The sequence below is a fragment of the Eschrichtius robustus genome, chromosome 5 (assembly GCF_028021215.1).
Source record: "Eschrichtius robustus isolate mEscRob2 chromosome 5, mEscRob2.pri, whole genome shotgun sequence".
NCBI lineage: Eukaryota > Metazoa > Chordata > Mammalia > Artiodactyla > Eschrichtiidae > Eschrichtius > Eschrichtius robustus.
Genome location: NC_090828.1, coordinates 17,247,500 through 17,319,588, shown reverse-complemented (window position 1 = coordinate 17,319,588; position 72,089 = coordinate 17,247,500). Strand labels below are relative to the sequence as shown.

The 72,089-nt window shown below is 37.6% G+C and overlaps 2 pseudogenes; one reads left to right on the top strand and one right to left on the bottom strand.

Annotated features, from left to right (window-relative positions):
* The first annotated feature begins 16,748 nt into the window (after positions 1–16,748).
* On the top strand, positions 16,749–16,917 carry LOC137764727 (small ribosomal subunit protein uS14-like; annotated as a pseudogene).
* A 141-nt stretch (positions 16,918–17,058) lies between these two features.
* Positions 17,059–68,614, bottom strand: LOC137764595 (small ribosomal subunit protein uS9-like; annotated as a pseudogene).
* Positions 68,615–72,089: the final 3,475 nt, after the last annotated feature.

Here is a 72,089-nt window from a genome sequence, read left to right as displayed (position 1 = left end):
ATAAATGTTTGTCATAAATTTCTTTGGGCATGGAGGAATTAAATGAGACTATAGCCATTGAATGGCATCTGGCAGAGGCAGTTTTATATAACTTATTCTAAAACACAGAGGTTTCTATGTTGCTAAGGAAAGTATTATTAAAACAATAGATGACCATAATTCCTTGGTGGTCCAGTGATTAGGACTTGGTGCTTTCACTGCTGAGGGCTCAGATTCAGTCTCTGGTTGGGGAGCTAAGACCTCACAAGTGGCACAGCTCCCCCAAAAAAGCTGACCTTTATTTATAGCCCTTTCTGTGACTAATCTAAGAGTTTTATACATATTAGTACATTTAGTCATTCCAATAGCCCTAAAAGGCAGGTATTATTATCGTCATTCCCATCCTACAGGTGAGAAAATTGAGACATAGAAATGTCTGAGGTTACTCAGTATACTGGATTTAGAGAGCTGCTGTAACAAAGTACCACAAATTGAATGGCTTAAACAACAGAGATTCATTGTCTCACAGTTCTGGAAGCTGGAAGTCTAAAATCTAGTTATCAGCAAGGTGGGTTCCTTCTGAGGGAAGTATCTGGTCCAGACCTCTTTGGGGGGCTTGTAGATGGCTATCTTCTCTCTATGTCTCTCTACATTGTCTTCCTTCTAAGTGTGTCTGTGTCCAAATTTCCTCTTATAAGTACACAAGTCAGATTAGGGATTGCAATGGACTGAATTGTGTCCCCCCAAAATGTATATATTGAAGCCCAAACCCCCATTGCGATTGTATTTGGAGATATGGCTGTTAGGAGGTAATTAAAGGTAATTGAGGTCATAAGGGTAGACCCTAATCCAGTAGTATTGGTGGCTTTATGAGAAGAGGAAGAAATATCTCTTTCTTTCTCCATGCATGTGAACCAAGAAAAGGCCATGTAAAGACACAGCAGGAAGGTAGCTGTCTGCAAGCCCGGAAGAGAGCCCTCAACAGAACCTGACCATGCTGGCACCCTGATCTTGGATTCCCAGCCTCCAGAAGTGTGAGAAAATAAATGACAATTGTTTAAGTCACCCAGTCTGTGGTATTTTGTTACGGCAGCCTAAGCTGATTATGCTCGGGGCCAATCCTACTCCAGTATGACCTTCTTTTAACTAGTTACCTCTACAACAACGCTATTTCTAATAAGATCACACTCTGAGGTCATGGGGGTTCAACATGAATTTTGGAATTTTGGGGGTACAATTAAACCCATAACCCTCAGCTTATAAATTGCAATCAAGTCTCAAACCCCTTTGGGCTCACTTGAGAATCCTCACTATTAACCACTCTGTTGTATAGCACACTGAGTCAACAGTATCCTAATGCAACAACTATTTATTAAGCACTTGGTGTATACCTCCCTTTCCTCTGTCCCTAGAGCTCTTTTCCTTTTCCCGGGAGACTGATTTCTCTGTTTATCTTCTCTGTTTCTGATAAAGTGGGGCCTTTTATTCCCTATCATTGATGAAATTTTTCTTCTTGTTTTCAATCAAGCAGTGGTTTAGTGAAAATTTACTAGGTAACCATCACAGAAGATGCTTAAGTCATGATCTTTTCACTTTCAAATAAATCCTTAGCAAATCCTTGCTAGTCTTCTGCTTTATACTCGTTATTTGTGTTCCCCTAACATTCATATGTTGAAGTCCTAATCCCTAGCTGGATGGTATTTGGAGGTGGGGTCTTTGGAAAATTATTAGGTTTGGATGAGATCATGAGAGTGAAGCCCCCATGATGGCAATGGTGTCCTTTAAACAGATGAAGAGCCCAGAGCTCTCTCTCCAGCATGTGAGGGCACAGCCAGAAGACAGCCACCTATGAATCAGGAAACAGGTTCTCACCAGACACCTAATCTGCCAAGCCCTTGATCTTGGACTTCCCAGCCTCCAGAACCGTGAGATATAAATGTCTTTTGTTCATAGCCACCCAGTCTATGATCCTCTCTTATAGCAGTCTGAACAGACTAAGACATCTCCTTTCCTACCACAGGACCTCTGCACAAGCTGTCCTCCCTTACCATTGCATTCTCGGTGCCTGGCACATAGTTGAAACTCAATAAGCATTTGCTGCATATTACTATTTCAAACGAATTTAAAATGCAGACTTGTCATAGCCCGTGGTTGCAAGTTTATCTGTTTTAAATGGACCTCACCAGGCAAACCTACAAATACCCTCCAATTAGTATTAACAGACTCCTTATTCTATACAGTGAAACTGTCTCTGGATGCATTTAAATAGCCCTTCTGTTTTCATAAATGCATACATGACACAAAAATAATGAATTAAAATAACCCATGGGAAATGCCTGCCTTTTTAAGCTACACCTCAAAGAATGGCAGGATAGTACTTTACTACAAAATGTACAAATTTATGTGGTAAATTAAGTGTTCTGCTGTGGACTTGTGGACACACATTTAATACAGTTTATATAAATGAAAGCAGTGTGTAACTGACTTGAAATTAAATTAAAATTCTACAGAAGTCATGTTCTCCCACCAGTCTTACTGAGACTGCGTCTGAGTTGTCCTCCTTCCTGCTTCTAATCTCTTTTTTCTCAGTCAGCCTTTTACACTGCTCCCAAAGACAGCTTCATGAAACAGAGCCGACTTTGTCACTCTTCTACTTCAAAATGATGGCACCAGCTGCCGACAGAAAGCAGCACAAAGTATTTTTTTCCAACTTATCTTTTTAGCCTTTATCTGACTCATCCCCAAAGCCTGATATTCTCATCCCATGGTTCTATTGAGCTGATATGAGCCTTCCCTGCACCCTCTTGCTCTGAGCCCCTTTGTGCCCTGGGTCACTGCCTCGAATAAATGCCATCCACTCTCCTTTTTCCAGCCCATCCCTATGAACCCATTTGAGGCCCATTTGAAACATCACTTTCTCTGTGAAGCCTTTTTTGACCTTCATCTCCTATTGGAACAACCACTCCTCCATCCTCATTCCTCTGGAATGTTGTTCCTCTACACCTCTATCCCACTGTTTCTCCACTACAATGTAAACAACTTGAGGACAGGTACCGTAACTTTTCCCCATTTTCTGCATCCCATTAGGTGTGAGCAAACAAATCCCCACATAGTAAGTGCTCGGTAAACATATGTTGAAAGGCAGGAGGAAGGAAGGAAGAAGGAACATCAGGAAGGAAGGTAGGAAGCATGGATACCTTAACATATTTTAAAGAAAAATCACACTTACCCACCCAATACAACCACCTATGGGATGAGCAAAAGAGTACAGAGTTGTTTGCTTTTTCTTCCACAGATGAAGATGCAGACCAAAAGATGAGAAAAGCTAATTTGGATTAGTTATGAATGAATACCTACTTAACTAGAGGTAACCAGGCAAACAAGTTTAAAAATAAGGAGATGGATTTGCCAAGACCTGGAAATTATTCCAGCTTCAGAATCCACTCAGTTTTTGTACATAACCAAGGTTAAACATCCAGGTGGAAAATTAAAAAAAAAAATTCCCTCCCGAAATGCATCCCAATATCCAGATGTTTGGCATGGTGATAGACGAAACATCTAGATTCAATTTTTTTATTGGCCACTTATGTGCTTTAACACAACCAGTGATGTTATGAGTCTGGAGCTGTATCAATACATAAAAGCCCCTGCATGTATCTACCCTATAATTTATACGGTAAGACATTTACCAGGAAAGAGAGAATGCCAGTGTAGTTAAGCAGAAGGAAATATAAACATGATTTCCTTTGAGTAGAAGATATTTAATGTCAGTTCTGATTACTAATATGAGAATGTGTTAAGTTTCCACTGGCCACATCTAATAACAACAGAAGAGTTTTTTCAGTCCAAAGGCACACCTAATTTTCCAATATGGTTACTGAAGGGTAAGCCAGGCAGACCTCTTCAAATTGCTTGTGGCAACCCACAATTTACGCAGTTTTCAGGGATTGGTTATATGGCTCTACCAAAAAGAGTTTAATTAAGATTCCAGACTACCCTCAAGGTAAATTCTATTTTCCAAAGGTGGCTACAATATTATCCTCATCCCTCAAGTTCTTCTCACAGTGGGACTCACACTTCTCTTAAAAAGAAGCTGGGGTTACATTCCCTTGGATAAAAGTGACCTTGTAATTATGGCAGAAGTAAAGCTATGTGACTCCCAAGTCTAGATCATATACAATATGATACATGATATAGCTTCTGACTGTCTTTTTTTGAGCCTCTTGCTCTTGAGACCCACCCCGCATTGCATGAAGAAAGCCCAACAGCCTATGGAGAAACCCACATGGAGAGAAACTGAGGCCCCCAGCCCAAAATCCTGATCAAACTCCCAGCCAAGAGCCAGAATCAATGTGCCTGACTTGTAAGTAAGCCTTGCTGGGAGTAGAACACCTGAGCAGCTGTAGTTACTGCTGCTATTTGGCGGTTATTTGTTATACAGCAATCAATAACTGAAAAAATCCAAGGAAGAAACAACGTACGTTCTGGCTTCCAGCTTCATACCATCAGAAAGTACATTCTTTACTTAAGTTGTGTGGTACGCAGAATAATCTCTCCCCACAAAGATGTTCACATTCTAATCTCTGCAACCTGCGAGTATGTTACCTTACATGGGAAATGGACTTTGCAGTTAAGAAATGGGAAGATAGGGGCTTCCCTGGTGGCGCAGTGGTTGAGAATCTGCCTGCCAATGCAGGGGACACGGGTTCGAGCCCTGGTCCGGGAAGATCCCACATGCCACGGAGCAACTGGGCCCGTGAGCCACAATTACTGAGCCTGCGCTTCTGGAGCCTGTGCTCTGCAACAAGAGAGGCCGCGATGGTGAGAGGCCCGCACACTGCGATGAAGAGTGGTCCCCACTTGCCACAACTAGAGAAAGCCCTCACACAGAAACGAAGACCCAACACAGTCATAAATAAATAAATAAATAAATAAAAAAAGAACATGAATTAAAAAAAAAGAAAAAAAGAAATGGGAAGATTATACTGGTTTATTCAGTTGGACGCCCCGTGTAACCACAGAGGTCCTTATAAATAAAGGAAGAGGCAGGAGGGTTAGAGTCAAAGAGAGTTGAAGATGCCCGACTGTTGGCTTTGAAGAAGGAGGAAACGGCCGTGAGCCAAGGAAAGCAGGTGGCTTCTAGAAGCTGGAAAAGGCAAGAAAGCAAATTCGCTCTAGAGTCTCTAGAAGGAATACAGCCCTTGATTTTAGCCCAATGAGTATGATTTCAGATTATTGAACTCCAGAGCTGCAAAATAATAAATTTGTGCTTTTTTTAAGGCACAACATTTGTGGTAATTTGCTATAGAAGCAATAAGAAACTAATAAAAGTATTTATATCTGTAGCTTAGTAATCTCTCCCTTTCCTTGAACTGATCCTGGGACCAGGACAAGCCCTAAGCAAAACCTCATCATAGGGTCATGCAATAATATATTTTAGGTCTGAATTAGAAAGGGCTCTGGGACTAGAGCATCCAGCACTGGTGGTAGTGGTGAGTCCCAGAAAGAACTAGTGGCTTGTTCAGAGTCAGGAGATGGTCGGTGACTGAGCAGGGAGGGGAACACAGCTGTAAATAACTCTAAGGCCAGAGTTTTTCTCCTCAGATGCTTGTCTTCAATATTTCTTTATTCTGGCTTTCTGACATCCGAGGGTCTCTTTCTCTCAGTTGCCCTGTGTTGTTCTACTCTCTCTAGTTGAACAATAATGAGCTCTAGCCTCAAGTTCTGTTCATGCTGCCTCCCCTTTAAGATACCAATGGTCGCTTTCTCTTCATTAAATTTTTTCCTCTCCCCCTGCCCCCACTTACTATCCCCTTTGATAACCATGAGTTTGTTTTCCGTGTCTGTGAGTCTATTTCTATTTTGTAAATAAGTTCATTTGTATCATTTTTTTAGATTCCACAATATAAGTGATATCGTGTGATATTTGTCTTTCTGTCTGACTTACTTTACTTAGTATGATAATCTCTAGGTCCATCCATGTTGCTGCAAATGGCATTATTTCATTCTTTTTTATACGTCTGAGTAGTATTCCATTGTGTGTGTGTGTGTGTATATATATATATATGTATATATACACACCACATCTTCTTTATCCATTCATCTGTCTATGGACATTCAGGTTGCTTCCACGTCTTGGTTATTGTAAATAGTGTTGCAATAAACATTGGGGTGCACGTATCTTTTCGAATTATGGTTTTCTCTGAACATATGCCCAGGAGTGGGATTGCAGGATCATATTGTAACTCTATTTTTAGTTTTTTAAGGAACCTCCATACTGTTCTCCATAGTGGCTGCATCAATTTACATTCCTACCAACAGTGTAGGAGGGTTCCTTTTTCTCTACACCCTGTCAGCATTTATTATTTGTAGACTTTTTAATGACGGCCATTCTGACTGGCATGAGGTGATACCTCATTGTAGTTTTGATTTGTGTTTCTCTAATAATGATATTGATCTTCATTAAATTTTTAATTCTTTATCTCTTTTGTGTTTTCAAAGACTCACAATTTATCTCAATGTGGACACAGTAATTTGCCATTATTTTAAGTTAATATCTATACAAACGCCACCTTCAATTATTGAAGAAAGATTTTAAGCACTGTGGTAGGCCAGTGGGAGAAAAGGTCTTGGTTAGACAAGTTTAGCTACTTCTCAAGTCTTATCATCTGGTTGATTAAGACTAGCTAAACCATTGGTGGAAATGTGAATTTGTTCAGCCATTTTGCAGGTCAGTTTGGCATCTTCCATCAAAAATTTAAATGCACAAGTCTTCTAACCCAGCAGCTTTATATCCAGTTAAACATGTATGTACAAAGATATGTGTAAAAGGATGATATTTATAAGACCAAACATTAAAAAAAGACTTACGTGTCTGTCAATTAAAAAGTAGTTAATTTTTGAAATGATATACCATACTATGATAAGCTATGGAGCAATTAAGAAAAGATAAGCTAGAGTTCATTTATACTGAAATGGAAACTTGTCTAACATGTATTCAGAAAAAAGAATATAAGTTGTTGATCAGCTTATAGTATGGTCCATTTGTGTTTCAAAAAAACACATATTTTAGATACATATTCAGAGAATATATATAAACTTAATTCAGAAAATATATATAGATTAACTCAGAGTCCAATTATTTATTTATTTATTCATTGAAATAATATTTACAGGTTGACTATTTGGAGCAAAGCCGAGTATGTATAATATTAAATAAAACACCTATGGTACAAGTGTTCAAGAAGCTGTAGTCTACTGAAGGGTATTGACAATAATCTTTTAAAGTAAAAAGGTAAGCTAAACATAATTAAAATATTGATAAAACTTTTGAAAAAATGCAAGATGCTGTGAGACAGAATGAGAGGATGCTTTTATATACAAGATGGTTTGTGAAGCTTTCTAGAAGAGATGACATTTCAACCTGAGGAGACCTGAGGAGAATAATGGTATAATTCTTGATCTAAAGGACATACAGAGTACTTTAGCCCCATCCTACTCATTCACTAGTGAGGAACATGAGAGATAGTGTCATTGACATAACAGAAATTAGACCACAGGTTTACAAACTCCCATTCTGGGAGCACCAAAGGAGAGAAAGTTTGGAGTGTTCCAAGAGAAAAAGTAGCAGAGAAAAGGTGAGTGTAGAAGAGACCCTAAATCCAATGACATGACCTTATAAGAGAAGAAAAGGGGAAGCAGGTATATAGAGACACAGGAGAGGAGAAGGCCATGGGAAGACCGAGGCTGAAATTGGAGCGATGGGTCTATAAGCCAAGGAACACTAAGACCTGCTGGCAGTCACCAGAAGCTAGTAGAGAAGCAAAATCCCTTAGAGACTCTAGAAGGAACCCACTGTGCCACCGCCTTGATTTCAGACATTTGGCTTTCAAACCTGTGAGAGAATAAATGTCTGTTGTTCTATGCTACCAAGTGTGTGGTGGTTTGTTATGGTGACCTTAAGAAATTAATACACATGACAATATAAAGATAACAGTTTTATGAAAAATAATTTTCTAAAACTAAAATACATGAAAGGAAAGAATGATGTATATTTTGGAAATATTTTGGAAATAACGCAGATCTTTCAAATGTTGACACATTTCATTGTATATTATCAAGGAAAATCACATTTATTAAAATCATCACTGATGTTATCAGAAAAGTTTTTAAGTATTGAGAAGCTGTCAAACTTATGGTGGTAGACAAAGATTTCCAAATTTTTACTGCTTGTTTGAAAGTTTGAATTTAACATTGGCAGCAAATGTTGTCAATTGTTTTCCTTGAAGTGACAAACTCATTCAAATCTGAATAAGCATAATTTGTCAGTTATTTTTTCAAATAAAAATGGTATTACATGAAAAAATGAGGTTAGTTCAGCTCACAATGCAAACAATTGTTCACATGTTTTATGTGTATCTCCCATCTCATTACATAGAATATTAAAAAGACATGGTCAAGAATTGTGATTTAACAAAATAAATAATTTTAACTTTTAGTACTTCATCAAGGATATTCTTACGTGAAATTGCCTCTTTTTTCTTTAATTGCTAATGTCTGGCAGAGAAAAATGCAATGGTTACTTGTATAGGTTGGTGCCACAGACTTGATGCGTACTAGGTGCCAGAAGTTTTACTTAACATTGCCTCTGTACCATCCATGAAAATGTTAGAGTGAAAAGGAAGCATTTTAGTAGTATTTAGTAGACATTTTAGTAGTATTATAAAATTAGCTTGGGTCAAACTGACCCCTCAAGTCCAGGGAGCTACAGGTATCTGCAGATCATTGCTTGAGAATTGCTGACACAGAACAATGTCTTAACAAACAAAGAGAAGGAGTTGAATTTTATTCCAATTACACTGCATAAGATTTTAGCCAGGGAGAGATATGATTTGATTTGCATTTCTAAAAGATGACAGAAAGGTTTCTTAATTGAGAGTGTTTGATGGTGCCATTTACAAAGAGGTGGGGAAGACTGTAGGAGGATGTGAACAAGGAAATATTAAGAGTACTTTGAGACATGTTAAATTTGAATTGTCTATGAGACATCCAATAGAAGAGTTTAGTAAGAAATGTTACTTGTAAGTCTGAAGTTTAGAAGTGAGTTCTAGCCTGGCTTTATGTATTTCAGAGTCAGTAACATATAGAGAGAATTCAAAATTAAGGCAATAGATAATATCATATAAGAAGAGAGTATAGAAAAGGAAGAGAAATCTGAACCAAACTCTGAACAACTCAAATATTTAGTAATATTTAAATATTTAAAAATAGTTAATCTATTGGGAGTGGATTTGGGGACACTGGAATATGAAGAGAAAGGGGAAATTACCCTTATATACTGTTTGAAAAATTTCCTATGTACTTTTGACACTTCATGTTATTTAAAATGCACAACTTGATGGTTTTGTCACACATATACACCAGTGAAACATTCACCACAATCAAGAAGATGAGCAAATCAAAAAGTTTCCTTGTAACTCACACCTCTCTCCCCGCATTCCCCAGGCAACTACTAGTCTGCTAATATATAATTTTATTCAAAAATAATTTAAAAAAATAAATCAATCTAATCAAACATCATTTTACATGAAAATAAAGCCATGAGAAATGAACTGGCTTTCCTAGAGTGATGTAGCTTTTTAGGGACAAAAGGAGGGTTAGAATCCAATTATCATGACTTTCATTTTTGAGACCTGTTCATTATACAAAACCTCCTCCACCCTTTGAACTGCTGTCCTGATCATGTATCTTTTTTACTTGACTTCTCTTAGACAGTATCCCTTTTGAAAATATTTGAGGAAGAATTTCTTCTCTGTAGGTTGTAGTCACTACTTGATATGTTAAGACATAAAGCCTTCAGTTCTGACAGGTACTGAAGGCTGCCTTAGAATAGGTTTTTTAGGCTTGAGAAACATACCAAAGATAGCTCAATCTTCTCTTCTATCAAGAATTTCCCATTGCATTTCACTTTCTTTGCCATAAAATAATTCAACAAACTTTATGTAAACCTGAAGTTTTCAAACCTGCCGGTCTTAGAGCAAAACACTGTTTTTCAATGGGGAAAACACTAAGAAGTAGAACAAGACAGTGAATTTTCATATTATTGAAATAATATTACTTCACAAATTATCCTATGTTGGGTTCCCCCAGAAGTAGATTCTGAATCAAAGATTTGAATATAAGTAAGTGTAATATGAAGGTGATTCCAGGCAGTTCTGGGAGAGGATTGAAAAGTGAGACAAGGAAGGATGTAAGTCAATAAACTGTATTTTATCATGCAGGTTATCACTTTGGGCAACTGAGGCTTAGTCTTGCTGGGGAACTCTAGAAGTCATGTAGATTACATTTCAGAGATATTCTATCTGAAGGGTGAGGAAACGGAAATATTTATCCTCCAACCGCATCAGTCATTGGCTGAGTGCATCTCCAAGAAGCATGAACCTCCTGGAATTTCCTGCCTGCTCTCCACACATGTGAGGACCATAAAAAAGCCTTCAGGCCGTGCTGGTGTCCACTTCATTTGAAAGGGAACCTCAACTCCCAGAGAATCATGGGATTTTCTTTTCTTCCTGTAATTTCAGTAATGAAGCTGTAAGCAAGTTATAATCATAACCTGTAAGCCTCCTGAGAACAGGATCCACTTCTTGTTCATTACTTTATCCTCAAAGGGACTGATCATAAGTGCTCAACACAGTTAACATGATTTCGTAATCAATAGATTGAAATACTTTTCTGTGAACTACAGTCAGATTAGCCATGGCACTGTATGTTGCAGTGGTAAGGAGCACATACAGTTAAGTCCCCGACATACAAATGAGTTCTGTTCCAAGAGTGTGTTCATAAGTCCAATTTGTTCATAAGTCCAACAAAGTTAGCTTAGGTACCCAACTAACACAATCGGTTATACAGTACTGTACTGTAATAGGTTTATAATACCTATCACCGCTGCTTTTACACTTGCTTCCAGACATCCTGGGCTTGAAATAAAAATACTGTACTACTGTACTCTATACAGTACTGTATAGTAAAGTACACAAAAGCACAACCACTTGTAGAGAATGCATGCATGTGACAATGTATGCCAGACAAGTGAACTAACTTACATGATTGGACATGCAAATGCATGTTCCCATCTTTGAAAGTTCGCTACTTGAAGGTTCAGGTGTAGGGCACTTACTGTACTCGAATCAGACTGTTTAGATTGTAGCCCGACTCCCTCCCTTATTAACTATGTGACTTTGGGCAAATTTCTTAACCTCTCTTATTTTGTTTCTCTTATCTAGTACATAGATATAATCATAATTATAATATAGTACATAATATAATCATAATTTCTATGATCTATTTCATAATTTTCTATATTTTCTATATTCTGTATTTTTCTATATTTCTATAATTGTGTTGCTGTAAGGATTTAATGAGATAATTCATGGAAAACAATTACCATAATATCTAACACTTGTTAAATGCATAAGACCTATTAGCTATTGATATCACTAATCACTTGAGAAATGGCCATTAAGATTGCTCAACACTTAAAAGTGACCATATTATGGTTGCTGAAATCAAACTTCACACATATGTATGGTTATTATAAATGGTTGTTATCTTGTCCGAGGCCGACTTGTCAAAACTGATCACTTTTCCAGTAAGAGGTAGACATAACTTTACCTTGATCTTTTCACTCTTTAACATTGTGTTTTCAAATGTTTAACTTATTTGGGGAAGTAGCCCTGTGTTTTGAGTTAGGTAGATATATCAACACGAACCATTTAAGTAGACAGTTTAAGGTAGGATTTCAAATATTATTTTCCAACTTTACAGAGAGAGAGTAGATTTTATTATGTACCTAAATACCAATTGTGCTGTCTCTTGGATTTTATTTGTGTAGTTTTCATTTCTGTCAATGGTTCATTTATCTTAGAATTCAAGGTTAGATTTACCTTTGACTTTAAACTGTTTGTTAATTCCCTACTAGATAAGAAGCATTGTGCTGGATGCTCGAGGTGACTTAGGCCATTTTCTGCCTTCATGTACAATACTGAACGTATCCTAGGTAGAAAGAAATTTACTCTAGAAGGAATTTTCACAGCATTCTCAAGAAAATATTGCCATAATAAATAATTTTCAGTATGTGGCACACAGCTTAAGCACCTTTTCTCTTCTTCCATCCCCAGTGGAAATGAAAAACAACAACCTTTATGAATATACTTGAAAATCATCATTGATTATCTTTATTTTGTCTGCGCCAGATGGTCTGTTGTCTTTTTATCTTTTCAAGGAAGCTGCAAAAGGTTGTAGAAAGATTATTTAACAAGGGCTAAGAAAATCCAATCTGGTGTTGGCTTTGCCTCTAAGCCTTTGATTCAGTGATATCATAGGCACTGTTAATAATACTTTCATTCAATGATATAACACTGTGGATCAGATCCACAGATCCACAGGAGTTTGGATGCATCTGAAAGAAAAACTAGGTAAAGTCTGCAATATAGATTTAGAAATATAACCACCAACTAATTATTATACAGACAAGGATCTGAAATAATAATCTAAGGTGGGCAGGGAAGGACTAAGTAGCATTCTTCTATATAGTGTCCAAGATCTGAGGTTTTGATTCAAGCATAATTGGGCATATATTATAGCAAATGAACACAGCAAGTAGTTAATGAAAATCCTATCTTCTTAAGGATGGTGCAGTAGCAGGAAAAAAGGAGTCCAGGACTTCATCTTGGTGTCTGGGATTCAAGGGAGAAGACAAATGCAGAAAAAAAAAGAAAGAAAGATGGACTATGTAGTACAAAGAATGTGTCATCCAGAGACAAAATGATGGCAGAGGGTGAAGATTTAGTAAAAGGAGATTGAGAAAACTTCTTTATAGGGCTCCAGAAGCAAAACTGGTCTCATAAATTGGGGAGGGATGGGGAAATGATGGTGTATATTAGTTACCTATTGCTGTGTAACAAATTACCACAAAATTTACCAGCTTAAAACAATACACACGTATTATTTTCATAATTTCAACGTGCCAGAAATATAAGCAAAGGGCTTTGAGTGTCTTAGAGTGTCTCAACCGAGATTGCAGTGAAGGTGGTACTCAAAGCTGGGATCTTATCTGAATGCTCAAATGGTAATGACCTGCTACCAAACACTATGGTGTTGGAAGGTTTCAGTTCCTAGAAGGCTGTTGCACTGAGGGCCTCCATTCCTTGCTGCCTGTTGACTGGGGGCCACCCTCAATTCTTTGTCCTGTGTGCCTCTCCACTGAGCAGTTCAGAGCATGGCAGCTTGCTTCCTCAAAGCCAGCAAGGAAAAGTGTCTGCTAGCACAATGCAAGCCAAAATCTTATGCAATTTTTAATGGAAGTGGACTTCATCACTCTTACTGAATTCTGTTTGTTAGAAGCTATCATGGGTCTAGCCCACACTGAAGGAGGGAGGGGATTACATAGGTCATGAATACTAGGAAATGGAGATAATTGGGGGTCATCTTAGAGTTTGTCCACTACAGGGAGCTAACATTTTATTGAGCATCTACTATGGCAAGGTATGACACTCGAACTGTTATGTACAATACTCATTTACTTGGAGGTCCAGCTCTCAAGTTGTGTGGACTTCAGAAGCATGGAAACAGGAAGGATAAAATTGTAACTGTAATAAAACTTTCCCCCTTTTTCACCTCAGTTTTTTTCAGCTGTAAGAGAACAGGGTCTGGATTAATGACTCGTCCAGTTCTTTAGTTTCATCCTTTCAGGATCCGTTTCATCCTTTCCATATGCCTGTCATTGACACCTTTCCCAGTTTTCCAGATTCCTTTTTAATTGTGAAAGCCATTATACTCACTTTTTATAAAGGGTTGGCTTGAGTGTGACAAGTTTATAAAGAGTTACTATAGTCTACAAAATGTACCTCAGCACAGCATTTCTGAAAAATAGAGCATAAGCCACATTTTTGTACATCAAACAATTTTTCCACTAATTATGAAAATTTACCGTAAAATAAGCCTATTCAAAAAAATTTAAAAAGAAAGGAATGTTGTAAGCAAGAAAGAAAGGATGAGGGAGAAGTGATAAGAGGTAAGGTGGAAGCAACTGAGGTTTATGTAACAATACTGTGTACTGGTCAGGATGTTAAGGGACATTAGACCCTGTAACTTTATTTTGAAATTTGAGCAATTATTTTTTCAAAGTCTTTCTCATATATTTTATATGTGTCTATTGTCTTCAAAAACTCTGTCCCTGTGTGTTCCTTGCATTTTCTCCAAATTGTCAATTACCATCTCATATCACCCCACTCCCCTCCTCAATCCCTTGAAATTAATTTTGTAGAAAACATATAGCATATGCCTTTGATAGCAAGCTCAACTTGCTCATATTTCTGCTCCCCTTAGTAGGAGAAAACATTCCCTCCCAGGATCCCCACGATAACTCGGTTTCAAATGTAATCATGAAAACCAGCAAGGAATTTACTGCTTTGCTGTCTACATGCTAACGCTGGTTGGAGCTAGAACTGAAATTCAGGTGATGGAGATTGTGATTCTTATCTTTCATGAATCAGTGAAGGTTCCAATTTGTGTTAGAACAGCCCTTCTCCACTGGGTCAGCAGCCTGTCTGGATTCAATCACAGTTTTTAGCCTGGGTTTGACTCAGTAGCTCAGTATAGACACACTTCAATGCATGGTCTTTTACTGCTCTAAGGCCAGTTTTCAAGTAAATAACTGGCTAAATGTTTTCCAGATGCTAAAATAAAAACTATACAGATGCAAATATATTACATTTAATTTCAAGGCTGTTTAGGGTTTTTACTGTGCCTAGAGAAGACAGCTATAAAAAATGCACATCACTTTAGCAGAGCATACTTCATCAATTACTCCATTAACAATAACAACGTGGGAAATAAAGGGTGAAATTGAGTATAATAAAGCAATGAAGAAAATGAATATAAACAAGAAATGGAAATCACCAAGCAACGAATTAATACTGAATCATAGCTACCCAGCGTACTGTTCTGGTCTTTCTTGAAAATATGATGGTTCTGACTACCGATCAACAGGATTTTTAATCACTTTTCTCATAAGGAAGTTTTGGGACTTGTGCAACCATGCTCCTTTGCCCTGTTCTCCTTATGACCCATAGTACACTCTCCCAAGATGGCTCTATGAGGGGTAGTAGTCATGGAATAAGGAGCTCTCCTGTCAATCAGCCCCAAAACATCAGGTTCATTAGCACCACTCAGACTGTATCTCAGCACTCATATAATGCTAGGTGAGAATGGATTAGTCATCTCTAAGGTTACATGACTGAATGCACAAGTGGGCACAAAAAAGGGGAGAAGTCAGGTTACAGATCTGTCCTCACTGTAGACGGAAATGACATCCAATCAGAAATTGCCCACTGTATTTAAAAACATGTAAATCAACACTCAGACTAGGTGGCATTGGAGGAAGGTCTCTAGATATACAACATCCCAGAAAGAAATTAAAGGGAGAGTTTCACAAAAATCAGATTGATAATTTGTTTATGGAAGCCATGGCCTTAAAAATGACATGATCTCATTATGTGTAAGGTTTTAAACTATGAATTCATGATGTTTCTTGGGAAGGTAGAAAGGAGAACTATGTCATTGAATGGGTCTATAAAAAATTTTAAAAATAGGACATTTAAATTAATTCAAAAATCCTTTTAGAGGAGAAAAGTAGATCATAAAGAAGAGAAAAATAATCTAGCTTCATGTGAATTCATTTGATAAAGCTAAGAATGCTGAGTCAACTGTCCTTTTAGAGTAATTCTTGTAAAGTCATGAATAATAATGGAAACCCTTTGGTTCCAACCACGTCACTTGGCCAATAGGCTAAAATAATCATGAAGAGAGAAATCCACAAAGTTCAGTGAAGGGAGTGGGAGTGAATACAAATTTGATTCCATCAGAGCTGAAGCAGATAGTAATTCTTGTAAAGTCATGAATAATAATGGAAACCCTTTGGTTCCAACCACGTCACTTGGCCAATAGGCTAAAATAATCATGAAGAGAGAAATCCACAAAGTTCAGTGAAGGGAGTGGGAGTGAATACAAATTTGATTCCATCAGAGCTGAAGCAGATAGTAATTCTTGTAAAGTCATGAATAATAATGGAAACCCTTTGGTTCCAACCACGTCACTTGGCCAATAGGCTAAAATAATCATGAAGAGAGAAATCCACAAAGTTTAGTGAGGGGAGTGGGAGTGAATACAAATTTGATTCCATCAGAGCTGAAGCAGAGAGGATCTCTTCACAGTCGTGTCAGTATGATAGTGTGGACGAGGTACCTCTCCACACATACCTAAGATGGGAGGAGCTAGATACAAAGGTGCTGCAGCTGTCCTTTCATCCTTGTAGGTTTTAACTTGAACTTGAAGCTTTCTCTCTCATTAGATTTCCATCTCATTGCTTCTGTATCTGTACGTTCCCATTCAGCCTGGCTTCAGGTTGACAATTTATGGTCTTGTTTTTTTAACTCAGTAACTTCCCTTTGGTCTCCTGGTCTACCCATCTCCTTCCACCCTTCTCATTAAAGCCCAGAGACCAGTGAACTCTGCCTCAGTATCCAGTACTGGCTCCTGATCCTGACTTCAACACCCCAGTCCTCAGTTTGTCTAAATGGAGGGACTGTATATATTCCTGCAGAACCAATTTGTGAGACCAAAGCAAGTTGTCCCGGATATAGCATAATCTCTGAAGATTCCACTGGTACATGTCTCTTTGTGTTGTGCCTCATTGCATCTGAGAAAGTAAGATGGGTCATCAGTAGCTCTACTGGAGCCACCAGAGAAAATTCAACCAGGGTTCTTGCCCATGCCACATCTGCTCAGACTGGTATGTATAATCCAGAAATACTGCTTCAATATGTGCAGCCAGTGTTTCCTCAGTACATAAAGGATGTAGGTTTCATTAAGTTGGACTAAGTGAACACCCTTGAATAGACCACCCAAGACATCTACCTTACTGTGGAAACAATGCTAGCTCCTTGTACTTTTTTTTTAAACCTCAAATCCTACAACCACTGTTTATTATAAAGGTGATCCTTGATCCTCATGCTGGGCTCATCAGTAGGATTTCTGGTAGTGAGCACAGGCACCAGGACCTACAAACATTTTGGATTCACAGTGATGAGGATCAGCTACCAGCAGGATCTAGTCATACAGGGTGAGGATGTCTTTGATCGCCATCTTGGAAGCCTCATCCATGTATTTCTGGTAATAGGCCACCAGGGCTTTGGTGAGGGACTGGTAGATTGTGTAAATCTGGGCCCTGTGACCACCACCCTTCACTGAGACTCAGATGTCCACCCCAGGAAATCACTCCTTGCCCAGAAGCAGAAGAGCCTTCAGTGGCTTATACTGCAGTGTGCATGGTTTGATCATCTCCAGGGGTGCCGTTCACCCTGATGAGACCATTGCTCCATTTGCAGTGTACCATGGCTATGGCCATCTTTTGCTTGCATCTGAACATCTGCACCAATTGCAGAGGGCCCTTGGATCACAGGGCTGCTGGGGTAGACAAGAGCTCCTCACCTCATAATGCTGTAACCAGAAAAGTGTTACATGTACACATCTTTTGCTTGCATACTTTCTATCCTGCACTTGCTCTCCAACTTTGCCTTATGTCTCCCAGACTCCAGGAAAGAATTCAACTGTTGAGGTTGAGGGGAAGCCAGGAAGCATGGTGTAAAAATCACTGGGCAACAAGTGAGGAGACCTGGTTTCCAGATCTACAGATGCCACAAACTAGCTGTGTGGCCTTGAGAAAGACACCTAGGTCAGGTGACTCACTTACAAAATCAACAAGTTAGTCTCAGTCAACAAGGCTCTCCTTACAGCTCTAACTTCCAAATGGGTTTTATCAGAGAAGATCAAGTATTTTGCTGTATTTAAGGATCTGTGTTTTCCAAATTCTAACTGGATGGATAAAAAGTAACAGGAACTTAGCTGAAGTTCTAGTGAAAGAATCTTTGCATCTTTGACTATAGTTTTCTCTCTCTAACTTTGTTCCCACCACAAAACTAAAGAAAAATAAAATATCAGTGGTTTATTTTCACATCTATGAAAAAGAAGCTTCCAAAAGTCTTTCCACTCATGCATTCAAATTTATTACACTGCGAACCAGTGGGCTCCCGCTGCATTTATTTAAACTTCTGTCACTATCATTGTGAATATAGCCAGAGGTCCCCTGTGGGCTGTGAGATGAAATGCTGAATGGCAACAAAAGTAAACAAAGCAACATCTTACTTTCTATTCTCCTGGCTGCACCATTGGTTTTTAATGACATAAGAAATACCGAGAAGCTACAGTTGAGTTAAGCATGAGCATAAATAAAGTGACAATGCAGCAAGCTAAAATGCTCATATTCTAAATTCTAAAATCAGATTCCTTTGTCTCCAGGCACCCTTCAAGCTGAAGTTATATTTCTTCCCCCCTTACAAAATTTACTTCACCAGATTGCTTTTCTAAAATGGAAACTGTAGCTCAGGAAGCAGAGTGGACCTTGGGTGAAGTTCATCTTACGTCCACTCCCTTCCATCTCTTCTGTGCCCTTTGGTCCTGAAATAGGCTCTTTTCTCATCGTCCCCAGGAACAGAGCATCTTCAGGATCTCTCATGTCACAAAGTAAGGCCAGTAACTAAGGATTACAACAGTCCTAAATACGGAATACTTTAAATGGTTACTCTCTTTTTGGTATATGTAGCTTATCAATAGAGTGATCAGGGAACTGACCAATTCTAAGTATTCTAACTGGCAGTTTATCACAGTTAGAGCCAGGGCTGTCCCAAGTCTAGGGAAAGTGGTAGGAGCTGTAGTGAATAGGTATCTCTAAGTTACAGTGTCAACACACACACACAGTGCATCAGGTGAGACATGCGTTGGGGCAGGTCACCCGAGGTTCAGGTAAACAATTGTTATGAAGAACCGGATCAGATTGGCATCAATGAGATTCTGAATGAAGATGCCACTGGCATATTAACAAGGGGATTAGGATCAGGGAACTAAACTTCTAACCACATCTCCAGCACTGATTAACTTTTTGGCTTTAGGAGAAAAATTTCATTTTTTCTGAATCTGTTTTCTCATCTGAAAATATATTCATTTGGTTATTTATCCAACAGGAAAGTTCCATTTAATATTGTTTTAAGGAGTGAATAGTTGTAATTTACAGGTAAAGGGAAGAACAAGAGAAAAGAAACATAGAAATCTGAAAACACTCAGCAATTTAAAAACCAGAAAATAATATGACCAAACTGCATGAACTTAAGAGCGAGGCAGATGAAGCTGGAACTATTTGTTGACAGAGTTGTGAAGAAGCTTTCATGTCATATTGTGGCATCAGAGCCATGTAGACTAGGCAATGGAGACACACTGACTGTTTTTAAGTAGGGAAATGGCATGATCGGGGCATGGTTTGCTTTATTGCTTGGAGCATGAATAATGCTATGTCTCTTTTTAATATTGAAGTTTATTTACTTAAGCCTCCATTTCTCAGATAAGCAGGGACTCCAACCTCTTTCTCTAGACCTCCACCCTACTTCCACCAATAGTCTAAGACTAGTCTAAGAATTATATACTAATTCCAAAGAGAATAATCATGATCCTAAACAATGGACTACAGGCCAAGGGGGAAAAAAGTGAGATCTGTTTTCTGCTGCCTCTGCTTCTGTCACTGATGTTGTTGAAAAGTGGCTTTCTCGTTTAGAGAAGTGGCTTCTTTATTGTTTTTTAAATTTATTTATTTATTTATTTACTTTTGGCTGCGTTGGGTCTTCATTGCTGCTTGCAGGCTCTCTACTCTTCATTGCAGTGCGCGGGCTTCCCATTGTGGTGGCTTCTCTTCTTGCGGAGCACTGGCTCTAGGGGCATGGGCTCAGTAGTTGTGGCTTGCAGGCTCTAGAGTGCAAGCTCAGTAGTTGTGGCACACTAACTTAGTTGCTCCGCAGCATGTGGGATCTTCCTGGACCAGGGCTTGAACCCGTGTCCCCTGCACTGGCAGGCGGATTCTTAACCACTGCACCACCAGGGAAGTCACATAAGTGGCTTCTTTAAATCTGATGTTTTCCCTGCTCACTGCTGCAAGGATCACATTGCTTGATCTAAAATGTTTTGTTTTTTTTTTTAAGTGGAGAGAAAGTGGAGGTTTCTGTCCAAGTTATGGTGACCTCATCTAACTTTACATGTAGACAGGGAGCTCTACACCACTGTTACCCTGATCTTTCAAATCCAATTATTTTTATTTGTTTACACAGTCACTTCCCCAAATCTCCCAGGAAAGTTGTATCAGAACAAGTTCTGGTATCTACAATAGACCCACAAATTCCCTTTGACCTTCCTATTTTGTCTTTTGAGTCTCCAAGTCCCTTCTCGTATTCATTCCAAGTCCATACCTATTTTCTATTACAGAAAGAGAGACATTTCTTTGTGGAGAAAAATCATGCTGTGTTACCACTGTATTTTAGATAACAGCCTGGAACAATTTCTCAAAGTGAAAGCAACCTGCACAAAAATTACATGGGGATGACTAATCAAAGAAATATAGATTGCTTAGATTACTGGGTCACTTCTAGACCCAATAAATGGGACTAAAAATGGGCTAGAAATCTGCATTTTTCAACACATTCTTCCAATGGTTTTTATGCACAGTAAAGTATGAGAACCACTCACAGAGCTGTTGAGGATAAATAGACCAGAAGGACACCAGAAGTGGGAGACCGATTAAGAAGTTATTGTAATCATATAGACAAGCAATTATGAGGGTTATTACTGTGATAGGGATTGTGGTAAAGGAGGAGAGGGAGGCATGCATGAGAATCATTTCAGGTGTAGATTTCAGAGATGCATTTCATCCGTTGGTAGCATTCAGACTGGAATCAAGTTGATCCATCTTATAAGTGTGTATGAGGTCACCACTCTTACGAATGGTTCTCCCTGCAAATTCCCTCAGCTACTTTGCTTGCTGACTGGGCACAATGCACCTGCATCCAACTGATTCAGCATTTCTACAGAATGGGGGCTTGGAGGCAGTTTTGGTTACACTTTTGATCATGCTTCAGCTACTTTATTTTACACTCATAAGCACTAACACAAGCAGCTGGGATATAAAAGGAAGGCATCAAGGTGGATGGAGGTTAGACAGACCCTATGCTGGGATAGCCAACAGGAGCAAGCCGACCACTTTCCACTTGAGATGTGAACACACATTTTGCAGTTCATTCTGTTACCACATGACCCCGCCAGGTCCTGAGGGCAGCTTCCTGAAAACTCAGAAATCCTAAGTGTATTGCCACAAGTCCTCTTGTGCTTTTGAATCTTCAGTCTAAAACCACCAGAGTATATACAAGGGATCAGCAGGGATGAAGACATGAAAGAACAGAAAATCAAATGTCACACATTAAAGCAGTAATCCCCACTCTCTGTTTTAAGGAACATTACCTTCCAGCGGTTCATAGGTTTGTCTCAACAGCAAACACAATAAAGTAAATTGGTCAAATACAGGCTTGAACAATGTTAACCAACTCTCTCTACCTCACAACTACCTAGAACTGCTAATACAATAATGTGCACAGAAGCTGTAGGGTAACACTTAAGAACACACACACTGGAGCAGGAATGCTGAGGTTCAGATCCTAATTGGGCCACTTACAAGGGTATCAATCCTCTTTGTGCTTCAGTTTCCCTGTCTGTAAATGACAAGGAATAATCATACCTGCCTCACAGAATTGTCAGGAAAATTAAATGAGATAATGAATGAAAGGGCTAGGGCAATGCTTGGCACATGGTAAGTACTCCATAAAACAAGTTTAAAAAACAAACAAACAAACAAGAGGGCAAATAGCACTTTGTGAACTGACTTGACCTAGAATGATTTAGGGAGTGATACAGGATGATTATATTTTTGGCTACCATTTGAACTCCATAGATATGACCATATTTCTTGGAGTCTTGGAAGTTGATCAAGGAGAGAAAAACATCAAAATGCTCTTCATTAATATATATTTTTCTTCTGGAGAACTTATTTTTCTGATTTCTAAGACAAAGACTGTGGTTTGAACAAGATTGGGATGTCTATATGTAAACTTGACTGTCTATAGTTTTTCTCTCTACTGAGATCATAAGAAAAAGAATAAAGTCTATTCCTCTGTATTTCTAACACTGGGTATTAGTGCCTCGACTATTGGAAAATTAAATAAATGCTTACTGAATAAATTTTCTTATAGATATATCCTTAAGCAATTTGGGTAATGAGAGAAAAATTTGCTGTTCAGTTTATTTGCGTAAAAATAAAACTGAAACTCCTAAGTGAATGGCTCATGAACCATGATCTATGGACCACTGACAATCCAAAGTGAATTCCTTGCTTGGGTGACAACTTGAGAGGTCTCAGAGTAAACCAGATTGTCAAATAATGTTGCCTACAGGAACTTGACATAAAAATGTGTGATTCCTGTTAAATATCAGCCTTCTGTCTCTATTGGAAAACCCATTGCAGGAAAATATACTGTGACAAAACAATCTTTTAACCAATGTATGAATACTCAATTATTAGGAATCTCTGGATGTCTGTAGCATAGGTAAAGTTATGTTAATTTATGTGAAGCAGTAGTTTTCAACTCTGTCTACATTTTAGAATCACAAGGGTGGGGAGATGGGGGAAAGGCTTTAAAAAGTAATCATACTCCAATAAAGATGTTAAAAAAAAAAAAGTAATCATAGGGTCCCAAACTCAGAGATTCTAATTTCATTTGTTATAATTATATTAAATAACTTGTTTGTGTCATGTTTCACAGAATATGCAAAGGTAAGTAGCCATTTTCTCTAAAGGGAAGATTGACAGAGACTATCCAGGAGAATGTTAATAGAAAAGTTGGTAAGAAGAACATGAGAATACTTATGAACACCCAGTGGGTGGACTGCAAATAACACTTCTAGAAGTGGGGACAAGAATGAAAACTGGGAGGTAGAGGCATAGAAAACACATTCTTCCTCTGTCTCTTTTTTGCCAAAAGCAGTTAAGGGTGTTCCTGGCAATGAGCCCTGATAGAAGAGCAATGATGGTGACAATGACGATGATGATGATGATGAATATAATGAGGAGAGTTAACGATTATCAAGTTCCCTCTATATGGTGGGAACTGGAGTTTTTCTTATTCAATTCTTACAATATTTCTAAGAAACAGTTATCTAATGAGCATATCCAGTTTCCAGTGCATACTAGTCACTATAATTTTTCTCCTCTCCCTTCTAGAAACAATTTGGGATACTTTGATCTTTTTTTTTTTTTTTTTTAACATGTTAATTTCTTTTTTTATTTATTTATTTTTTTGGCTGTGTTGGGTCTTCGTTTCTGTGCGAGGGCTTTCTCTAGTTGTGGCAAGCGGGAGCCACTCTTCATCGCGGTGCGCGGGCCTCTCACTATTGCGGCCTCTCTTGTTGCGGAGCACAGGCTCCAGACGCGCAGGCTCACGGGCCTAGTCGCTCCGCGGCATGTGGGATCTTCCCAGACCAGGGCTCGAACCCGTGTCCCCTGCATTGGCAGGCAGATTCTCAACCACTGCGCCACCAAGGAAGCCCCGGTTACTTTGATCTTTAATAACTGTTGAAACCAGGAGTCAACAGGATGAAAAATTAATGGACTTTCTTGGGAAATTAAAAGCTGGTTCAATTATAAAAATTATTTTTCTAACTACATTTCCTTGATGCTCCAGAAGACATGACTGAAAGACAGATACACACACACACACACACCCCTCTCTTGTGAACTATTGACATTGTTATTTATGAAAGCCCTCAGGAAGAAGTCAAGGAATTCTTTTTCTAGTTGCCTGGATTCCAGGTGCTCTCAAAATTAGAAAGATGTTCAGCTACACCAGGCATGCAAGGCACTGACCCGATACCATGTGGAACCCAGTGGTCAACCAGAACACCTGAAATGAGGTTTGAATCCAGATGTCAAGGACTATGGCCAGAATGATTCACTTTAGGGAAAGGCACTCAGGCTTATGTCTAATTGTTAATGTCTTTAGATCGTTATCATAGTAGTTAAAAATTCTCAATTATTTTCTGAAAACTTTGTATGAAGGGAGCAATACCTGAAAGTTTGTTCATTTTGCCTCTGAATCACACAGACCTTCCAGACAATCTATTTAGGAAATCTTTCTTAATTTTCTCACTTACCACTTTTGAATAATATAAAATAAATCTGTGCTCAGGTTTTGCCAAGACAATGCACTGAGGGCTACCAGTGTTCCCTGGGAATCATTACTTTGTTTTGGTTTGCTTGGGTTCAGACCCCTTGAGATGGCCCTTGAGTTTCAGGTTCATTTAAACTGCTGAGTTGGGCCTGGTTTCCATCTGCAACCATAAAATTTATTTGAATTTCTCCAAACTCAGCCCAGGTTTGCTGAAAACCTCATCTAAGAGTTGGCTAGGGTTCATTGAGAGGTTTGCAGATCTACTTGATTATTTAGCTGTTCAGAACCCCAGTTTTCAAATTTCCAGGTGAGAACTTTACCTGGTTGGAAATACTCTCATCTGGAGGCACTTGCTTACTATTCAAGCCCAAGTCTAAAAGCTGCCTTTTTTTAAGTGTTAAGATATCTGAAAGGCAAATACATGCCTCCAAATCTCAGAATGCTTCTTGAATTTTTCCCCAAATGAACAGTAAAACATACATTTATTAAACCCTTCTTGTATAGAGCATGTGCCTTTATTCCCTGCTAGGGTCTCCTTTTTCATTGGAAATTACTGAGATATGCTTTCCAACTGACTCATGTGAATTACAATTTAGCAAATGTGAATGAAGTGGAAAATGTTCTGATTTCAAAATCATTTAGAGACTAAAGAGTGGGTGGAGACAGTGGTACATGTGGAATTATATGTGTGCCAGTATGGGTGGACGGATGCAGCTTTATGATTAAAGACAGAAGAATGGATAATGGAATACATTTTTGAGTTATGGAGGGACATGCAGGGCAGTTTCTAGTGAAGTGTCGTGTCATAGATGAAAAAAATTTAGTTCCAAAATTTCAGAAGATTTAATACAATTCAAAAATTTGTCTTTTCAAGTAAATTTTAGGAACAGTGGCTGATTTTATTTTTTCTCCCCCTCCTTCCTCCAACAAGCCTTGCTAAATCTAACTTAAACTCAGATACTTCAGAATGATTTATATCCAAGACATTGTCATCATTATTTTAAAACATGTTCTTCACTTGTAATAACTTTTGGAATACTACTAATCAGCTACCGTTTCTCCATATCCAGAGCAATACATATGGCTAAAATGAAAACTATAATTAAGATTTTAAATTAGTTTGAAATGATTATGGCTAACATTTTAAAAGATCATTTTGATGGATCTCTAGTAAAATTCAGGTTTGATGGTGCCACTATCTAATTTTACTTTGTCACTAAAAATTCCAATTAGGTATCATTGCTATAAATTTCACAGTCCAATAATAATTATATGAAAAAAATTAGAAAATAAGACAAAAAATTCAAAGGTAAGGTAATGAGTTACATGGATAATAGATTATTTTATTTAATTATTTTCTGGTACAGAGAAACCATTTCTCTGAATGTGCTTATAACACAGAACTGGCATATATACACATTGTTACAATTTTACACAGTCCATCCTGGTGAATATTCCAAATACAGTTAGAGACACCTTTTAGAAGTTTCATAATTCTGCTAATTTTTATCTTCTCTATGAAACTTAAAAATGTTTCCTACTTACAAAGTGCATATTAGTCCCAATGATTCACACATAAAAATTCACTATTAAATCAGGGCATACTCTATGAAGCCTGTCTTCAATGGTAGCTCGGATTCTAGAGAAAAGGTCTTTTTCGTGGCATAATTATTTTCTTCTATTTGGCCTCACTATCCACAGTTGGTGGAAGCATCCACGGCTAGATTCCGTGCCTTTGCCGTAGACCTGAGTAATCCACTGATTTCCTTGGGCACTTTGGAAATTAATGGCGTTGTCTAACATTGTCATTCCTGATCTGGCTTGTAACCACTGCCGTCCTGGTTTGTGTGATGCTGCCCAAATGAATGCAGACCTCAGGTCATTTAACCCTTTCCCAGCTTAGCCACCTCTGGATGCTTGCCACCCACAGTCTACCCCCCAAGACAGGGACCTACAGTGCTCCATTTTTTAAGCTAGTTTAAATGTGAACTCACCTGCACCAAAAGAGATTAGGAAGGAGATGTCTGAGATTAACAATGTCAAAGGCGTTATCTGTGTCTCAAAACGTGTATAACTGCTAAAGGACCTAGCTGGAAAGTATTTAAGCAAAGAGGAAAACAATCCACAATATTGTGTCTGGTCCTTTAATCTTGTCTTCATCATTCCAGGAAAAAATAAATAAGAGTTATACTTTAAGAAATCTGTGTGTAAAATTCAGGGTTACTGAATATGCTTATCTCATAAAGATACTTCTAGAAGGTCTAAATGCACAAGTAGATGTTTTCTCTGAAACAAAAGTTTTAATTTACAAGTTTTTTAAGGTTATAAAAATTTATTTGCATATTAAAAAGCCTCTAGTCTGGCTGAACTTTTAAGGAGTTGTATACATTCTGTATTCATCAAACATTTATTCACTCCATCCATGATTTAGTCAACGTTATGGGTTGAATTATGTGTGTCCCCCCCGCCACCCCACTCAAAATTCATGTGTTGAATGTCCTAACCCCCATTTCCTCAGAATGTGACTGTATTTGGAGACAGGCTTTTTACAGAAGTAACTAAGTGAATGTGAGGTTGTTAGGATGGACCCTATTCTAATCTGAGTGGTGTCCTTATAATAAGAAGAGGAAATACGGACGCAGACATTCACAGTGGGACGATGGTGTGAAGAGACACAGGAAGAAGATAGCCGTCTATAAGCCAAGGAGAGAGGTCTGGAACATGTCTTCCCTCACAGCCCTCAGAAGGAACCAAACCTCCTGCCACCGTGGTCTCAGACTTCAGGCCTCCAGAACTGTGAGAAAATCTACTCAGTCCACAGTACTTTGTATAGAAGCCCTAGCAAATTAATACAATCAATGAAACTGCATTGGGCAATCAACCACATGGAAGGTGTACTAGATCAAGTTGTAAAAAGAATGCCAAGAAGATTTTAAGAGCTAGGGATACCAAACACTGATACCCAAAAATGAGATAATGAAGGGGAAAATGATGTGGTGGGGAATGGAAGGGAAGGAACATTTGTGGAATAGCTGTAGATGCCAGCCCTCTGCAAATTGTTTGACATGGGTAACCCGATATAGAACATACCAACAACCCAAGGAGGCTAAATGGTCCTAATGATAGTGGTGAATACAGAAGGTCTCTTGGCCAACCCCATACAGGAATTCTTTTTAAATCTCTCTCTCTTTCATTTCCTTGAGGAGGAAAGAAGATCCAGGGTGAGGAGGGAGCAGCTGACTCGAATTTGCCTTTTCGGTCCTCGTGATTTCTGTACAGGAGCATCTCCAAGTTGATGGAAGGGCTGGGTGGTCTTGAAGATTCTATCATTTTTTATGATGTACAGAGTGTGTCCAGAGATGATTTCTTTTTTAATAATTACATAATAATGTTTTCCTTTGGCCACAGAGTAGTTCCTCCTTTCATTGCTGTATTTGCCCCCAAAGGCCATTTCAACAAAAAAGGGAGGTGACATCTTTCATCACCTGCATGGACTAGGTGTTCTCCTGACAAATCCACTGATAGTATGGATGCAGTCTGGCCTCTTCTCTAGTACCCTCGGCAGTCTTAAGTTGTCCTATTTGATTCTCCCCGCAGCCTTCTAAAAATTGTTCAGTCTCTTTTATAGGCAAGATGAAGATCATATTTTAAGTAAATAGCAGAATCTGGATTTGAACTCAGAACTCTGTGAATTCCCAACACCTATCCTCTGTCCACTCCCTGCAATGGTGGAAAGTGGGTAGAATTCTGGCCATTTAAATGAGAATAAGGCTATTGGTCCCACGACAGTATTTTAATCTGATAGGATTCAACTTCACTGTGCGTTAGAATTACCTGAAGAACATTTAAAAGCACAGATGACCAGGACCACATCCCCAAAGATTTGGTTTCAGCTGGTTTGAGGTGAGCCAAGCATCAACACTTTAAGAGGTTTCTAGAAAATTCTAATAAACATTCAGTGTTGAGAACTTCTACCATAAACAGAAGCTCTACACTATTAGGGGAAGATAGGACTAGGATATTCCCTTAAAATTTCAAAGCAAATGAAATCTGTTAAATAGAACTTTTATAATTAGCTGAAGAGTTTCGACTGATTTCATAGAAATATACAAGGAACGGACTTCCCTGGTGGTGAGGTGGTTAAGAATCTGCCTGCCAATGCAGGGGACATGGGTTCAAGCCCCCCGGGAAGATCCCACATGCCACGGAGCAACTAAGCCTGTGCACCACAACTACTGAAGCCCGTGCACCACAACTACTGAAGCCCGCGTGCCTAAAGCCCGTGCTCCACAACAAGAGAAGCCACCGCAATGAGAGGCCTGTGCACCTCAATGAAGAGTAGGAGCCGCTCGCCGCAACTAGAGAAAGCTTGCACACAGCAACGAAGACCCAACGCAGCCAAAAATAAATTAAAAATATATATATATATACAAGGAAGTAAAAGACAGAAATCAACACACAATTGGACATTTTTTCTCAGAATATTCAATTTGTAGACATTACTAATCATTGTTATTAATTTTTAAAAATATTTATATCTTTGTCAAACCCTAGAAAAAATACTTAGAAAATCAAAACCCAGATATGTATGATCCGTAGCTAAAATATATGTCTTTGTTCCTATAAATTTTACTTCTTCAGAAATAATGAAAGACCTCTTGCTGAGAATTTTTTACAGCCTATCTTAAGGTCCTTCATCAAGCTACAGCCCTTCCTACCGCCCAGTTCTTTCTCATTGTTCCGGATCCAGACTATTCATCTAATGCTTCGCTGAGAACTAGGTGTTTTCTTTCTTCCTTAGGCTTCAAAATTGAAGTCATGGTTTCACTATTTGAAAAATGCCAAATTCAAGCTGAACATGGATTTTAGTTCCACTGCCATGTTTAAACATTTTTTGATAGAAAAAGCTTTATTGCCACTGATTCAAAGCCACAAACATGCTTTGAATCCAATTCAATATACTTCTTATTTGTTTCTGATTTTCTTTTTTTTTTCCCTTTTAATTATTATTAGAAGGTATAAATTTCCAGAAAAGCTTGGTCCTGACAAGGCTCCATTATTTGCACATGACAAGGTTTATCAAAAACAGTTGGATTTTTCTAAGAAGCCTTTTATGTTTCCTCCATAAAATATAAATAAATGAAAAGGATTAGACTGAGGAAACGGAATAATTCATCACCAATGTGAAACAGTCAACCGGTTGCAGATGGATAAACTGAAGAACTTGGGACACTGCCCCAGGCAAGAAAACCCTCTTCCCTGTGCCAATAAGACATCTTTTACTTCAATAAAGTAACAGGGCCTGTTCTGTGGTTTGTGATGTCATTTTAATTTATTAGCCTTCTTTTGTTTTTTAGCGTTTAGTATATACGTCTAAAGCTGGTTTTGACTCTTTAAAATCTATCATATTCTAACGTTGACTCAAAGCTAAAGTAGTTTCCTCTCTCTCCCCTGCCCCTTTTCTCCCTCCTCTCCTTCCCACCCCCAAAAAACAGAAAAAAACTAAACAATACGAAAACATACAATACACTGGCCACTGCAAAGGCAGTGGCTCTGAGCTGCCTAAAACACCATGTTTAGCAGATTTTGCATTTCAAAACCAATAATTACAAATTTAAGAAACGTTCACTTTTATGTGCATAAATGCTATTTCTCCCTACCCAGACAAAATCACATATTTTAGCTAGTTTAACCTAAAATCTAATACAATTACTTTGGTTTATAGATCTGTCTGTAATATTGTCTGCACTGCTCACCATGCAGCCTCATTCGTGGTGACATAGAAATTCATGGCACAATTTCCCCTTAAAATCTGTCTGAACTTTCGGAAATAAGAGACTTTTCAAGTCCCATATTCTTTCCCTGCACTTCCATTCGTATCTAATAATAATAGAGTGCTTTATAGTATATAAATCATATTTCTGTTTAAAAGTGACCTTCTCCATGACCTTTTTGTCTCTGCCTGTCAGCACGTATTCTTCTAGTAATAATAAGCTCTAGCCAGGAGCGAGGACTCAAAATTAGACTGATTCCAGGAACCGCCCTTATGAAGGCTGGGATATGGCTTATTTTGAAATTAAATAACTTACCAATTTTCCCCCAAAGTAGACGTGAACAGGATGAGTCATTTGAAAAAGAGAAAAGTTTACTGATAGTTTTGAAAAGGAGAAAAAAAAGCCAACAGTTTGCAGTTTGAGAGAGCCCTCTGAAAATGACAAAGTACATTTACGTCATTTTTTGTTACAACCAAATTGGGAATCTGTTATTTCCTTTTAATTCTAGCATGGTTCTTAGAAGCCATAAGACATTAGAACCTTAGTCGGCTATCTTTTCACCTGGAATTCTTTTGATCCTAGAATTCTTCAAAATTTAAAATACTATACTATAATGATTCATTTTAGCAGGACACATTATATACTGAACTGGCACTTTTTCAAGGTGTATTAACATTCAATTACCAAGCTTAATACAAACACCCTAGGCACACAAGTTTCTAATTTTAATATCTTCCCAGTAAAAAGGTTCTCCTTATGGCTGTCACAACTATATTATTTATTTAGAGAAAAAGGATACAAGGCTGAGCTCATAGAAGCTAGACCCCCAGAAACATTTGAAACTGACTATCTGATAATAGATTGAGAGACCTTTCTTTTCCCCTTTCAAGTAAATGATTTCATTTTAAATCACTGATGTAAATTTTACACAAACTTTATTTTGCAGTGAATCATAATAAAAAATGCAGCTTTCTTCCATTAGGTTAATTTATATTTCAACCTATTCTACATTCAAGGTTGGCTTGTAACTGTGAGTTAATTGGTTTTACCTAAATACACAGTTAGGAAGGCATGGGAGACCAGGGGTGCAGTGTCCCCGAATATAAAGGACCTCCCCACCACTGAAGCTCTTTAGGACAGTTCTATCAAGGAAGAAATAAAGCAGGAATATGGGTTGCCTCCAAGATCACAGAATCAAGAAGTGTCATCCCAGTCACAAATCTTGCAGATCATCCACAAGAGTATCCCTCAGCTTGAACCAGGAGATGTGGCTAGATCTACCACAGTGAGGGGCAACCTTGGTCAAGGATCTGGGGAGATCCAAAAAGCTGTGCCTTCTCTTGGATATTCACCATCCAAACTGACACGTAATAAACACTGAAATGTTTTGAAGGAAAGTAGCCCATTTACCTGTCATGAATCCCATGTTCTCCCCACTCAGTTGAACATGAAAAGCTTTGTACGTGGTGAACCCTCACATCTTTTTCTTGTATTAACACTTAATTTTCTAGAACAGTGTTTGGTGGGACACTAATTTGAAATTCATCATTTTAAGAATAATGGAATAAAGTCCAGAAAAATTAAATATTAGCCCCAAGTCTCACAGGGAGCAACTTTATAACCCCAGCTTCATAACTTTCACATACCTTTAATGAACACTTTCAACAAAGAGACTAATTTATATACTACCTGTACACAGGTGAGTTCATTGCTTGTGATCTGCCCATATTCTCATTTTGACTGATCGATACTTCCTCCTGAGAGGCAGTTTATCTGGGTACCCATGGACTCTGGGCTCCATGAATGGTCATGGCAACTGTCAAAACATGAACCTTTTAATAACATCCTATCCGATCACACACAAAGACACATGGCTATACTCACTGGTAAGCTGAGTGCAATAGAAGATAAAAGACCCAAACACTTATTCTTAGACCCTGCCTTTAATAAATATCATCCTAACATCTGGTTCATTGGCTGAGTTCCCCTGGGTATCTTCAAGTGGACCCGGCATCTCATTTTCTTTCCCTAGACTTAAGGTGGTTTGGGAAGCGGAGACTGTGGGGAAGTTTCTTTCTTCTTCTCTTACTCACATCTGTGTATAACTTTGATATCTCTCAAGTAATAGTGAATGAGCTCACAAGTCAACCCCATTGCTCAAAGTGTTGTAGAGTACCGAGATCTAGAGATACTAACTACTCTGGCATGGGATTTGTCTGTGAGCCCAAGATCAAAAGGAACCCTTGATGGATTGGAAGAACCCTTAATGGTAAGCAGAAAGAAGGTGCCAACAATTGCTGGGCCATGCTATTCACCACTCACCACTGTCCTGACTGCCCCTATCAACAACTTTCATCCTAGTCCTTTGAATGTCCACCAGGGGCCAGGTGGGAGAGAGTCAGGATCTGTGGAATCTTCAGGGTTGAGTTTAAAAGGAGGATCAGTTGGGAGGTGGCAGTTGAATTATTGAGCTGTGCTCTCTTGTTTGTGTCAGCAGCAAGCTTTTCTTCTTTGTCTCTGTCTCAGAGACAAACTGCAGGCCCCAGGCCTATCAAAAACAGTGACGTAGAACCACAAAGAACTCCGTGAAGGAAAGAGAAATGGTGTATCTTTTTCTTATGGAAGTGATTGTTGATCACATCACCATGTTTAAATACCAAGGCAAAACAACACAGATGCAAAAAACGTCTATGGATCCTTAATCATTTGTGGTGCTGTTTCTCTTCAATGCCAACTCTAAATTTCTGCAGGATGTGTCATTTTTCTTTTTGCTTTTCCTTTTAAGTCAAAACTTTAGTGCAGTGTTTCTCAGAGTTTAAAGTGCATAGTAACCACCTGGGGATCTTGGTGAAGTGAAGGTCCTGATTCAAGAGGCCTGGGCTGGGGCCTGAAAGATGCATTTCTAACAAGCTCCCATGTGGTGCTGGTGCTGCTTTTCCACCACACATTTGAAGCATCAAGTTTCCAGTATATTATAACCATGGCTGAGTTGCTGCTACTGTTAGGGTTACATACTTGTAAGCCAATCACGGAGCAGCAGATTGACTTCACAAATAGTTGTTTTGAGTTGGTATTAAAAGCAGAGAAGTTTACTCTTCTAAAGTAGGAAGGGTCTTATTGAGAATAAATGAATGAAATGAGGACATTTCAATTCAATTCCTTTCATTTATCATCTTAGCTCATGAGCTTCAAAACTTTTCAGTTAAAAAAGAATTGTAAAACACCACCATCGCAGGCAAGTTTCAAGTGCCACTTGCCTGAACTTTTGCTCTCCTCTAAAAACCAATACTGATATTATACCCCAAGGGCACCTCAGAATTCTCCTTTTGTCAATGTCACCTTTGCCAGATGGGGTCAAATATCAGAAGGGAAAGTATCAGGATGGCAATTAAGTCAATATTCCAATGAGTTTTGTATATTTTTGAAATTTGATCCATTTTTATTCACTTCAGACAATATTAAGGTTAAACTCTGCACTTGAAAAATATAGTTGAATCATGATTACTTATCCCAGCCAGTCATCCTGTAGATGTATTCTAAGGTGCTCACTCAACCTCTTCATTTTGAACAGGTAAGCACAGTTATCAGAAACCAAACAATGCTTCTGGCTAATTAAGTCACTGAATTAGTCAGACGTTTTTTAACTTTTTTTTTTTTAACATCTGTATTGGAGTATAATTGCTTTACAATGGTGTGTTAGTTTCTGCTTTATAACAAAGTGAATCAGTTATACATATACATATGTTCTCACATCTCTTCCCTCTTGCATCTCCCTCTCTCCCACCCTCCCCATCCCACCCCTCTAGGTGGTAACAAAGCACCGAGCAGATCTCCTTGTGCTATGCGGCTGCTTCCCACTAGCTATCTATTTTACGTTTGGTAGTGTGGTGATGGAAAACCTCAGAACTTCTAAGGATTCCTGATAAATATGGCCTTAGTCATTGGCAAGAAGTAGCATAAGACCCAAGGCCTCTTTCACATGTGCCAGTGCAAACATAATGATCCCAATCCAAGATAACTTTCAAAACCCATTTCATAATGTTCCTGATCATCCTGGGTGGCATCAATCTTGCCTTTCCACTATTACAGCATTTTTAAGTTGAGTTGTTATGAATGTTTCTGCCTCTTTTTCTAGACTATAAGTTGTTCAAGGTCAGTAAATTAATCCTCTTAATCTAGGTATCTCTCAGAGAACCTAGAAAGAAATCTTAACATAAAGATAGGGCTACATAAATGTTTATTGAATTGAAGCTTATCCCAAAAGATATTTTTAAAATAATCTTTCTGATTTGTCATAGGGAGAAATAACTTTGAGTTAAACTAAATACAAAGCAAGATAAATCTGCAACAGTATTCTTTACATAGAATTCTATTTCTTCTCTGCTTTGGAAAGATCTTGGGAAAACTTTTGGTCAGGACAAAACACTTCCCAAACTGACCTGAAGTGACTGAGACACCATTAAATAGGGGATTGAAGGATGAGAATCTTCCTAGGAAAGGAGAGCAGGGATAGGACTTCGAATTTGTTGGGAGGCCTTGAGTACTTAAAACTAGACCAATGAAGCTATATCAACAAGACAATATCTTGTATGTATCTAATTAGAAGGTATGGTGGTTTTACTTTTTATTTTCATTGGCATCTTTATTAGAATGCCAAATACATAGTGAGAAAAGGTAAAAATGCCCGTGACTTTGTTTCCCTTGTTACTTTGCAATTGCAATCCAAATAGAAGAGTCTTACTGTTATCAATGTGAGCTCTGTTTAAAAATCAAAATTTGTTCAAATACAAAATTGCATGGTGAGTATTGGGTTCCAACAGTAGGGTACAGTAGGGTGTGTTAATTTGTTTTAATCAAAAAGTAACAATCACATTGAGGGTATTTTAAACATAAATGTTTGTGTAAGTCCTTCCCTCCTCTTCTCTTGTATGCTCTGCTACCATAAACGACCAGTTCCCCACCTGCTCTCCCTCACTTTGATCAACCCCTGAGTCCCTTCCCTCCTCCCTCCTCTCTTCTCCCACTCCTTCCCTCTTTCTCTTTATCAAATAGAGATACTCTTCTATCATCTCCTTTTTATTTCCGGAGAGACCTCTCAATGGGACATTTGATCAATTTGGGATTCTTTACAATGGAGCCTTCTTAGGAGTCCCATTGTAGAAACATAAATTGTAATGAGATCGAAGAAAGATTTAGATAAAAGTGATAATTAATAAACTGAGAAGCACCAAATGCTATCAATTAACTTTATTATCTTGAGCATTTAAAAAACTGCATGGTACTTTTTGTGTTTGCATTTGTAGAACACTGTTGGAAAAAGGGGCCAACGTTACTTTTTTTGTTGATAGATTCATTGCAGTTTATCAAAACACATATATACAGAGAGGACCCAGCAGTTTAAATAGCATGCCCCTCACGTGTTTATGCTGCATGCAAACTCTGTTCTTCACGTATCTGGAGACTAGAGTTTATATTTGTTCAATCTCAAGCTTTATTGACTACCTTCCCTAATTCTATTGATGGTTTAATGAAGGATTAATCTGTTATATGCATATAATTTCTTTAATTCACTACTAAAATGGAGCAGTTTTCTTAATATAGTTTTGTAAAACTAGAACATAATTTGTCTTTACTTTTCCTCATACTTTTGACATCATTGGGGTGTTTGACATGGATAGAGAAACAAAGTGGCATGAATTATTTCAAATGTCCTAAAAAATTAAAACAAGCAAACCTTTAATAATACACAAGTCAGATATCATAAGGAAACTTACTTCTTGGTAAAGGTATGACCTCAGAGCTATAAACCCTCAGCTTCCAAGGGTGTAAAACAAATTATAAAAGGACTAAGCCTAAATTCTCAAGGGGTTAAAACAAGTTTATATCCTAAGAATTGATTTGATTTCTGCACTGAGTCATTAATGCAGCCTTGTTTTACCTACTGAGATAGTTCCTCAGTATGAACTGTTTAATGACATCATCATTAACTTGGTTTTCATTTAGTCTTTTCAGTATGTTAGTTTTTACAGAGTAAAAGTTATATTTAGAAACTTGTTAATGTCAGATTCCACTGATATTCTTTTTTGGACAAACCTCATGGTAAATTTTTCTTTCTATTGGGAGAATTACATTCCTCTTTTTACTTTACCTTTTCCCTCTAAGTCTGGAGAGAAGAAACAGCTGCCATTTCCACAAATTTGTAATATTAAAGTCTATGAAACATGCCTTATAAGTAAATTCATTGAAAAATCTTTGAGAAGCAGTAAAGCTTTGCTCTGATTCTTGAGTCTAAACCAAGAAACTGGGTGATTTACAGCTGACCGCAGTTGAAAGCCACTGCAGTTTTGTTGGTTCTCTCTTTCAATCATTTTGTAAAGCTCATATTCATATTCAGAGTTGAATAACAAAGCTTGTTAGGATCCTTACACGTCTATTTCCCTAGCAGTTGTACTGAATAACTTATTTAAGTCACTGCCATATTTATTGCACCACTGAAAACCTGGCATTTGTAAATATTTCTTATTTTTATGGGGTGATTATAAGGTGCTATGCCTTACACAAAATTCTCTTACAAGATTTTTCTATTGGTTGGCTAATACGTAAAATATTTGGCATCCTCATTTTTTTTTCAAAATTCAAAAGATCAAAATTAAATTAAAAAGGAACACAAGGATGTTTCCAAACTAATAATACATTAAAAATGAAAGTTGCTGTGCTCTTTTAATACTAAAGTTGACTAAATTCTCTTAAAACTGTCCAGATCTTTAGTGCCTCTCAAATGAGAAACAAATCCACCAAATAGTTCAAATTTACCCAAGTTAAAATTCAGTCACATCATAAAGAATTACATACTATCTACTGCAAAATGCTGCCTGGAATTTCAATAGCTACAGACACAACCAGAGCCGTGACCTCATCTCAAAGACAAAGTTTCTTAAAGCATGATCTTTAAACTGAAAGACACGTCCTAAATAACCAGCATTAATAATGTCTTTAGCAATTTAAGATATTCTATCCTATGGACCAAGCACAGATCAAGCTAAAATGCATTTATAACATGTTGCATTTATCTTTTAAAATTATTTTTTATCTTTTAAAAATATTTATCTTTTAGAAATATTTTTCTGGTTATTTATTTTTTAACACATCTTTTTCCTTCTGAGATAATAGTCATAAAATATTCTTACCTTGTAGTTTATATATTCACAATTATGTATTCATTTTAATTTGTTCAGTTATATTGCTTGTGCTATACTTATTTATTTTTATATAAATAAACTTATTTATTTTTATATAAAATTATTTATTTTAAAAAATTTTAAATTTATTAAAAAATTTTTTTAACTTTTATTGGAGTACAGTTAATTTAAAATGTGTTAGTTTCTGCTGTACAGCAAAGTGAATCAGGTATACATACACATATATCCACTCTTTTTTAGATTCTTTTCCCATATAGGTCATTACAGAGTATTGAGAAGAGTTCCCTGTGCTATACAGTAGGTCCTTATTAGTTATTTATTTTATGTATAGTAGTGTGTATATTGGGATTGACATATACAAACTTATTTATTTTTGATGTTTACACTATATGTATTATGTACGTGTGTATGCTGGACATTTTTCAGGCTCAGTGTGAAGAGAAAGTACCAAGTCAGGATTGGAAGGTGAAATCAAAGAGGGCTAAATGAAAAATACTCTACAAACAGGAAGCAAATTATGTACAGAAAGCAAAACACCTGTAATTAGATTTCATTTTAAAATAAATTTACACCATAACTCTTTGTTTACCTTCCCCTCATCCTCAGCTTCCCTGTTATCTGCCTTTCTTGAAGAAACGATACACTTCTCAAGTCCTCGTATTTTTAATATGGCTTCTCAATGGTGAATGATAATAATAATTAAAAAGAAAATGCTCATGATAAATCAAGTTAGTGTATCAGCCAAGTTATTATATCAGTCAGTGTTCCACAGGGAAACAGCCCACTCAAATGGGCCAACTGAAGAATAGTTTCTTAATGAAGGAAATGTTTAGGAACGTGCGGGCTGGGTTCAAAGACACCAAAAGGGAGGGTGAAACTAAAACCAGGAAGCAACTACCACATGGCAGAGGCCTAAAGAGGGAAGGGAAGGACAGAACGGGTACTGGGATCTGGAGAGATAATTTAGCTGGACGAGAGACAGCTGGGACAGAAGCCTTGGCCCTGGATAGAGGAACACAGCCATGGTCAGTGTGACCCACATCCAGGAAGGCAAGAAGCTAAGGAAATAAATGCTTCTCCTATTCTCCAAAGTTTGTGCAGTGCTTCTTGAGAACCACAGCCAAGCAGAAGCCAGAGGGGAGGGGCTCCCCATGAGTGTAGTCCATGGACGTTCATTTCCTGAGGTCCAGAGCTGAATAGAGAAGAGTGAAGAATGGATCCTGAAGGGCAAAGACTATTCAGCACAGTTAGATTAAAAATAGTAGTTAGTAATAAATAAGTCCTGGGATATAATGTATAGCTTGGTGACTACAGTGAATAATGCTATCTCATATATTTGAATGTTACTTAGTAGATCTTAAAAATTCTCATCACAAGGAAAAGAAAATGTAACATGTGTGTGGTGATGGATATTATTAGACTTATTGTGGTGATCATTTTGCAATATATACAAATATTGTATCACTATGTTGTACACCTGAAACTAATATAAGGTTATACATCAATTGTGTCTCAATTTTAAAAAAAAAAAAAGAATAATCCCTATCCACAGCAGGCAAATCTATAGAGAAAGAAAGCAGATAAGTAGTTACCAGAGTTTGGGGGAAGGGGCAATGGGCAGTAACAGCTTAATGGGGTTTTCTTTTGGGATAATGCTAAAGTTCTGGAAATAGATAGCAGTTCCAGTGATGATTGCAAAATATTGTACATATTGAACTCGTTAAAATGGTAAGTTTTATGTGTATTTTGAAATAAAAGAAAATTCCTATAGGACAATTTGCAAAAAAAAAGTGAGTCTCTCTGCCTCAAATATAAAACAATTCTATTTTGTATTTATCTTGAAAATTGAAAATTAGGATTTTCTATTTTAAGTGGATCAAGCAAATCCAATTAAAAACTGCTGCTTAAATTGACACAAACCCCAAAACAATCTCATTGATCTGGTTAAAAACATTTGCAAATTTGTGCACTCTTTACAAAAAGTTCATGTGCACATTTCAAGCTTAGAGATTTTGTTTAAGAAGATAGCTTTTCATCATAATCTGTACTTTCTTTACTGATTTTCACTGGTAGTAAAAACAATCATATCACTGAAGTGTCCTTTTAAAAGCCTTAGAATTTAGTAGCTGGTTCCAGCATGGGAATAGAGAGATCAAACATATTTGAGAGCTAAGCTCCAATTTACATCAACTCAATTGTGGTTAAAGCAACTAAATAAAAGTACCCAAGTATAAGAGTTTTATGTCTCACATGAGGAAACGATTCCAAACCACTGTTTTCTCTAACGAGGAATTCCTTTAGTGTATTTTGGAAACAATTCTATAAATGTCAGTATGTTTTATGCTAATTCTTCATATACAATGCATTAATTTTATAGGGATTTAAATCACCAGGTTTTATTATTCCTTTTACACTGTGTGTTTCTTTGAGAAGAAACATGACTCCTTGATTTATCTTTATACCATTCTTTAATTGTTGAATAGTATAGGGCTTTTAATAATGGGTCAGGTTCCTTCAGAATCGAGTTTGCTGATAACTTTTGTAGAGGTGTCAAAACTCAGACCTCCAAGTGTGTATGCCTTCATTAGATGAATAGTTTCCTTTTGATAGGGAGATGGTTGTAAATGGCTTTAAGTTCCCTTCCAGGGCTAACATTCTATTTTTGACTTATAACTTTACATTTTTAATGCCTACAGACATACACACACCATCTCATTGGATTTTGAATCCTTGAAACACTCCTACCCACAGGGCAAGTGTTTTCCCTGTTTTGCATTTGAGGAAACCAAGGTTTAGAGGGATTATGTAACTTGCTCAAGATGAAGTCAGGACGCAAGTTTCCTTCTGATACTAAAACTAACACACCATCAAATCTAGAATTGTATCCTGTAGGGGTGGATAAACATTCTCTACCTGTATTCCAGGGCAGATAAGCCTATCATATATAAAAGTTTCCTTTTAAGCTTTTTGGATCAACAAATTAATTTAATCTAACTTATTGGACTAAATTAAAGGAGACTAATAAACGTGATTTTCATTTTGCCAGCATCTGTCCCTTACAGATGAACAAATATTAACTTCAGTGAATTATGGAAGCTACTATCTTCTAACAGTGTTTATACTAAAATGATTTATTGTTTGTTAATAACTGCAGAAACAAAACTTTACCACTGCTTAGATTTTAGTGTATGTCCTTTGAATGTTGTATCATTTTCCTTTTTACAAAATGTAGAATTTTGTTTTCACAGAAGAAATATATTGTGAACATTTCCCTTAGACAATATATATTCTAGTGATGTAGTTTATAATATATATATTTTATATTGTTTCACTTCAAAAGTGTGGTGTAATTTTCTTAGCCAATTTCTTCTTGCTGATCCTTTTAGATGTTTTCTTTACTTTTTTTTCAGAGAAACAAATTCTGTTATCAAAATCTTTATATGGTTTAGATAACTTCCTTAAGCTACAGTCCTACAAAGGAAATTACTGGTGAAAGAGTTTGTACATTTTTAAGACTTTTAAAAGACTTTGGCCATGTTTTTCCCCAGAAGTGCTATGAAAATTTATACTCTGAAATACAGGGCCTGAGGTTTCTTAATTCCCAATCTCTTTGTCAATATTTTTGAATTTTTAATATTTGCCTATTTGATAGTTGAAAATGGTTTGTTTTTATTGGCATAATTTTGAGTGACTGTGATAATGAACATTTTCCCTGTATTTATAGTTTTCCTAGTTTTATATATGTATATCTGTATATGGTATATATTATATATGTGTATATATATTATATATGTGTATGCTGGTTGTGTTTGTTTTTGGGGTATACATTTATTTCATTTTCTTGGTGAAAAATTTGGTTTTATGTTTAGAAAGGTCTTCCCTAGTCAATATTATATAAATATTTATGTACATTTCTTTTAGTTCTATGATTTTAATTTGATGTACACATAATTTTAATACTGCTGGAATACACGTTGTTGTATGATATAGTTCTCATTTTTCTTTCTTTTTAAATGTATTTTATAGATTGAAATGCCAGCATCATTTATTAAAAAAACCATTTCCCCAGAATTCAAAATGCTATATTTATCATATATTAAATACTCATAAGTAATTTGTTTGAGTGGATATCTATTCTTTCCCATTAATCTCACTTATAATTCTGGATCTACTTCCACACTCTTTATAGTTGCTTTATAATATATTTTCTTCCTAATGGTAAAAGTCTTGCAACATTATTTTGCTTTTTAATTATTTTTAGTTTTATTTTCATATGAAATTCAAAACCATTTTGACAAGTTTCAAAAAAGCTCCTTTGGGATATTAGTCTGAATGATATTAAAGTTAAAATTTGATTTGAGAAGCTTGATAATCCTCTAGTTAATTAGTACTAACTTACTCATACTATTTGTTCATTTATTCACCTATTCATTCAACAAATATTAATTGGCTTTTTTTCTATTCTTCCGGGACTATATCTGACATCAAAAAGGGCAGCAGCCTGGGAAAACAGGCTATAGTCAGCCAAGAATTTTAGGATAGCTCCTCACATCCACCAGTAGTTCTCTGATGGAGTCCCAGGAGTCCTCAAACTTCTGTGGGCATCAGATCCCTTAAGGAACTCGATAAAAATACCAGTGCCGGGGCTGGTTCAGTTTCAATGAGCTTGGACCTCTCCGTTATTTTATCTCTCTGGGTGATTCTTAAGCATACCCAAGTTTAGAACTACTGCCTTAAACAATCTCTAAAATAAATTTCAGGTGGTTTTAAGTTAGTTTCAGGTATCTTAACAAGGGTGATAATAATATTTATTAAGTACTTTTATAAGTGCTTTTTCAGAAAATAAATAGGGGCTTCCCTGGTGGCGCAGTGTTTGAGGGTCTGCCTGCCAGTGCAGGGGACGCGGGTTCATGCCCTGATCTGGGGGGATCCCATATGCCGCGGAGCAACTGGGCCCGTGAGCCACAACTACTGAGCCTGCGCGTCTGGAGCCTGTGCCCTGCAACACAGAGAGGCCGCGATAGTGAGAGGCCCGCGCACCGCGATGAAGAGTGGCCTCCACTTGACACAAGTAGAGAAAGCCCTCGCACAGAAACGAAGACCCAACACAGCCAAAAATAAATAAATAAATAAAATGCTGGCTTAACTCCTAGAGAGTTTCATTAAAAAAAAAAAAAAAAAAAAACAAGGAAAGGAGCAAAATAAATAAATAAATAAAGAATTTAATTCTCACAACCAAATTATGTGGTGGCCACTATTATTGCCCCTATTTTACAGGTGAGGGCCGAGAGGCTCAGCAAGGTGAATGCCTGGGGCATTTGACTGGGAAATATCACATACAAGATGGAAACCCATGTCACCTCATTCACCTTAATCCCTCTGCTATCCCATATCATCTCTACACTTCTTCACTTAAAGTTTTATATGAATACACTTTTTAGAGTTTAAATACATTTATTTTTATAAAAAGCTTTATATCATTTATTTTTATAAAAAGCTTTATATCACTTTCCAAATATAGAAAGTGCTTGTAAAAATAAATTCCACACATGAAGCAATGACTCTTAATGTAGCTTGATGCTATTGTTTGGACTTTGAGCCCAAGGCCTCCAGTTTGTTTTTTAAAGGAGATTAACATGTGTGTAAAAAGTTTCAAAGACTCACTAACCTCAGTCTTAGACTCTCTCCTTGATTTAATTGCAAGGTGCAAAAGAAAACTAAAAGTATAAATGTATCCCTATATTGTTCAGGGAAATTTAACTGTGTACCTGTATCTGAAATTATATTTATATGTGATATATGAACCACACCGCATGATAACAATGAATCAGTGAGCTAACTAAAAGAGTCACAAAATAGAAAATATGGTGAATATTTGTCTAACATTGGATCAAGCAAGAACTTTATAAACATGAAAACAATAAAACTAATCATAGAGGAAGAAAAGTCAGTCTTATGATTACAAAAAGTTTTAAATAGTATGTACCAAAAATAAAAGTAAATAAGCTGGTAACACAATTAGAAAATACTTGCAAAACATGTAACAGATAAAATGTTGGCAACTTCTAACGGAATGATCTCATACAAATAATTTCAAAAGTAGTAAATAAATGGGGAAATGAGCAAATCAAAATGTCAACAGTGCTTTTTCTCTGGATCATGGCTGATTTATTTTTTCTTTTGCTATATTTCTATATTTTCCAGCTTATTATCTGTTAGCATGTATTGTATCTGTGTTCTGGAAAACAAAACTTCTCTAATAAACAGAATATTTAAGAGAAAGTAGAAATATAAATTAGCTTATAAATAGAAAACCACAGAAATAAGATTTATCTTATTTATCTTATCTGAGCACAAGGTGCTCAGACTAGCTGGAAAAACATGTATCACGTATTAAATCTATCAAGCATGGTTTTAAAATATCCATTAACAGTATTTTGTTCTACATGAAAAATAAGGTAAATCCACAGAAAAGAAATGACATCCAAATTGATGAATCACTCTCCGTGTCTCTCTGTGTCTCTGTGTGTGTCACACACACACACACACACACACACACTGCAGTACTCTTATAGAGCACCACTTGGGTCACTAAAGCAATTTAACAGAGCTGAAAGGCCTAGCATTGAAAGCTGACATAACACATGTATATATCTCATCTGAGCCTCCTAAAAACCCCGAGAAATTGGTTAGGTAGTAATTAACATCATCCCGTTTTGCAGAAGAGAATTCAGCATCAGCAACTTGACCTAGTGTTGTTTCTCAAACTGAGTGTGCATCTAGAATTGCCTCCGTTGGGGGTGTTGGGGGGGGGTGCTTGAACAAAGCAGCCCAAACATCACCAATTAATTCAGCATCCTGGGAGGGTGCCCAGGGAACTGATATGTCTTAACAGTGTCTCAGGTGATTCGAATGTGCAGCCAGGATTATAAGTAAAAAAGCCAAATTTTGAAACATGGCTTTCTGACTTCGGTTTCTGTGCTAATTTTACTGCACCTGTCCCCAGTGGCTATACACATATACAAGTCTTAAAGCATGTAGTTTTTTATAGGTATCTGATATTTGTCATCGTTAAGATATTTTTTCATGTCTGTAGTGGTACAGATTTAAGAACTTATGTTTCTTGTTATTATGAATCTCTTAAGAAAGTACCTATCTATCTATAAGGCTAATAAAGGGGTAAGTCTAGTATCTCTACTTTATGCAACAGATATAAAAACTGATGAAGAATTTTCATTGTAGCCCCTCTGTCCAGACTCGGAAAATCAAAAATTTTGACAATTTAGGAGTTAAGAGAAATAAAAATATTTACTAAAGTTTATTTAAATATGTTGCTTTAATATGCTTTATGTATTCCATACTCAATTTGAAGACAGTTATTTATTACTTCAAAGCAAAAATATTTAATGATTGTTTACTATCCTGCCTTAGGGTTAAATTTTCAAAAATTTCAATAGCTTTCAGATGTTAATTTTTAATAAGCATATTAACAATGAGTTAATGCCCATGTTTAATAATTAATATATTTAATTATACATTCAAGCAAGTTTCTTCTTTATACATTTATTGGGCAAGTAATAGTAATATTCACACTATCTTAACGTATGTCTTGCCTGACTAAATTCATGAAGCCCATTTCTGAGTCATTTGGAAGCTTTCTGTGGAAGAGTTGATGTTTGCCCATGGTGCTTCATTTCGTTAAATGTTCTGTAGTACCAATTAACTAGTCTCAGAGGATAGAGACCATAGAATTTATTATAGATGCTTGGAAGACTTTCATTTCATCAGCAAAATATTAAAGATGTAACCAATGTCTTGTTTATGTTGCTAAAAATGTTTACTATGTACTGGCACTTGCAACAGAATTTTGTGTAGTGAAAAGATGAGTTAAAAATACTTTACATAGCTGATTCACTTTGTTTTAAAGTAGAAACTAACACACCATTGTAAAGCAATTATACTCCAATAAAGATGTTAAAAATAAATAAATAAATAAATAAATAAATAAATAAATAAATATTTAGTGTTATGTAATACTTTACATAACAGATATTGGTGGAAAATGTAATCTCAGTACAAAAGTTTAACAATATTAAATGGATATAGTACCAAATAGAATTTTTTCTTTTATTTTTTTCTATTAAAAATATAATCTCATATCCAAATTTCACAAAGAACCACTATAATATAGGAAGGATTCCTATGAGAAGGAGGGAATTTTGCTTGGTGGAAAGTATCTGGATTCTGAGGTGAGCAAGAGCTAAGTTCAAATCTGAATCAAATGTTTGGTAGGTGAGGGAAGTTTAACCAAGTTTCTTCAAGGCTCTAGACTTCAGTTCCTTAGTTGCCAAATGGAGATAAAAATATCTACTTCATGTGTTTGTTGAGGATTACAAGAGATGAAAAGTTTAGAGCAACTAACATAGGGCTCAAAACATGATGCCACAAAATCGTCTAGAACTTAGATTGAATCTGATTATAGTCACTTATCACCTTGCATTATATGTTACTTATTTCCCATTTTTCTAAATATGTTGAGAGCAGAGGCCATGTTTTAATATATTTTTAGTGTATAACACAATAAATATGATAAACAATACTGAGCTAATAAAGAGGTGAATATACTTAGTGATGTATTTATGTAAAGGATTCTCTCTGTATGATATTATTGAGGGCAACAGAGTGGAAATAAGTTTTAAACTGTAGTAAAATCTTGAACTTATTAGGAAACTATAATATGAATTTTGACTCCAAATGGAGAGACTTTTTTGCATCTATACACTGTTTTATTTTTTTATTGAAGTATAGTCGATTTACAATGTTGTGTTAGTTTCAGGTGTACAGCAAAGTGATTCATTTGTGCATATATATATACATGTATATATATATTTAGATTGTTGTCCATTATAGGTTATTACAAGATATTGAATATAGTTCCCTGTGTTATATAGTGGGTCCTCGTTGTGCATTTATTTTATATATATGCATCTCTACCCTCTTAATTAGATTCTTAGCTTTGGATAGTGATAGCCATTGATCCAATTAACTCTAAGTAGACGATAGGAGAGACATATTTTACTGTTGCTTCCAGGGACCCATTCTCATGGACGGGAACCACGCTGTTGTGGTAGATTGCAATGCTAGCCCAGTTTCTTTCCTTGTCCCCATACCCACACCTTGTGACAAGCAACTTTGCTGTACAACCTTTTTTACCCGGGTCAACCACATGCATGACTTGCTTTGGCTAATGCAATATTAACGGATAGGATCCAAGCAAAGGCTTGAAGTATACTTGCATTCAGGTTTGCTCTCTTGTGCCTCTGCCATTGCCATGAAGACATGTCAGAGCCAGCTAGAAGAAGGATAAGAGAAATGTGGAGCAGAGTAGCCCCAGATGCCTGAGTTGACAGCTGACTGACACCCAAACATCTGAGAAAGCCCCGCTAGACCAGCATAGCCACCCAGCCAATCTTCAGCTTTCCCAGACATGTGAACACAAATTAATTGTTGTATGCCATTGTTGTTTTGTGGCTTTTAAAATATGTGGCATTACTATGGCAAAAGGTAACTGTGATAGTCATCCTTAGAAATATTTTTTTTTAAAAAACGTGGTGTGTAATCTACAAAGTAATGTGTTATATGCCTGCTTTTTTTTTTTTTAACAAAAGCTTATAAAATAAGTATAATAATGCCAGATTTTAATTTACAGTTGTTTCAATAGAGGTATAGAAGGATGGCTCCTGGGAGGAACATCCATCCAATGTGCAAGGTTAATTATCTTCACCTGGAACCAGAGCAAGATGCTCCCCAGTGTCCCAATAATCTCACGGCCGTAAGATGAGCCTTTGTGTAAGAGCTAAATAAATATTTTCAAAGGATTAAGTCACATACAGTTAAACTTATGAACATGAAACTCTTGAACAGATACCGATGCCAAAAGCATTTTTCTTTTACCCGACTTTTGTAGGTTTAAGTCTCCTTTCTAAAAATAGCAACGTATCAATCCATTAACATTCACATTCCCTCATTACTTTAAATGCCTCCATTCCCCACAAACTGCAAGTCCTGACCACTGTCTTGAACACCAGACAAATATATTCTACTGCCTGTTAGACATTTCCAACTAAAGGTCTGTTGGGCACCTCCTACTCAACATATCCAAAGAGAAATCCACTATTTTTCACTGAAAACTGACACTTGGATTTCCTGTCTCTCTGAATGACTCCACCCATCATGAAGCCAAGACTTGAGAGTCATACTTCATCCTTTCTTTTCCTTCAGCTCCCCTCCCCCAAACCTTATAATGACTAAAGTGGTCCACACATTCCCAAAAACTATACATCACAATTTGCTTGGCCTGCAGGAGCCCTGCTATTTGTATTTTAGTAATCCATATTGATCACTAAAATATCAGAGTCATTCATTTTCCACAATAAGCTGGCTGGGGTTACAACACAGCCCCAAGGTAGAAAAATGTGGGGTCCTATTTTTGAACAATAATACCAAAGCCGTTGTTTGTTTTAATGTTCCTGCAGCCAGGCAGGGTTCTGAGAAGAGCCTTCCAGAGAACCCCAAGAAAGAAGGATTTCCCATCTTCTCTAACAACTGATCAATCCTTTCGAAAATCAAGTTTTTCAAGGCAAGGGTTAAGGGGAAGAAAGGGGCTTTAAAAGTTAAAACACACCAGCAGTTATCTGGCACGAGACTCTTGAAGAAATTGTTAATGCCTAAATGTTCCATGCTTTTCAGTGGCCTGGTGCCTGAACTTAAACAGAACTTCAATAAAAGTCATACAGAAAAAATAAATGGAATGGAATCTAAGGAGCTCAGCAATTATGTTAGAAATGTTTATCTAAGGAGAAAAAACTAAACATCAATTTTTAAATCCTTTCTTATTATAAAATATAAAGGGACTGAAAAATTTATCTCTAGATTGTGCACTGGGCAAATGAAATTCATATGTGTTGAATATACACAAATTTTTCCCAAATAATGAATCTGCCATGTGGGTTTATTCAACTCTGCTCTTGGTGTGAAATCTTGAGTGCACAGTCTGTATAGCCTTGAAGAACCCAGGAAGCTGAGCATGATGGTCTTGAGAGTGATATACCTTTTTCCAAACAGGTACCCGTCTGCACATGAAAAAAACTTGAAGAAGCAACTAATAGAACTAACATACTTAGTTTAACAGATTTACTTTGGGTTTATAGTGAGCATCGAGCTTTCAAACAGAACATCCTGATCTGGGGGTTGGGTGTGTGGGTTTGTGTGTGTGTTGGGGGGTTACATAAGAAATGATGGCATGCCCATTATTGGTATGTGGGAAGAGGAATCTAATTTTAGCCTGCATGCTAATCAAGAAGGTACACATCAAACCCTGTGGCTCCATCATCAGCAACTCACAGAGGATGCAGAACAGAAATAGTCAAAACCTTGCAGAGACATAACAACAATGAAAGGAACTTGCCCCCAGAAATAAGTGATCTGAAGCAACAGACATTTGTGCAGAAGATATTACAAAAAGTAAGCTGTAGATTCTGTATCTAAAGTACAATGTGCATTCATAAAAGCAAATACTGATCATTTTCTTAATGTGATATTGGTCCTAGTAAAAGTAAGAGAAATATCAAGGCAGTGTGGGACCACCAAGAAGACCTTCAGCAAGTTGGCTAGTACAGGGAAACCAAGAATCCAGGTAAGATCTGAGTAAAGAGATCTCTAGGAAGAGCTAAACAATTGATGAGATAACTGAAATTAAACGTCAAAACACCATTATTAAATATAATTTGATGAATATAGTTGTGACTAAAAATGCCCCTCCCCAAAGTTATGAGGCTTAAGTGTTAGTATTTAATATTGAATGTGGAAAGAACTCAGTATAGTGATTGGCATATAGTAAATGCTGTTCAGTTAATGGTAAATATTAAATACACACCTTTTACTTTAACATGGGAAATCAATGATCCTCAATAAGCCCTTCGAGTGCTTAATAAAACCTTGAGATTAGTATGAGTTATTTCCTTGGGTAAACCAAGGTGTATTATCCTTCACTGCAAAATTATACCAAAAATTAGTGGCTTAAAACAATAATATTTATTATATCATAGTTTCTGTAGATCAGGAATTTGAACATAGTTTAACTGGGGCCCAGACTCAGGGTGTCTCACAAGGCTGTAATCAAGGTGTTGGTTTGGGCTGCTATAATAAGTACCATAGACTGGGAGATTTATAAACAGCAAAAATTTATTTCTCAAAGTTCTGAAGTCTGGAAGTCCAAGATCAGGTGTCAGCTTGGTGGAGTTCTGGCGAGAACCCTCTTCTGGGTTGCTGATGACTGACTTCTTATTGTATCCTCACATGGCAGAAAAAGCGAGAGAGCTCTCTGAGGTCTCTACTTACATGAATGGCACTAATCCCATTCATGAGGGCTGCACCCTCATGATCTAATTACCTCCTAATACCATCTCATAGAGTATTAGGAGGGCAACATATGAACTTTGGGAGGACACAGACATTCAGTCCATTATACATCTTAAGGCCTGGATGGGGAAGAATCAACATCCAAGCTCACTTACACAGTTATTGGCAGGATTCAATTCCTTGTTGGGTGGTTGGATGAAGCACATCAGTTCCTCACTGGCCGTTGGCTGAAGGCTGCCCTGTGTTCTTGCCACGTGGGTTTGCCTTGTGGGCTTCTTCATAGGGTGCTCACAGCATGAGAGCTCTCTCTATCAAGCAAGCAAGTAAGAACTGCCAGTCAGGAAGAGTGTGAACAAGACCGCAGACATGGTCTTTTTTTTAATCTAATTTTGGAAGTGACATCCCACTGTTGCATAGTCTAATCATTAGATGGAAAGCCTGGTCCAGCCCATACTCAAGGAAGGGGATTACACAGGGTTGGGAACACCAGGGATTGGGGACCATTGGGAACCATCTTAGAAGCTGTGGGCCACAAGGCAAGTTGAGAAAACACTCCACCAACAGACTGAAGATCTTGACTTCACTTCAGAACCTACCACCACCAAACTGTTCCATTTAAACAAGCTGTTTGACAGAGCTGTAGTGTTGTAGTCCAGAGTATGGGCTTTGAGGTAGACCACTTGGGTTTGAATCAGACTTCGCATGCTGTGTGACCTCAGAAATTTACCTGACCTGAAGTTCCTCGTATGTAAAAATTATATTTGTATAATACATACTTCACATAGTTTTTGTGAGATCTAAGTGAATTGATATGCATAAATCACTTCGAAGACTGCTGGAGAATAATACTAATAATATTACTTGGCTAGTAAGATTGTTGAGAGGATTAAATGAGAGGATGGATGGAAGGTCTTAGCACAATCACCACGTTCAACACATGGTGTCCACTATCATCAGTGTCTTCATCCCCATCCCTAGAGAGAGAAGCCTCCTCCTGCTGTAAGTACTGTTCCGCCTTCCTCTCTGTAAGGAGGTCAACAGCACAACCTAAGGTACCCCCGGGGTTCACGGCAGTCAGCCTGTCTCAATATGACTGTCTGACACCCATGCTTCTGTGCCACCTGGCCAAGTGCTAATGAGAAAGTTGGACAGACATGTCAACCTCCCACTGTAGGTAGAGGAAAGGAGTCCACTATCCTTCTGGCAGATTGGGGGGTGTGGGGAGGACTTGGGTATCGGGCATGAACATGACACCAGCCAGGGAGCTCTAGCACACTTGGGTCTCTCAAGGGGTGATGACCCTTTGAGCAGAGTGGGGTGAAAACCCATCTCTAAAGCCCTGGGATGAATGGGAACATTTTGCAAGATTTTGTTTAGGAACACAAGTTTCAGTAGACTCCTGCTGAGTTCCCATTGGGACATAGTGTTTCTGAGAAGTGCGAATGGAAACAAAATGGTGGCATTTTTAGGGAGAGAAAATAAACTTGGGCTGTTTCTTAAACCCAAATACTAGAATAAATACTAGAATATAGGGTCCTTTTAAAGTTGTTTCAAAACTGCAGAAAGGAACACAATAAAAGTTGAATAAGGATTTATGTTATATAGTCATTCACACAAGCAAGTTGACTGGTAAATGTAGTATACTGTGATTATTATAATGTAGGTCACAGACAGTACAAGTATAGGGAATTTCCTGCATTAGGGAACTAAGCCTCTTACATTAAGTGAGGCACATTGGATATGTCATATGGTTTTTACAAGCAAAACAGAGGCCTGTAAATGGAAGGTCCTGGGATGAGAGGGGGAGGGGGAAGTTCCACCTGGCACTGAATTCCAGGGGAAGGTATATTTTATGGTTTCTTTTACAGAAAAGGAAAATCTTTTCTCTCATCTTCCCTAACTCAAACCACTCCCACGAACTTCCTGGCAACCTTTGGTTTTAGTGGCCTGGCATCAAAGATAATAAAGACAGATGAGAACTAAAGGACAGCCAACTGTAAAGCAAACTTTTCAATATGACCTGTTGAACAAACAAACGTGGATAAAGCAGAATAAGCCATAAAATAAAGCTCTTTGGGAAAAAATTATATATACATATATATACACACACACATACATATATACACACATGTACCTCCTATAGACACATGATACTAGCTCTGAAAGAATAATAATATATATTTTTTATTTTAACATTAAAAGACAATGATGTATGATATTATAACGGAGAAAACTATAGGCAGCCCACAATGACATTTCTGAATCATAACAATGATATCCTTTGACTACCTGAGCTTCCAAAATTTAGAAATTTGGATTTTTCCAACAATTAAGTGGAAAGTGTTACCAAGTCATGAGAATAGGAGTTTTTAAACAAGAATCACTTCTCAGAAGGACTGACTAATAATCCCGAGTATTTTTAGAGAATTATGGTTTTCCCTGTACAGTGGGTAGACATGTAGCTTCAACAAAGCCGTGGAGGGAATCCTGCGAAGTGTTTTGCTAGTGGAGAATATCTGGCCCCTGTATGTTTGTATGATAGAATTTACTTAGCAGTGTTCTTGAGAATCACAACGGACCCTCCAGCCTGATCTGGGGTCTTAGAAGAAGTCAGGGCAGGCCAGGGCCAGCAGTGTGATGCCAGGAATGGGGGCAGTGGTTGAGGAGAGTCACATTACTGACCAGATAGGAGTTTAACCTTGAGGCTGGAAGTCAGAAGACATGGATCTTAATTTCATTGCATGCTTTTAAATAGCAGTGGAACTTCTGAAAATTTAACTAACCTTGACAAACTTCCTCTCTCTCATTCTTCAAAGGGGATAATGAGACAGAGCAGATTTCTTGTATGAGAATTAAATGAGATAATATATGTGAAACACTCAAGGCAGTATACAGGCTATTTGAAGACCTTTATCAGGAATAGCCACTATTATCATGACCCTTGCATTTTAGATTTGGAAACACTTTGTATAATATCCCCTATTTATAGGCCCTAACAATGCCCAGGGATACCTTAAAAGGAAAATATTGGAGAGAACAGTTTCATAATGAATTGAATATATCAAGATTCGCTTTAAGTACAGCAGAGTGGGTAAGAGCTTGGGCTAATTTTGAAGAGGGCCAGGTTCAAGGGCCAGTTATGAAAAACAGCCATGTGAACTTCCATGACTTTGAACTTCCCTAAGGCTTTTTTCCTTCATCTGTGAAATGGGGATGCTAATAATAATCCCTTACTTATGGGATGGTTGGGTGGAATAAATGCCTGTAAAGTACTTGGCATGGTGATTAGTATATAGCAAGTCCTCAGTAAATATTAGTGGTTAATAAAATTAATAAAAATAATTGCATATATTAAAGAACTAAAAAAGTGTTTACTGATTTTAAAATAACATTTTACATTTTTGGTAGTAGTCCTATACCAAAGATATAAAGCAACAAAATGAAAACATGCAACAGTCAGGTGTTGTCACAGGTGTGACACCTGTCACAGCACCTGACTGTTGCATGTTTCACAAAGAAAGGACCTGTCGAGGAAGAGAGGTGAGACAAGATGCCTACTTTGGAGGAGTCTTAGACTGGAGGAATTAAACGTAGAACCAGAGGCACAGTCTTACCTCTAGGACTTCTAGACCCTGAGGTATGTTAACTCTAACTCTTACTGCCTCAAGGAGGTCCTGGGTATTTACTCACAACATGACTCTCTTTCCTTGAGTACATTTTTTCTAGTCATCCCTGTGAGCTAGATGTAGTTGTCTACGAAAATAAATCTCTGTTCCAGATAAATAAGGCCAAATTTTTTTCTTGTAAAACCTGCATCGTCATTAATGTTTCAGCATTCAAGTAAAATTGGTCACATTGTATTGCTTTCTTTAAATGATAAACGAGGTGATTATTTTACTTTTTGTGAAAATTCATTTAAATGAGTTCATTTAGCTTAATGCAATCTATCAAAAAAAAGCTTTATGAGGGGAAATCAATTAAAAATAAATGAAATCATCTCTTCATAAAAAAAAAAAGAAAACAATTCCATTGTATTACCTGAAGCCAGCAGAAAATAAAGGTAGAAAGAAAAATGACATAGTCCTATATGTCTCTGATAAATATGGAGAGCAATTTTTAGATGAAAAACTTCTTCCTAATTTATTTTTATTTTATTCACATATCCTCACAGTTATTATGCCATATTTGTGCCTAGTTGGAATCATTCATTCATATAGCCAGTCATTCATTTATTAAATATTTTTGAGCATCAACTAGTGATTAATAGGACAGAGCCAGTTCTTGCTCATATGGAGTTTGTTGTCTGGTGGGTGTAATAACATATAAACAAACCAAAAATACACATTTTTTTTCGATATGGGAATCAGGATGAGAGCCATGATGAAGTACAGAGTTCCACAAATGCATGTAGCAGTAAACCTAATTTGGACAGTGGGATTAGGCAGGGCTTTTCTGAGAAACTAACATCTAAGCTGGGAAACAAGTGTGAGCAGGAGGTAGCTGAAGGCAGAGGCAACTGTAAGCATGTAGTCTCTGATGTGGGAAGATGGGAAGGTCAGCTTTCCAGGCAACAAGATACAGCATGCGAGCATCAGGAAAAAGTACTAGATGAAGCTAACAAAACAGAGAGGATTCAGAAAAAATGGTGGCTTGGTTGCTGGTGGTAGATCTGGAAAGAAGTTGATGGATCAAGAAATATTTGAGAGACAGAATCCACAAAACTGGGTGATGGAGACTCTGGGTCAAGATGGTGAGAGAAAAATGTCAAGGATAACTAAGAAAATAACAAAGTCCTAGTGAACAGTTGGATAGAGGAAGATGCCCTTTGCTGACAGGGGGTGCCTAGAAGAGCAGGTGTATGGTGGGGAAGGTGAGGGGTGTGGCAGTGATGGTGGAACTGAGTTAAATATGAAGCAAAAATATAAAGAAAATACACAACAAAGATTTTTTTTTAAAAGCAACAAAATGTAAGATGAAATAGTTAAATGGAAGAGTTAGGAAAAGAGCATGACAAAGCATTACTTACTGAAAGCACCAATGACTTTAGAGGGAGATGGGGTCTGTTAATATCATAAAGTAGTTGAAGTTTTCTAAAGAGAAAACACTTGCTTCAGAGCAAGCACAAAGCTTCAGAGTTATTTTTAGAAATGCTGGGCGACAATGCTCCCCATAGACCAAAACAAATGAAACTAGTAGTTCTAAGAATGCTCACTGAATGTCAGTTACCGAGGAAGCTAGTTTCACATATTATCTAACACAATCCCCATGATAACCTCAAGAGGTAAATCTATTTTGCAGATGTGGAAATGGAAGCTCAGAAAGGACCCATCGCGCAGATAGTAAGTAGCAAATCCAAGTGGTTCTGACTCCAACGCCCGTGCTCTTTCTCCTTTATTACTTTGCCTCTTTTTGCAGCAGGCCTCCTGAGAGATTTCCAGAGGCTCCTATGCCACTGTCTTCAGTAAACGCATGGTGATTCTTGGCTGATTCTTTCGCTTGCCTAGTAAACAGTTCCTCATCTTTCTCCAATAGCACCCTTATTTCTAGTTGGGTAAATTCCCCTCTAACATGAGATGGAACGGTTCAAGTGCTTTGTGCTCCTTATGATAAGGAAGTAGGAGGGCTGGTGGCTCAGAATAAACCAATATAAAGCTTTCTTCCTGGAACTGAAATTAGGAGCAGAGTGAGGCAAAGTCTGAAAACAGTGGGAGCTGGACCATCACCAAGCAGGCTGTTAAGCAGTTCCTGCTGCCTTGGTCCCTGTGTTTCCACGCATGTTCCTTGGGCGGCCCCATGATCCTGTTAGGCAGCCCACTTTTTTTCCCAAGAATTTCCCTTTTGGCTTACATTAGGTAGATCCAGTTTCTGCTATTTTCAGCCCCAAAGTGTCCACTGCAACAGTAAGCCCATTCCTTGTAGAAGATCAAAGAGCTGTGTAGAAGGAGCTATCCCAGCCCTGCGGCTCTGGCCGCAGTGTGTTCTGTTCTGGGGTGAAAAGGGAGAAGCAAAGAGGAATCATGTTCATTAACTCATATAGGGTGCAGGAGAAAGGGTGTTTAATAAAGTTCCACGGGAGTGGTTCCGGGCAGCGGCTAGGCTCTCTCCAACCCAGTGAATAAAGAGATGTTTTCATAGCGAAAGTTGGATTTGAGCAGAGTTTGGAATGAACTGGTAGAAGGGAATCAGCAGATGATTGGTAGGAAGTTGCTTTTTAAGCACAGAGTTGTATGAAATTTCTATGTCAGAGATGTACTTTTACTAGGTACAAAGGCGTCACTCAAATGAACCCATGTCTAATGATTGCTAACCTGCCCTGGATTCAAACCAGATGCTTCATAGCAAAATATTTTATATGTTTGCATTTACCATAAGCCATTGGCTTTTTGAAAAATATTTTCCCCTTAAAAAAGGTATGGTTCTTCGAATAACTTTATACTCTTCTATAATGAATTATATCAGCCTCAATCCATGAGACAAGGTATTTTTCTGAGTTAATATCCAGTCTTATTGGGAAGACGATTCTATAATTCCTAGTTTTTGAAATAAGGAACCACTGCAGATTATGTTTAAAAAATAAAACAAAAGCTCTAATGATGCTCTGTTTAGCCATGCCTGAGGGCTAAACGTTCCTTCTGCTGCTGGTGGGTTGATACTGGTGGGCCATTTGGGGAATTGGGACAAAAAGTAGTAATCTCTGTAAAAAGAATACTTCAGAGTGCAAAGAGAGAGGGCAATTAATGGAGAAATTAATTATCTATTATTAATTATGTTTTCATAATTGCACATGATTTGTGTATGGCACGGGTGTATGATTACATTGCAAGAATGTGCTACATTTGGAATCTTACATGCATCGTAAATGGAGAATTTATTTCTACACAAATCTACTAGGAGCTTACTTTTGATCAATGTTTTGAATCACTTCTATGTACAAAACACTCTTCCAGTCCCACTTGAGGGGATACCAAGGTCCCAGGTCAGTAAGAAATGAATCTTGCTCTCCAGAATCATACAGTCCATTATATACCTAACCGGCGGTGGGAAGGAATGGTATGTGGTGAATGACTGAAATTATATAAAATAGGGAGAAGGTCGTTACTTCTAGAGTTGGAGATCAAAGAAAGCTTTATGGGGAAGTTGGCATGTGAGATGTTCCCTCCAGCTCCTTATACATTCCCTGTGCCTCCTATGAGGAAACAAGTCAACTGCTATGGAATGAGTGACCCTTAGAGAAATATCTGAGAAGGATGGGTGAGCCCAAGAGGATAGAAGGAGAACATGTGGGACATTTGCATGTTTGGAACCAACACCCTCCAAGGAAAGGGAATGTAAGGCTGCACCTTGGGCACATTCTCTCTGCCTTTGCAGAAGGAGGTACAATGACTGCCCGCGAGGCTGACAGTGTGGGAGAAGCAGACGCCCAACATGGCTGCCAAAAACACCTGAGGTTCCTGCTGAGAAATGGGCTCACACTGTTTCTGAGTCGAAAAGTAGGCACTTCACTTTCTCCTTTCTACTCATCTTTCAGGTTGAAATGGTCTTTTTGTGACTTCTTTTCCTTTCAAGAGTGTTGTTAAAAGGTAGACACTGACCTACTTTCATTTTACAAAAGTATTTCAGAAAGTGGGAAATGCAACGTTCTCAACCTGTGTTAGGGATGTTCTATTCAGAAGAGTCTGAAAAGTACACACACAAAATAGAAGCAAAAAGAAACATGACATTTGCACTTTCGCCTGGTTCTGGGGCACAGTGCTGTGGGCATCTGTGGCAAGAGCAGAATTTTCACATGGCTTCTATGGGTATCCCTTAAAATGCTGGGAACCGCCACCATCTCTGAGGACCTAATATTAGCCAACTCTGATGACTCACCTCCAGACCCTAATATGGCACCATCACTTAAGGGGACCAGCTGCCAATACATAGCAGAAGATAAGGAACTATACTGAGCCCTTTCCTTCAAGCCGAGGACAGCAAAGCGTCCTCCTTGGAGGAGAGTCAGACCTTTGCACACGCCAACCTCTAAGGAAACTCCAGATCTATTTCATAACAGCTAACTGTATTCTATGCAGCCAGGACTCATGTAGGTCTGGTCTTGTCTTTACCTTTGGAGGGTCCACAACCAGTTGGTCTCAGAGAGGGTGGAATGGTCTACTGAACTAAGTTTTGTGCCAACCGGATATTCTTGTTTGTGGAATGATTTGTTTGGAACCACCATATCAGTGGTTCATCTGTGCCAAATACAAGGATCTAGAAACCAAGAGATGGAGTTAATAGGGAGACCAATGCAAAGTCCATCAGGAGAATGAACAGAAAATGGAATCATGGGTCAGGCTAGGCTGATTGATTCCTGAACGGTGATACCAGATTTTGTGAGAGAAAAAATAGAAGACAGAAGTACGTACAGAAAACTTGAGACACACTTATACTAAAACTTTTTCTTTTTTTATTTGAATTTCAAATTTAATGGGGCATCCTACATTTTAGCTGGCAACCTTATCTGTGAGACAAGGGCTATAGCGGAGGAGAGAGTGATTTTATAGAAACCAAGCTGATGCCAAACAACTCAGACAAGAACAAGTCTCATTTGGGGGAAAAAGTCTGCTTCATCAAATATGAGTGGCTGAGGCAGATCTGACTCCAAGAAATTTGTCCCCTGAACACTACATTAAGAATCCCCACCATAACCTCTTGGTTAGTAATTTCGGCCCATTTTCCACTTCTGCCCCCCCACCCACTCCATTCCCCACAATGCTTGGGTCCTCATTGCAGATGGAGCCTGTTAGTTTTCTCCTGAGGGATCCTGTTGGATTGGAGGAACTCGCAGGGCATCCTTTCCTGTCTCTTCCCACCACAGATATTATTATTTCCTGTTTTCCTAAACTCAACATTAGCTGGATCCTGTCCTCCAAGGAAGGGATCAAAAAGGAAGTCATAGTCAGAGCACTCTGGGGAGGGAGAAAAGGAGACTGGAAGGGCTGCAATGATCTCATCCAAACCCAGCCCAGGGATGGAGGGCGGGAGAGAGAGAAGAAGGGACCCTTTCTTCCTCCCCACTGTGGCTGCCTCAAATTCAGTGAGCATCTCCTCTGTCAGGAATGGTGTTTGGAGGGGAGATAAAGCTTTGACACGATATCAAGGTTTCTATGGTACCCAAATGGAGTAACAATGACTTTATAGTCAATCAGTCTCGAGAAATTTTACCCTCGCCTCAAAAGGGAAGAGATAAAGAGGAACAGTGGCAAGACAAACTAAGTGTTGAAGGATGTACAGGGCTAGAATTTACTCATTCAAGAAATATTTGTTGAAGAAATACTGCAGGGCTATTTTTATTATTTAGGCAGTATAAGCCCACTGTCCTGTACCTAGAGAACATTCAAGAGCTAAGAAAATATCTGAGACCAGAAAAAATATATATTCATTGGCTCTGAGATGTAGAAGAAAACTAAAAACAATAATATTCAATGTCTTATCAAATATCTAAAAATATAATGTTATGTCAGTTACGCAATTCAACTTGTGTCATTACATGAAAAATTTAAGTCAAAAGAGCCAACTCAATAATTTCTTCTTTTAAATTCCCCAAATGATAAAAGTTAAAATCTTTTCCATTTTTTTTCTGGTAGAAATATATTTAATATGGAATGCAACTGTGGTAAGACAAAGGGTATTTTTTGAAGTTATAGTTCTTTGTATATTTTGTATTGATGCCCAAGTTTTCAGTTACGTCTCCTCTTTAATTTTCTCAAATATGGGAATTAAGTCATATTTTCCCTTTTGTATATTCATTATATATGGAGTCTATGCCATCTGTAGTCCTTTGTTGTTGTTATTAAGTTATTCACTGATAGACAATTTCCATTTTAGATTCTCGATTTTAAAATATATTTCATAAGCATTTAGAATTACCATAACTACAATTAGTTCTGAAGGGTCTTTGAAAAATTGTCTGGTACAATCTCTTCATTTTACAGATGAGAAAATTGAGCCCCAAATGATTGAGATGACCTAGGTCACACACTGCATAAATGGCAGATACGGGACTCCAAATTGGGTTTTCTGGTTCCACTTCCAGAGTTCATTTCACCCCAGCACACTAACTTTGAAACATTTCCCAGACACTTTTCCCTCTTTTGCAAAATAAAAAAGCTGATGTTACATGCAAACTGGTGTTGGTTCATCCTCTTAAGATATAATAGCAATATTACTCTTGCCCTTAATTCTTCTGCCCATGCACACAAGTAGCTGTCCCAGCTAACCCGAATGACAATTATCCATGATAGGGTGAAGATAATCACAGTGTTTATCTGCAAATCCTTCTCATTTTCATTCTAAGTTTAGAGTCATGCCAAATGAATTTGGACATAAATGTATTTATTACTTCAGTTTGCAATCATTTGAAATTATAAAAGCAGATATTGAAATAAAAGTCCTTTTGGGGGTGACTTATCCTTTGCTTCTGAATTTTCTTACACAGAAATCTATTTGTCTAAGAATTTCTATACAGCCTATAACCAGAGTAATTAAGAACCCTAAAAGGAGGGCAAGATTAGCACAATAATAGCTTTCTTTTCTCTATAAGACTATTCTAATGTAGATAAAATGAGAGCGTATTAGAACCAGAATTATACAGCAGAATTTTTTTAGTCTGAGTTTCAGGTAGGCCTGTTTCCACTTAGAGTCTTTAAAATCTTAAAATAGTAAATATAAATATCTTATTGAAAATACATCCTACATCTTTTTTAGTCTGACACTGGGATTGTTTCTTTCCAGGTTTAAATTTAAACCACCTTGATTTCTTTTTGTGCTTGCTTAACTGTTTTAGTTTCTTTCCAGGTTTAAATTTAAACTACTTTGATTTCTTTTTGTGCTTTGTTAATTGTTTTAGTTACCTTAAAAAAATATGTGTTTGTGTTCTTTTTTATATTAATTAATCAGAAAGATCACATTCTTATTCATAGAAAATATGTATTTTAAGACTTTAAACTTTTTAAAAAATCTTTCAAAATCATGATTTAGGCTTGTTGTTTTTAATATACAAGGATAAATACGAAACCTTACTTTAGAAACATCTCTATTTCCGATCTTAGTGACATTTCAAATTCAAAGTAGTTTAAGAACTTTATTAGAATAGGCCTTTGGTATAATATTTGACAGATGGTTGTGACTAAGGGGAAGTTACCTTTGGAACTCTTCCACTAATGACTGTCATAAAAGAAATGTCATCCCCTTATTCTTCATTTTGACTCCATTCCTTAAAGTTTGCCTCTCATTTGTATTCGATTGTTAAATTTCCTCAGTTAGTCCTTCTCTTAGGCCTCATTACCCCAATCTGTGTTTTCAATATGTAGAAAGTTCAGGAAATTCCTTTTTAGGGTTGCAGGCAAGCCTTTAGGAGAACACACATGTGCATGCAAAGAAGATATTTTTGTTTCTTAATGAAGTCAGCAGATCCTTATGATGCAAGGATGTTTGGAGAATTAGGAAGCACCTTGGGAATCAATAAAATGATTTGTGTCTGACTAGTATGTTGGGGAGGAATGACAACCAGTTTTCTTGTCCAAACATCTTTCAATTAGTGATGGATCTTCAGTCTAACAGAGAGACCAAGTTCATACACTTCTGCCTCTTCAGAAGATGAATAAAGAATGATTTTTAATGCCACCTAGGCCCGATCTCAGGGTAGTTTTCCATCTCTTCTTCCTTCTCATCCATTTTGCTCCTCCTTGTCCTATGCTGCTTTGTCAAAATATGTAAATTTACAGTGTGACCTGTTGGAGCAAATGCATTTCTCTTTGCTATATTCTCTTTCTAAAGCCTGAATTCTCCCAAACCTTATAAATGGAGATGGGGAGTGTCTTGGTGTGAGGCAGTTTCCAAGTAGGGGTTTCCAAACTCTGCTTTGCAGAGGCCTAAAGTCTTCTCAGCATTCCCCCAGGGGTCACAAGTTATATAATGAAGGTAAGCAGGTGGGACTCTATGTGTGTGTATGTGTGTGTGTGTGTTTGTGTTGGGGGAAATCGTTAAACACTGCTCCATTCAAGGGATTATCAGTATTACCAAGTAGAGTTCCTTACATTAATTTGTTTAAACAATGAATCCATTTTTTAAATTAAAATAGTAATATAATGTTTGGAAGCCAATGGTCTAAGGGGATAAAATCATTCATCAAAGCACTTTGAGAACCAGGTTAAGTTTTAGCTCTAATCTTAATTAGATCTCAGACCTAGGGTAAGTCACTTGATGCCCTTAATCTTCAGTACACTTACCTACAAAGTAAGGAGGCTAGAGAAATTATCTCTAAGTTCCTTCTTGGTCCAGCACTAAACAATTATATGAGAAGTTCAGTATTTTGTCCTTCCAATAACTCATTTTGTCAGGCTGCTATTATATTTTTTTTTAATTTTTGAATTTTATTTTATTTATTTTTTTTATACAGCAGGTCCTTATTAGTCATCAATTTTGTACACATCAGTGTATACATGTCAATCCCAATCTCCCAATTCATCATACCACCACCACCATCCCCCACCGCTTTCTCCCGTTGGTGTCCATATGTTTGAACTCTACATCTGTGCAGGCTGCTATTATTTAAAGTTATAATCTTTATGAAGGTGCTTCTCAAATCTAGGACCAAGTGTCCTCATTTGTAGAATTGTTGTCTAGACTTAATGATTTCAAAAGTCCTTCTCAGATCCTGAATTCTAAGATTTTACTGTCTTTTTATATGCTATTACAAGTCTACAGGGATACAAATGATAAAAGTAAAGTATTTGCAGTCTTTGCCTTTTCTCTGCATAATACTATAATAGGAGAATTTTATCTTAACTCTCTCATGCTCTTTTCCTTCTTTATTCTTCTAGAAAGTTCTTGCATTTGTAGCTAAAAAATACGTGGTGACAGGACTCTCAGGAGGCTGTTAGGTAGAGCACAGAAGGAGTTTTTCTAGAAACAGGTCACTGGAGCAAGATGCATGGGGATAGCTGTGGTGTGTGGGAACAGTGGACCAGAAAGGAAAAATCAAGATATTTTTAAGACATTTCTGGGATCTATATAGAAATGTCTTGAGATATTTTGAAAGGATTTCTTTGCAAGGGTTAATATTCTTTTTACTGAGGTACACCTTCAGGATTAAACTACAGGATTCATAGCTTCATATGTGTTCTAGAAGGCAATATTGTTTAGTGAAATAAAGATGAGGCCAGAGTCTAAACTGTAAAATTATTAAAATCATTTGGGGGCAGACGTAGAGAATGGACTTGAGGACATGGGGAGGAGGAAGGGGAAGCTGGGGCGAAGTGAGAGAGTGGCATGGACAGAGATGCACTACCAAATGTCAAATAGATAGCTAGTGGGAAGCAGCTGCATAGCACAGGGAGATCAGCTCGGTGCTTTGTGTCCACCTAGAGGGGTGGGATAGGAAGGGTGGGAGGGAGACACGAAAGGGAGGGGGTATGGGGATATACGTATACGTATAGCTGATTCACTTTGCTGTACAGCAGAAACTAACACACCATTGTAAAGCAATTATACTCCAATCAAGATGTTAAAAAAAAAAAAAAATTGGAGGTTTCCAAAACTCATGACAGTAGTCCTTCTGCTATTCTGTGAACTGCTCCTACCTACTTCCCCACCCACAGAGAAGGCCATGCCAGATTTAGCTTCTCAGTCCGTAAGGAACTGAACCATTACTCTCACAGTCTCTGCCTCCCCATCTCTCATCTCTCTAGCTCTCTCCCTCTCCCTCTCTTTCTCCATAATCTACCTCTGTTACTCTCTGAATATCTAATTCACTCTTCTGTCTCTGCCAAACAGCTTTCTCTGGGTCCATTTGGATACAATTTTCTCATAGCTCCTGTGTTTATATACCCTTAGTTCCAGACATCAGCAAAGATTAACCGATTTCTTTCAGTTCCAATCCCAAATCTGTAACAGAGAGAATTTGGCCAGCCCTGCTTTACCCAGGTGTCCACACCTGGTGTCAGCCTTGGCCAGGTGGTAAGTGTACGAAAGAGCCTCCTTGACCACAAAGCTCCAAACAAACACAGGGGACTATTAGTAGTCTTCAATCCTGCAAAAGTCTCCTATTTCTAAAATTCTAGGATCCTGTGATCTTGCCACACACAGGTTGAGAATGCCCTGTTCTTCCACCGTCCTCCAGTTTGCCACGTCATTAAGAATGACACATAGCCCATTACCCCACAAGCAAATAAATGAATGCGCTGTAATGGGAAGAATCTGGACACTGAATCGTGCATTCTCTCACTGCTGTAGTCCAACTCCACTGACACAGGTCACAAGACCTTATAATGTAGGCTTCTGTTTCTAAAAGTAGGAATTCTCTAGCGGCCACAAGATTCATCATTGCTCATCTTTCCCCTCTGGTGTCCTGAGAGTTTTCTGCCTGTCTTCAGGTGTTTTGTCAGTAACAACGTCAAAAAAAAAAAACATAGACAGTTTCTTAGCAAGCTATGAATGCCAACTAATAATCCTGCCCAAAGAGAGCTGACTAACAGGTCTCACTGTCACAGAGGTAATGAAGGCATCTTGTCTAGAAAAAATGAGGTGTCACCTTACTTGCACAAGCAGCTTTCAACAAGTCTTGCCCTATTTAGTCAGTGACTGATATGGACTGAATTGTGTCCACCCAGAACCCCTATGTTGAAGCCCTAACCCCCAACGTGACTGTATTCCGAGACAGGACCTTTAGGGAGGTAATTAAAGTTAAATGAAGTCACAAGAGTGGGGCCCTAATCCGATAGGACTGGTATCCTTATCTGATAAGACAAAGAAGAAACACAAGAGATGCATCTCTTTCCACTGTGCACTATGTGAAGACACAGGGAGAAGGTAGCTGTACACAAATCAAGGAGAGAGCTCTCACCAGAAACTACCCCTGATGGCAGCTTGATCTGGAACTTCCAGCCTCCAGAACTGTGAGAAAATACATTTCTGTTGTTTAAGCCACCCTGTCTGTGGAATTCTGTGATGCCAGCCCAAGCAGAGTAACACAGTGACACTGTTGACAAATCCTTGCAAACAAGAGAACGGATATTCATTTTTGGCCCCTGCTACCGCCAGTGGGGACAATCAGTTTCTCTCCCTAGGTCGATTGCTCTGGTTGCATTAACATCTGATTTCCACTTAATTGATCTGATCAACTCTGCCCTGATCTGAACTGGTCACAAAGACAAGTGAAAGCCCTGAATCAACCCTGCCACTGTCTGCTGTTTTTCAGTTGTCTAGACACAGTCATAAATAGCTGGATGACTGCCCACTATAAATTTTTAATGAGAGATTTTGAAATTAGAAAAGGAGGGAAGCAATTGCAATTTATGGCCTGGAGTGACTCAGTAAGCAGGGACCCACCTGCAAAGCCAACACCGGACATCCATCAGGTCCCCTACATCATCTGCATGCTTGGTTATGCGAGCACAGAGCACCAATCCTATTTTTACTTCCCACGTCACCCTGGACTCTTCCCAGAAAAATCCCATGATACTTCCTCCTGATTCTTAGCTTAGGGAATGAGAATTCCCTAAATCAAATGAAAATGATTTGGGAATTTTCTGGCTAAGTAGTTTCTAAAGCAGTTTGGATCAATGAGCAATCTTTGAAAATATGAGGCAGATATTCTCCCCAGAGAATATCTATGTATTGCAAAGAATTTTGGGAAGTGCACAGGCATCTGGAAGCCTGTTCATGCACCTGCGCATGGTAGGTTAGTACCCCTACAATGTAACCTGTGTCACAGCTCTCTTTTCTGCTGTGGATCTGGGTTTTCTGAGCTGTTTCTCTATAAATTTGGGTATTCAGAAAACAATATACCTGGACTATATTCTGTTAAAATGTGCTTACTAAATTAACCTATACAACAGTGCAGTCAAAGAAAGATAAAATATATTTCAATCTACATGCAGAATGTGTGTGTGCATAATTGTTTGTATGTGTGTCATTTTCTTTTTCTTACAAAACTGTAGTAGAAGACATTGTTCTTGATATTATCTGATGTGTCTTTTACATAATGATCCTGGTGATTAAACAACTTTTTCCCCTGGTTTTTCCCTGCTGAGCTTCCTCTTAGAGGCAATAAAAATTATACAACTCAACATGTTTACCTTTTTTCTTGGCTCCCAGAAATCCTATAACTAAATCTTACTGCCAACAGCAAATTTATTTTAAGTTCCTGGAAACTGTCCTTTAATTTTAAAAGTTTATTTAATTATTTTTAACTGATTTAACCTACAAAACATCTTTCTTTTTGGACTAGACAGCTCATAAATGATAAAACAGAAAAAGTTAAGCCAGCAGACAATTACTCTAGGCAGCAAGATAAATGACAGTTTTTAGAAGAAAAAAAGTTACTATTACTTCTAATATTGAGTCAGAAAAGTGAATGATGATCTTCTCTTGGTGCATGGATGATCTGGGATGTTTCACTATCAATGGGATATCCTTTTATTCTTCCAGCTAACATGTCCTTGGAATGCAACTCGATGCCAAAGAGTCTGCCAAGTGGGCATTGATTTATACATCAAGCAAGATAAAGTTCTGCCTTTAAGAGCTGGGTCATTCATAACTTGGGAGATAGCCAAATAAATAGACAAATAAAGCAGTGCAAAAATGCTATGTTGGGGTACACACAGGAGCAACTTTTTTATGTGATTCTTTTTTCAGTAGCTGAGCAGATATGCAACCCCTCTATTCAAATCTCAATAGCACAATCAGTCCTTCATTTTGTTACAAAGTCAGTCTTCCTAAAACCTTGCTTTCCCACTTAGCTTCTTTGATCAAGAGGTAGAGGTTCAACTTTGCATTTGATAAGAAGAAATATAAATGACCAATAAAAATATTAAAAAGTTTAACGTCATTAAAAATAAAAGAATTACAAATAACAATTAGATACTTTTTCTTTGGCTACCTATTTTACGAAATGAATATGATTAAACATTGATTAAAGTGTGGGGGTAAAAAGCACTACCATCTACTGTCAACAGAAGGCAAATTGTCAATATATATTTCCAAAGCCTCAACCATGTAAATAACTTTTGAGTCAACATCTTTCTATAAATTTACTGTAAAGAAATAATTCGTTATGTATGAGATATATGTCAACAGTGTTATTTATAAAGGTAAAAAAATCTAACCAACTCTAATACATAAAATACAATAGCTATTGAAAAAGGTACTGTAGAAGCATATTCTTTAACATGCAAAAACTTTCATGAAATTACTGGGTGAAAACAAAGCAGGTTATAAAAAAGAACATCTAGTACAGATCCTGTATGGATATAAGGTAGGTAGATATATTGGTTGATATACAGCTAGATAGAAATACACACAGGTATACTGATACAAAAGTCTACAGGATATATATTGAAACATTGTCTCTAAAACAGTGTTCCTCACATGTTTTCTGCGGCCCATTAGTTTAACAATCCAGCCTACATTTTGTTAAAGTGTAGATTACAGGGTCCCAACCCCATCCTCTGAATCAGAACATTGGGAGTGAGGACAAGGATTATATTTTAACAACCCCCTCAGGGGATTATTATGCTGTAGAAAAGTATAATCTACAATTTAAAAGAAATAATATTAAGGCCAATTTCCAGCAAAAATTGCTTCCTGATACAGGAGCCAACCCAAAGTGCTTCCCAATGACAAAAGTGGAACAATTAGAGAAACAGTATAAATAATGAGATCATTGGATTCTAACCCACTGAATAGAGGATGAATATCCATAAGTCCATATTGATAAAGTTAAAGAACAGAATGAATTCCTCCTTACAAAACAATTCCAAATGATAAATGGAGAGAGAAAGAGAAAAATAGAAAATCACCATTAGGCAAATACTACAGTAATTATTGCAGATAAGATCAACTAATGGAGTTAAAATTGATGGATAAAAGTTTGGGGGGGGAAGGGTGTTTGTATTGTCTCAAAGTAGGTCCCATAAGATATTTATGAATTATGAAGGGAAAGATTATAACTTTGGAAAGAAACCAGCAGATCCTACCTTACCCAAGGAATCAAGGTTAACATCATCAAGAATAAGAAAATTCAGCATTATGAACCCCATGATATGATGCACTAAGAAGGACACAACATCACTTTTGTCAAAAAAAAAAAACTATAACCTCATTATAACGTGAGAACACATCAGACAGACCCAAATTTAGGAAGAAAGTAACTGACCAGTACTCTTCTAATGTGTTGAGATCATGAAAGAAAAGACTGAGGAATATTAGAGAATGGAGGAGTCTAAGGAAAAGTAAAGAAATTTGGGATCCTGAAAACAGTCCTAGAAAAGAAAAAGTTCATTAGTGGGAAAACTATGGAAATCCAAATAAGATGAAGTCTAGTTAGTAGTACTGACCAAGGTTAAGTTCCTGGTGTTGATTATTGTATGATGGTTATGTAGGATGTTAACATTAGTGGAAGCTGGATGAGGGATACGAGTGAACGCCATACTATTCTTTGCAGCTTTTCTGTAATTCTAAAATGCATTCAAACAAAAAGTAACAAAAATGGCTAAGCAGTCCTTTGATTCAGCACCTTTCAGTTCTCACTAACGTATTTATAAATCACAAAGGCCAAAATAAAACCACCAAAAACTCTAGGAGTGCCATATTCTCAAAGGGATTCCCTCTAAATCAGGCCGATGCTGTTAAATGGAGAAACTCAGCTGGTACCTAACAAATGTTTACACACTAAAAGACAGTGAATAAACCAGTAGGACTAAAAGAAAGGAGGAAGACCCATTATCATTTTCCCCACCGTCTGCGCCTGGCTCAGAAACTCAAGGTCTGTTTGAATGAGAAAGCTGGACAGCCATATCTCCATGAGGGTGTAGCTTTCTGAGGCAGCAGGAGCCACTGACTTCGGTGGACGCCTCTTGGGTCCTCCACTATCTGCCTGAAACACAAGGAGGCTTTGGCATACTGAAGGCTCCAGAGCCATGGCTGAACCTGTGATGGTGGTGTCCCCAGCTCGCCAGACTTTTAGGGCAAAGCCCTCGGGGTCGAAATGAAGCATCTTCTAACGCAGGCAGCCAAACCTCTATAGACAACTTCAGCAGCCAACATCACTGAAGGAGCCTGAAGAAGGAGAGGAAAAACTTGGCAAAGATACCAGCTCATCTGTGACCATACGTGAGACATCTTGGAGGATTTTCGGAAGTTACTAATGATACTGAATGGCAAATGCTGGTGACAGCCACAGGAATATAGTTTATGTCTGTGCTCCTGGCCTATAGGAAAGACTCAGTAAGTATTAACTATTATTTTTATTGTTATCCCATTTGCACCCGCTGGCTAGAGAAATCTGATCAAGCACTGCTTAAAGTCGGTCTAAGTTAATAAGAACCGTTTTCCAGGTGCTGTGTGAGTGAAGGCAGTTGAGGGGCAAACATGAATAGGGGTTCACATCAGGGTGTTGGTTCCAGATTTGCATTAACTTGGACCAGCAGCTGCTCTTCTCTGAGCTTCTTATCTCTTCTATAAATAACCCCCAAGATTCTTTTCAGTCATAGAGTTCTTTAACTCTGCATTCTTTAAATTCTTTCATTTCTCTAATTCCTGAACAAGACTGCACATGTTGTTGACCCTCTGCTAAATATCAGTAGAAGATAGACTGAACTCATTAGAAATGCAGATTCTCAAAGCTCACTCCAGAGCTACTGAATCAGAACCTCCAGGTGATTCTGATGCTGGATAAAGTGGTTTGAGAACCACAGAGCTCTTGACTCTCCTCTCCTTTTTCAGGGAAGAAAACTGACGTCCTAAAAAAGAGATGTGATGTGCTCCAAGTCTAGAAAACATGCCCCTATTGGGGCAAGACCTGAATCCAGATATACTTATTACCCTAAATAGTAACAATAGTAGTAATAGCTAATATTGAATAAGCCCTTCTTTTATGTCAGACACTGTGCTGCAGATTGAACACAAATACCACATTTACTCCTCACAAGAACTTTATTAGGTAAATATTATTTGATTTTTTCTATTCAGATCTGTAAACCAAGGTTTATATACAGAGGTTAAGGAACTCTCCAGAAACCAGCTACAGAGATGACAGTGTGGAACCCAGACTGAGCTCAGTTAGTGAGAGTCTAGAGCCTCCATGTTGACCTTTTTTATAACAGTGGCTACAAATAATGTCTTTTTTTTTTACCACAGTGGTGATTCTTACAGTGGCTACATACACTCCAAGAGAAAAACAAAACAAGAGGACAAGAATGAGCCTTCTTTGAGTATTAATTTTTCTTAAAGTTAACTTAAGGACATTTATTTCCTTTAATAAAATATTAATATTTCCTTGAATATTAATTTTTTCTTAAGAATGTTAAGGAAAATTTTCTTCCTATAAAACAAGCATTATTCTTAACAAGTAAAACTTACATAGCATTTTAAGATAAAACACAAAACTTTAAATCACATCTAACATGCGGGTAACTGCTTCAGCTCACCTAATAGCCAAATAGGGTTAAGTAGCCAATCTTCTCTACATATGGAAATTCTACTTGGAAAACTTTTGAGAACGAAGCACCAACTTCGTTGGTCACTAAGACCAACATGTTATTTCTGTAATCAAGCAGGGGCACTTAATGAAGCATAGAATATATTTAGTAAGTTTGTGCCCTTGCATATTTTAATTGTTAGCAGAAAACACTGCAATGCTTGGCACTGCAGGGGTTGAATAAATATCTGTTGCCTCTTTCATCAAAAGCTCTCACCTGTCAGTTCACCTATTATCTTACACTCTGTCCCTAGCTACTCAAGGTGTGATCTGCAGACCAGCAGCAGCATGAGGTCAATTATGCTACATACAGAAAATCTCAGACCTCACTCTCTCTCTACTGAATCAAATTGTGCTTTTTATCAAAGCTTATATGATTGATATGCGCATTAAAATTTGAGAAGGATTACTCATCTCTCCTACCTACTCCCAAAGTTAACACTCTAGTCTACAACCTTTGTTCTTAAAGTGTGTCCTCTGGACCACCAGCAATAGCATCACCTAACACCAACTAAACCTAATAAATCAGAAACTCTGGAGGTAGGGCCAGAAATCATGCTTTAACAAACCCTCTAGATGATTTTTAAATTTTGCTTTATGTTGAATATAAACAACATTTTCCCAGAATCCTCTCTCTGGAGGAGAGGTGAACAAAATCCCTGTACTTAAGAGGTTGATATTTGCAAGTTGCTTTCAGTTATATTATCAACTCGTTTCTTCATTTCTTTCCTTTTCCTTTCAACCTTTCTAGTTCCCTCAGGTATCCCACTCCCAGGATGGCATTCATTTTCTTCTCTTCCAGAGATTCAAACTTCTTTAAATGTTAAATATTGCTGAGAATTCTCAAGGCCAGCCCCCTTATCTCTTTAACCAAAAGCTTGGGATCTTTGTAACCTCTAATGTGATCATACCACTTGGTTTTCTGACCTATCTCTTTGACTCCTGAACTCCAGAATTGAATCCAATCACATAATTCTTTCAATTTATAACGTGATACAACTCAGAATCATTCCCTCCTGCCTTCGCGGCATAATTCTTTCAATTTCTATTCTGATATAATTCTTAACCACAAGTTTACGTCTCATGAAACCAAGAAAATGGACCTGTGAAGAGATAGAAGCAAGGAGGGCTAGAGCTGATGAAAAATACACTATGGAATTGAAAAGAAGAGCCTGCCCAATTTTTTTCTTTTGGATGGGGTTCTATAATTAAACCAATTTTGTTCCCCTTAGTTTTCAATGTATGCCTCCCATTGTCAACTTTCTGTACCATTTCTCCACCTTGGAAAAGTCCTTCTGCAGTAGGAACTCCATGTTTTAAAAGCCATTGACCTAAAACTGATGCTGTTGAGTGGTTTCTGTTAATGGACTTGATGCATACAGGGAACGACACTCATGTTACTGGGGCTGATCCCTTTGTTTCACTACAGGGGCTTGCAGACAATCAATACGGAGTCAGACTAAGACGTATTAAGGTGAATAACAAGCGTGTTTGGATTTCCTTGTATCGTGTCAGCAGAGTCTGTGATGGCTGAGCTTTTCTGCAATGAACACCTATCCATGAATGACCACACGGGTCACAAAAATTTGATTGTCAGAGGCTAAACCACAGAGAATGGCTCAAAAAAGTGGATTATTTCCTCCTGTCTTCCTGCTTTGTTCCAAAATGGTGACATGTAAGAAATTAGTCTATTGCATTTGGTGTGATTTTATAAGTTTAAAGGGAAAGACTTGTATTAATTTTTTAATAATAATTTGACAGGAAATACAGGGGATTAGTTTCCTCAAAAGTGAATTGTGAGACGACTCATAAATTGTACTGTCATTTCTTTCTCCAGCCTATAATCCCTCATATGTCAGGAATGGTCTCACAATTGAACAGGTGTTTTAATAATAGACTGGGGGACTTCCCTGGTGGCACAATGGTTAAGAATACGCCTGCCATTGCAGGGGACACCGGTTCGAGCCCTGGTCCAGGAAGATCCCACATGCCA